The 71883-nt window shown below is 42.6% G+C and overlaps 2 protein-coding genes and 4 non-coding genes across 11 annotated transcripts; 2 read left to right on the forward strand and 4 right to left on the reverse strand.

Annotated features, from left to right (window-relative positions):
* Positions 1 to 3288: 3288 nt before the first annotated feature.
* On the forward strand, positions 3289 to 28622 carry nap1l1 (nucleosome assembly protein 1-like 1). 6 transcript variants are annotated; one of them, XM_069713179.1, is made up of 17 exons: positions 3289 to 3395; positions 9038 to 9074; positions 10158 to 10246; positions 14112 to 14214; positions 17637 to 17778; positions 18764 to 18856; positions 19317 to 19445; positions 19647 to 19718; positions 19799 to 19938; positions 20312 to 20457; positions 20554 to 20573; positions 21355 to 21477; positions 21756 to 21788; positions 21886 to 21936; positions 23779 to 23815; positions 26485 to 27436; positions 27617 to 28622. In XM_069713179.1, exons 2-15 carry the CDS (start codon positions 9058 to 9060, stop codon positions 23782 to 23784), a joined length of 1164 nt encoding a protein of 387 aa, XP_069569280.1. In that variant the 5' UTR covers positions 3289 to 3395; positions 9038 to 9057; the 3' UTR covers positions 23785 to 23815; positions 26485 to 27436; positions 27617 to 28622. The 6 variants fall into 6 exon arrangements, with proteins under 6 accessions (XP_069569280.1, XP_069569281.1, XP_069569276.1 ...); XM_069713180.1 differs by having other exon boundaries at positions 26488 to 27436; XM_069713175.1 differs by lacking the exon at positions 23779 to 23815.
* A 1237-nt stretch (positions 28623 to 29859) lies between these two features.
* phlda1 (pleckstrin homology-like domain, family A, member 1) lies at positions 29860 to 34034 on the forward strand. The gene is made up of 2 exons (XM_069713189.1): positions 29860 to 30396; positions 31913 to 34034. Exon 1 carries the CDS (start codon positions 29881 to 29883, stop codon positions 30355 to 30357), a length of 477 nt encoding a protein of 158 aa, XP_069569290.1. The 5' UTR covers positions 29860 to 29880; the 3' UTR covers positions 30358 to 30396; positions 31913 to 34034.
* An 18566-nt stretch (positions 34035 to 52600) lies between these two features.
* On the reverse strand, positions 52601 to 52683 carry trnal-cag (transfer RNA leucine (anticodon CAG)). Its single transcript has one exon. It is a non-coding gene; the product is annotated as a tRNA-Leu (tRNA).
* Positions 52684 to 54153: 1470 nt separating this feature from the next.
* On the reverse strand, positions 54154 to 54236 carry trnal-aag (transfer RNA leucine (anticodon AAG)). Its single transcript has one exon. It is a non-coding gene; the product is annotated as a tRNA-Leu (tRNA).
* Positions 54237 to 54458: 222 nt separating this feature from the next.
* trnal-cag (transfer RNA leucine (anticodon CAG)) lies at positions 54459 to 54541 on the reverse strand. The gene has a single exon. It is a non-coding gene; the product is annotated as a tRNA-Leu (tRNA).
* Positions 54542 to 55264: 723 nt separating this feature from the next.
* trnal-aag (transfer RNA leucine (anticodon AAG)) lies at positions 55265 to 55347 on the reverse strand. Its single transcript has one exon. It is a non-coding gene; the product is annotated as a tRNA-Leu (tRNA).
* Positions 55348 to 71883: the final 16536 nt, after the last annotated feature.

A 71883-nucleotide genomic window follows, 5' to 3' on the forward strand; every position in this document is an offset into this window, starting at 1 on the left:
CATCCGGAAAGTATTCACAGCGCTTCACTTTTTACACATTTTGTTATATTACAGCCTTATTCCAAAATGGATTAAATACATTTTTTTTCTCAAAATTCTACACGCAATATCCCATAATGATAACGTGAAAATAGTTTGTTTAAAATTTTTGCAAATCTATTAAAAATAAAGAACGGAAATATAACACGTACATAAGTATTCACAGCCTTTGCTCAATACTTTGTTGAAGCACCTTTGGCAGAAATTACAGCCTCCAGTCTTTTTGAGTACGATGCTATAAGCTTGGCACACTTATTCTTGGGCAGTTTCTCCCGTTCTTCTTTGCAGGACCTCTCAAGCTCCATCAGGTTGGATGGGGAGCGTCAGTGCACAGCCATTTTCAGATCTCTCCAGAGATGTTCAATCGGGTTCAAGCCTGGAATCTGGCTCGGCCTCTCAAAGACATTCACAGAGTTGTCCCGAAGACACTCCTTTGTTATCTTGGCTGTGTGCTTCGGGTCGTTGTCCTGTTGAAAGATGAACCTTCGCCCCAGTCTGAGGTCCAGAGCGCTCTGGAGAAGGTTTTCATCAAGGATGTCTCTGTACATTGCTGCATTCATCTTTGGAGGCCACTGTGCTCATTGGGACCTTCAATGCTGCAGAAATGTTTCTGTACCCTTCCCCAGATCTGAGCCTCGATACAATCCTGTCTCGGAGGTCTACAGACAATTCTTTGGACTTCATGGCTTGGTTTGTGCTCTGACATGCACTGTCAACTGTGGGACCTTATATAGACGGTGTGTGTCTTTCCAAATCATGTCCAATCAACTGAATTTACCAGGTGGACTCCAATCAAGTTGTAGAAACATCTCAAGGATGATCAGTGGAAACAGGAAGCACCTGAGCTCAATTTTGAGTGTAATGGCAAAGGCTGTGAATACTTATGTACATGTGATTTTTTTTTGTTTTTGATTTTTAATAGATTTGCAAAAATTTCAAAACAAATTATTTCATGTTGTCATTATGGGGTATTGTGTGTAGAATTTTGAGGGAAAAATGAATTTAATCCATTTTGGAATAAGGCTGTAATATAACAAAATGTGGAAAAAGTGAAGCGCTGCGAATACTTTCCGGATGCACTGTAAGTACAAACAGGAGTATGTTTTAATAAAAATACAATTTCCTCTTACGTAAAGGTCAGGGAAAATGTTGAAGAATGTAATTTTAATTAAATTTTCTGTTGAAAATAACCAAGTGGACAGTTTAAATAGGTGTGACATTATGTTTTGTTGGAACGCTAACTACTCAAAGCTTGTTTTGTCGATGCAGACTGACATTTTCTTTTCCTAATCAGAGCTTTGTGTAAAAAGCAGGTGTCTGTTTAAAAAAGGAAAATTAAAAAAAAAGGTACGTTATAAAAAGGACCTCCGTTTATCGTCTCTAACTGAAATGCTCCAAACTGCTCACCTGTAGTTTCCTAAGGTGATTTTACCTGGCAGCTCTCAGGGAGAACTGTCATGTAAAAGATTCCAGAGACAGGAAATCATCTCTTTATTTATTTGGTCCACTGTCTATTCCTATGCTGCAGGCCAGCATGACTCAGGGAAATATTCACTTTTGAGTTTCCTGACATATAAGGCACACGTGGGAAGGCTTCCTCTTGTGGGAACGTGTTGAATGAAAGCAATCTGACCTTTGTGCTTGCGCCATACTTCGCTCAGAGGAAGGTTGAAGCCGAGCAGTGCGCTGGCTGTTAGTAACACGCCGTTCGGTGCTGCCTAGTGGATGAATCACACTGAAATCCTCACAGTCGTTGCCTCCGGTTTCATTCAGGGTCAGCAGCAGCAGATTCTCTCCGAGTCCGTTTTGAGATGTCCCATCTCTGAGAATTTCATCTGCAGAAGTTAGGAACTCTTTACATTTATTAACAAGTTTAACGATAACATCCTTTTGGAAACCTCTGGAAACATTTTCTCTGATGTGATGGGATGATGAATACAGATGACCATGCTTGACAAGTAAATGGCACTTGTTTGGAGAACAGTTATTCTCAATTTGGGAATCGACCCTATGAGCTTTGTTACTTTTAACCAAGGCTAAAAAAAGAAAATGCAATTTCAACTCACACGATGGCTGTAACATACTCGGAAAGTTGAGCCCTTCTTCATCAGCTATTTGAAATAAATCTTAACTAGTCGGAGTAGGATGTTGAAAACTTGTAGCTATGCTTTGAAGTGTAGACTGATGCTTTATTCAAGTTGATCTTTGTGTTTCTTAACTGATAGATTTCAGCAAAAAGTGTTGAGGGGAGGACTCCAGAAAATCTTCCAAAAAATTAGTCCAATGATATGATTTACAAAATGAATAAACAAGTAAATAAAAGTAGTTCTGTTGTAATTTGACAAATATGTGATCACATCCAAGTCAAAGTAGATGGGCTGTCTACGGGTGACCGCATTAAGGCAGGTGCCAGTTTAAAAATTCTAATGACTGTGATCAGAAGAAGAAAGGTGATGGTTTCTCTTTCACTACCAAAGACAGTGAAACATCAGCAGGTCCACCACTGTTCAGGGTGATATGTGTCTGGATTACAGGGAAACAAAATAAACTGACGCACAAGCCATATAGATTTTTTTAAATTTGATGTAATGATATCCATCTGCTGATGACTGCCATGAGATGTGGTGAAAGCTCCAGGACATTTACAGTGCATGGAACTTTTATTTCCAAAGTGAAGTATGGAAGGAGTGGACATATGTAGAAACATGCTATATTTTATTTAGAAATAAAATAAAGGGGGGAGGGAGGGATGTCAAGGTGAGACTGTGAACATGAGAGTTCGAGGGGGAATCATTTGTCTCATGACAAAGATGGCCAGGAATGATGAAAACAGTGATGATAATGAAAACGAGAAGGAGGATCGGGATCGTGGCAAAACAATGAGGGTCACAGTGATGAGGGTGATGAAGCTGCTGTTGCTGATGAGAATTTTGCAAAGACGGTAATCATAATGCTGGACAAGATGGTGATTAGGAATTAAATTGTGAGGAGATGTGATGTTTACAGAAGAAGATGGAGCAAGAGGAAGATGATGGCAGCAACATGTATGAATAAGGTGATGAAGACGAGCGTCAAAATAATGAGAGGAAGATGAAGATGCTGATGGTGGTGGTGGTGGTGATGATGTCTCCTCATTCTCTGCTCTCCCCCCTAGGGGCACCCTGGCCGACGCCCCGCCCATAAACTGCGTTGCCTCGGTGACTGGCGGTTTACGTGATGACGTCGGATGTATATGAGCGCAGCCGGCGGGATCTCTCTCCCTTTTACCGCCATCGGAGCGGAGTCTCTTTCTTCACCGAGACCGCTTCACTGCGCAGCGCCGCCTAACCACTCCAGCCTCCGGCCAGAGAGCGAAGGTAAGGGACGGGACCTGGAAACGGCTCCGACGCCGACGCACCAAACTTACGCGTCGTCTCGGAAGTTAAATTTCAAATTCTGTTGCTCAAACGGCGGCGGAGGAAAACGGCTCCGCTTTGCTAATGCTAGTGAAGTCCGACCGCGGCAGCAGCCATTGAGGCTGCTCCTCCATGATGTGTGTCAGCGGCACACGCGAGTAAAGAAATAAATAAAACCGAGACTGCCGTCTTTGCCTGTTTCCACTGGATCGTTTTGACAATCGTGGCATTCACCGAAGCGACATCGCGTCGGACAGTTCCCGTAATCGTCGGCGTTTTTCGACATTTGTTGACACGTGTCTCGTGTCCTGTCTTTTTGGACGTGACCTTATTCTGTGGAGGAGGATGTCCGAGCTGGAGGAGCTGGAGGAGACTGGACTGAAGGGATCCGGCGTTTGGTTGAGCTGGTGGCGTTGCATAAGAGAAGCTGGTTAAAACGTGGTACTGAAGCGTTTGGCACCACTTGGTAACTGGTCCATATGTCCCTGCTCCGGGACCGTGTCCCTCGGAGCTGGTCCTCCCACTTGCTCAGTCCAAGTAGTGCGCATCAAGCTAGCAGCACATAAGCTAGCTGAACTAGCCTGATTCGCCGAGGCGGTGCAGTGACGAGACCGGGCAGGCCGGCGCGACTTACCCTGTCGACCGGGCGGGGAGTCGGCTTGTTTGTGTGTGTGTGTGTGGGGGGGGGGACGAGGACGAGCGGACATTTGTGGGTTGACTTCGGACGGTGAACGTTTCAACAGGTTGGCTGACTCGCTTGGTCCAAATTTTGGTTGAAAATGTGTCTTCAGTGCGAGCAGGAGGACACCAGCTCGGGTCTTTTTGTCCCCGATGGCTCGCTCGACTTCAGCGTGCAACACGTGGTCGCTGGTCGGGATTAGAGAGGAAAGGCTCTCCGGAGAGGAGAAGGTCCGTGTTGGGCAAGTCTGCCGGACCAGGTGTTGTTTAAGCGCCTTCACACACGCGGATCGTTTCGTATTTGATGTCTTTTTGGACAGGTGCGCGATGAGGGAGACTTATCTTGCATTGGTGGTTACGCTGCAAATTAATCGTGACCTGGCAACGCCTCATGAGTCATCACTTGGACAGATCAGATGCAGATATTCAGATTAGTTTTCGTTGGGAAAAACAACGTATTGTTCCGGTATTTTAGGAAGTTAAGCAGTTAATGCCCTCACAGCACCGCAGTCAGAAAATGCTGCAACTGGATCTCCCACTAAAGCACTTTGTCCACATTGCGTTTCTTACTGGGATCACTTTTTTTTTTTTTTTCCATTTTAAAGCATGTATTGACCCCAATTTGAAAGCACTCATCTCATTTTGCATGACGGCCTATTTTTTTTTTTTGCCAAGCACATGCTGTTACTAAGAGCTTTCTACAGAACTTTTTCCATCAATAATTTGGTATGATAGAAAATACAAGATGGCTTGGCTGGTATGTGCCATCTTACCTTAGATATGGTAGTGTCATATGGGACATTTGTGCTTTTATTATTCTTTGATAAGGTGCATTTGTACATTCATCAGTCAACTAAAAAACGAGTGACTACTTAAAAAAAAAAAAAAAAGGCAGAATGCAGCTTTAAGTTGAGAAACGGGACATAATTAAAGTCACAAATCAGTGAACACACAGGCAGCTGCCTTCATCAGTTATCCCCTAATGTAGGAAGAAACAATTTGATGCGTCACGTGACTTTGCTCTGAGCTCAGTGATCTCTGTAGTTAAATAATCGTGCTGTATTAGCAGAATATAGGCCACCTAGTATAGCGACAGATTTGTTATGATTCGATGGCTTTGTTGAAAGGATCCGTTTCCTGCTCATTTAAAAGAAATCCTGCAACCCAGAAACCGCTTGTAAGTTCCTGATTAAATTCCTCCCCGAAAACGTCTCGACCAGAGTTTTTTTTCTTTCTCTCCAGTCATGTGTAACACCAGAGGTTTTAACTTCTGGGCTTTGGGACTCGAGCCCTGCGGCTGTTTTAGTGTTGCCATCTAATAAGGGACAGATTTGGCCCGAATGCAGGTAAATGCAATTAAGGGTTTGATGGGATGGATGGGCAGCAGGCAGAGACGATGAGGAGGAACCTTTATCACCATGTGTACCTTTTATGTTTTTTATTAAAATGTTCTACTTTTAGAAGATTTTTGAAAAGGCCGTGCTCTCAGGTTCAGTATGAAACTTAATCCAACAACGGGTTTTTAATGAGGGCTGGGTGAAATTATCACAACATTGCTTCTATGTATATTCATTGTTTTCTAGTCTAGTTTGTCATGATGGCAGATGTTTAAAGTCAAAATCAAAAAAAAAAAATCCAGGATTTAATTTTCTGCTGGGTATTTTTTTTTTTTTTAATTGAGTAATTGTTATGCTTTTAAACTGTCAGCGGTATAAAATAATCACTTCCTAGAGGCTAAACTAATGTATTCAAATTGCTTTGCTTTGTTTGACAAACAGAAAATGACAAAAATTGACCTGAATAAAACAACTACATCAGAGTTTTATAACAATGCTTAAAGGCTACAGACATGTAAAAATAAATGAGACATGCAGAGATGTTTTTTGGAAATGCTCTGCTCCCATGAAATCGTTTTACTTTTTTGAAACAATGGTATTTTGTTTTAATAACATTGAAGTCTTTTTATTGCTCGTGGGCTCACTCACTTTCCAGTGATATCAATATAGACATCGATATTTTTATTTATATATATATAGTCTCAAAATTCACATGTGTCTGCTGCATATACTATACTATAACTGGTAGTAATATCCAATAAAGGATATCGGAGATGTGGACTGACCAGGGAATGTTTGTGGTGTCCGAGCCTTGACTTCCCCGTGTTAGAGACAAAGATGGGTGGCTAAAAACTTTAAACTGTTTTACGGAAATTGCTTTGAGGTGTACAGCTTTGCATTTTGATTTCAGGAAGTTGATGCTCAAACATGTAATGAAATGATCTGCTGCTGCCTTGCGAACATCAAGTGGGCTTCAGCGGCACAGATGCTCCTTCGCTGTAGCGTGTTGTTGTGTTTTCTTCTTGTTGTTGGTGATCGTGGTCTTTCTCATGGTCACAGTGATCACCGTATTGTTGCACGTCCAGCGTGGAGTGTGATGGACAGGAGGAACCTCAACGCTGATGTTACACAAAACATTTGCGCTCACTGCACATCTTGAGGGTTGTTGTGGTTTCTATAGAGCAGCGTGTAGGATTTAGTGGCATCTAGTGGACAGGTTGCAGATTACCCCTTGCCTCCGCGCTCAAGCGTGTAAGAGGCTGTAAAGTGGCCTCACCGGAGGCCCCCTCACCGGAGGCCCCCTCACCGGAGGCAGTGCAGTGGAAACATGCTGGTGCAACATGGCGGCCTGTATGGTGGAGGACCCGCTCCCCGTGTAGATACCTGAGGCTCATTCTAAGGCAACAAAAGCTTCTTTTTTTTTTCAAATTCTTAGATGACTATACACTTGGTGAAACGTACTTATAAATATTCTATTTATGCCAATATGTCCCCCTAAATTACATCCTGAACATTTAAGACTGATCAGCTGCTATTATTTTAGGCCTCTTTTTATTTTTTGTGTGTGGTTGTCTTTCTAAAGCCAAACTGTCCGTTAATTCACATCATCCTCACCACCCTCTGGTCTGTTGTGATCTGGCGTCAATATTGGAAAATCTCCTCTTCCTCAAATGACCTCCATTTGAGACGAGCAGATTTCTTCCCAGTCTGTAATTCATCATAAGGCTTCAGGTTTGAGTTACAGTCACCTTAGCGATTGTGAGTTTTGGCAGCGTTTCTCACTTTCAGGTCATGATCTGTTGCCTCGCTGTCTTATGGGTACCGATTCTCAATGCAAGTCTCCCCTATCTGCCCCTCTGAATGCAACGCCACGGTAATCAATCTCTCTCGAGGGAAGGAGGCTCTGGGATGGGGCGAAGGGTGGATGACTCGCAGCTGGGGTTGATCCTGTCTGGACCAGAAGGTACCGAGAAGGGAACTATCTTAATACGCATGTGGCCGACTTGGTAAAATCCTGGAAAACCACTTAGTCCTTTTGAAGAAGGAAGCAGTTTGTTTGAAGATGAAGTCATCAGAGCGCAGATCTTTAACCTTAATCGGGTTAAACGAGTTCTTACTTGGTAGTATAGGGAAGTAGGGCTCAGTGGCTGCCTGTTATTGTGACTTGTCAACTTTTTAGGGGCACCTTCAAAGGAGCGGCAAACAAAATCCGTCAAGAACTTAACCGTGGAAAAAAAAAAAAGATCAATATATGTTCACTCTTCGTAGACATGCTGCCTCGTTGGTGTAGATTTGGTTATAGAAACGAAACCAAAATAGTTTGGCCACGCGTGCAGCTGATTAACTCATTGATTAAAAATTGTGAAATTACTGGTCTCGCAGGGCTTTTTCTTTTTTTTTTCTTTTTTTTAAAGAATAAACCAATAACGCCGAACCACCATTTTTTCCCCCCTCTGTCATTTTTGTTACATTTCAAAATGGGGAGGAAAACGCTGGTACTGCAATTTCTTAAACCCCCAAATTTCTGCAGAGGAAGAGTCCAGCTCCCTCCTGGGCAGTGAGAGTTCACGCTCAGCTTTATAGTGACAGGTTGACTTGTGTAGGAGCAGCATGCACATGTTAACGTATGCATTTCCAGTCTTGCATGTTTAATCATTCTGTAAGCGTCTTGCATACAAAAGAAAAGGTTCAGCTGTGGTTTTGCATCAGACGCAGGCTGTCAGTGAAATGTTGTGTTGACTGCTGCACAGGGTTCCTTTTTATATGCATTTTTTACGAATTTCCTGTCGGATGGGGGTTGGTGCACACGCAGCAGTATTTAACTAGAGTAGGATTACTTGTGATGGTGTTTTTTTTTTTAAATTTTAAATTTTGTTTCCCTCCAAATGGACGGGTAGAGAAGACTTTTATGTAAAAATCCAAGTTGCATAATAGAAGTTGTGAAAAAGTATCTGTCTTTCTCTGAAGGGAGGTGCATCGCTATCACAATGTTTAGCGTGATGTAACCGGAGTCTTTATTTGAATCAGTTGGCTGATAGTTGAAGCTTTGGATGAAATGTGTGAAAACTTAATTGGGGAACTTTTTGTGGAAGTGAGTTTTCATGTGTATTTCACCTGAGCCCGTCTTGTGCTGCATGAAGGTGTAAACCACCAGCTCATGTTGCAGCGGGTGAAAGAGCCATAAAGGTTAATGAGAAGTACAAGAATTAGCAATAGTTTATTACTGCTTATTTTGGAAGTCTGATTAACAGAGCTGTGAAAAAGATAAAATGCATGTAACATCATAAAAGTTGACAGAACGGAGGCTTTGAGAGATGCTGTTATTAAAGGGTCACATGACTGCTGCTGCTTAGATGCAAAATGCACCCGATTCTGTTCCAAAATAAATCCCGGGAGCCGTTTTGAACTGTCATTCATTGTGTGTTGCTAACTTTAACATCGACCTTGTGTTACACTCCTCTTAAAATTAGCATCAGGACTTATTTGCAAATACTGTTTGACCCAGATGTGATGACAGTCAAATGTTGGTTAGAATTACTGTTTCTTCCCGTGTTTCTAATCTAATTATGTTCTCCTCTTTCTGTCTAGCAACACTTGACTCAGCTAAGATGGCAGACATTGACAAGTGAGTACATCCTGTTACTAGTGACTACTCACCGTCACTCTGGGTTCAGGTCTTTGATCGTTGAGGGGGTAACACGCCTGATCTGACACCACTGGTTCAGATCTCCGACACGATTAAACCCACAGCGGGCAGCGCTTGCTTACTAGAGCGCCGTCTGTTTGGGACGGGGCGCCGCGCCTGGACTCGGCTCGCAGCGCCACAGCTCCTCACACCGAACACACACGCAAGACGCCTCACGACATTTTGAGTGCTGGACCTTAACATCGGTCCAACAGCAGTGACGCTCCAGTGGCTGTCACACCAAACAGGATGGATGCTGTCACCCACACACACACACACACACACACACACACACACACACACACACACACACACACACACACACACACACTCTCTCTCTCTCTCTCTCTCTCTCTCTCTCTCTCTCTCTCTCTCTCTCTCTCTCTCTCTCTCTCTCTCTCTGGTGGCCATTGATTTTCACCTCGCGCTGCAGACTGACTGGAGGATGAGTGGCTGTGCTGCTGAAGCTGTGTCATGTCCAGTATTGAGCTCTCCAGCTGCATCTGGAAGCAGGGTGTCACGTTTCACTGCTTACAACAGCATCACGGGTAAAAACAGACTCCAGTTTTGATTACTGCTGGAGTATTTTAGATCGACACAGCATCCCATTAGTTAGAATAGAGAATATCGTCCTGGAGGGGAATGTGACTGAGCATGAACACGTCTTTCCCTCAATTAACACCACACGTGCTCTTGAGCAAGGCGTGTTACCTCATATTTTCAATGTCAAGCACTTTACTGATGATTGTTATAAACTTACTGGGAGATTGTGATCTTTTGCCTGAATGCTTTGGTGCTGAACATGTTTACTTTGTTTGTTTTTGTCCACCAATCAATAGGTTGTTCAATTATGAAAGATTTTAGTAGCCGGTTGCCTTCCTTTGCCACCGACACGGTGGCCGAAGTCACTGGAAGTCTCGGCGTAAACATGCTGCAACCCGTTTGGTGGTCATTGTTGATGCCGTGCAGTCTGGAGTGTGTTTTTTGACTGGCCTTCCTGACGTCCTCTGTCTCCCCGAGCAGCAAAGACCAGGCTGAGATGGACCCGGCAGATATGGAGGACGTGGAGGAAGTGGAAGAGGAGGAGACGGGGGAAGATGAAAACAGCAAAGGTAGGTTGTTGAAAATGTTTCTTGAAAAGGAAGTTGAATTGTTAATGTGAATCTGTGCCAAGTTTCGATAATGAAATGTGCAAAAGTCTTGGGTGTAGAATAAATGTTGAATCATTGAGGTGTATTAAAATGTCTCTCCGATAGCAGAGTAACTGTCTGAACTCTGCCTGGTATTTAAATGGGCCGAGGGTTATTTGCATGACACGATTCTGAATTGTAGTTAAAAGCTGGGAGGCACTAATCCATTTTATTTTGGGATCTTTATGCCGTTTATGCGCCCTTTGATGCTCGATAAATGATTCAGACAGCTCTTCTTATATTAGCTTACTCCCCGCTCAGTGTGGATAGATATAGATGGCTGTTTGGCCTCTCCTTTTTATAGCAAGTTTGAGAGTCTTTTAAAAGGCAGACTTTAAAGAAGACTCATTCTGGCTGCCTACGACTGATCTGTCACCGCGACCACGCTCTCAGGAAAGCCGTACACGAGGCCTGGAAGCTGACGGGGATTATAAATGCATGAGTAATACACAGTTGAATCTTGCCAGCCTTAACACACGTTGCAGACTCTTAGGGGACCTCATATCACACGTTCACACATCAAGGCTGCTGTGGAACTCACGGACCCACAAGTATGGAGATGTTTGTGAGCAAAAGGTGAAACTGACTTGAATTATAAAACAGCCCACATCCTCAAGTTTACTCTTTGAAGTCAGAGCATGAATTCTCTTCCTACAAATGTACGGCTCTTTGACTAAATTTTTAACCGGGTGATGGCACGGGATGATCAGACCTTAAATGCACTAACTTTTTAATTAGATCATGACATCATTGCAAATGGTGGTTTCTTTGTTTAAGGTGTGGCGATACGGTTAAAAAATGGAAGCCGATGAAAGCCAAGTGCGTTGAATAATTGAACAATTCCCAAAGTCCCAGTCGCTTCACAGCGTACTTTATATCAGAATAAACATCAGAACTCGCCCCTTCTGATGAGACCTGTCGTTTCTCTGTCTTTTAAGATGGTCCAGTTTTGAAATCCCAGCTGACCTCTGTCCCGTCTCCATCACGGGGCTAACATTACATCCCACTTTGTACGACAAAAATACTAATAATGTATTTGCGGGTCTACAATACAACTGAGTTATTAGCACATATCACAGTTTATATGTTATGAGTGTGAGTCCCTGGTTTAGGACCCCCGGAGTCATTCATGACATTTATTTACCGTCAGGCACTAAACACATGTATTGTTTTCAAATTGCTGAGTCATGGTGTCCCACAAACGTGGTTCAGATATCGCCAGATTGTAGAACATCTCTCCTACACATTTATAAAAAAAAGATATCTCTACTGACAATATTTTGTGGTAAGATACATGTCTTAATAAGACAAGATCATTTTTTTCCTTGATAAACAAGGTTAATATATATAAAAATCTCATCAAATTAAATGAGGAAAGATCTGGATAGCCAAGACTTCTGAAAAAAAAACGTGGCATGAATGGTTGGCCCCAATAATGACTGATTATGAGCTAAAGAGTGAAGTTGGGGAAATCACCTTGAAAATGACGTCTGCTTCAGAGGGTTAAGGAAGAGTAAGAATAATTAAAACTGCAAGCAGTGATGTACGGGCCCTCGCACCCCGGCGCGCCACCTCCCCGAAGCCGCCTCCCCGACGCACAGCGCGCGAGGGACTGCATATACCCGCTTAAAGTTGCTATTTTTGTCTCGTTTCCTGTCTCCGTGCGCTGGCGACCCTTTTGGCCACGCCCACTCGCAAAACACATATCACATGTATCGTCTCACCACCTTTGGATGTATGTCGCACGTTTTGTGAGGTTTCAAGCATCCTGCTATTTTATTGCTTTTCTATTATATTCTATTATTTTATTCTATTATTTCTATTATTATCTTATTGCTTCTGTATGCTGCTGTAGCGGAAAAAATTCCCCTCGGGGATTAATAAAGTAACTACCTAACATAACCTACCATCCTTTGACCTTAAACATCAACTTCCTGTGTCACGGCGAGACATCAAACTTTGCTGCATCGTCACAGCGACGCCCATTGACAAAGTCGAACGAATGTCTCAATATATCATCAACTACATGTTTAGGTTATTGAGACCCGACTGGGTCATGGGATCAACCAGCTCCACGTAGAATGTGAAAGTATGAAAAGTGTCATTTCCAGTGGCCAACAGGGGGCGCTATGACTGAGGGAATATTACCCCACAGGGGTCTTCAGGGTGGGGCTGTTATCATACCTGTGATGTTTGGAGAAGGTCGGTCCATGTACATCAGATTTAAAGCAACTCGTAGTTTCATGGCGAGACCTCAAAATGGCCGCCTCTTACGGGCACACACGTTGACGAAAACGAATTATTTATACAATTTTTAATCCCAAACATGTTTTCTATCCATAGAACCTAAATTTAAGTCGGTCGGACAAAATCCCTCGGAGGAGTTCAACAAAGTACAATGTGTAAGAATCGGCCAAAATGGCAACTCAATTCAAAATGGTGGACTTCCTGTCCAGTTGACGTAACGGTGCAATGTAACTTTTTTGTGCGTCTCGGTGTGATACACGTGTCCACTGGATTTGGTGAATTTAGGTAAATGTGGCCGCCGGGGCATCTCTTTAGGGGGCGCTCTAGAGCCATTTGGCCACGCCCACTCGCGACTCCACTAGAATACGAAATTTTTCGCCAGGAGACAAATGTTTATTCACTTTCATGAGTTTTTCAACATGATAAAGCCTCCAAAAAGGAAAATCACTTTACGTAAGGAGAAGAAGAACGAGAACATTTTTACGGAAAACAATAGGGCAATAGATGCTCGGGCCCTAAAAATGCAACTTGCTTGTATAGAGCGGTTCATCAAGAGCACTTTTAAAGAGATATTTCACTTAAAAAAAAAAATCTATCTGTAAGTGTCAAAAACTGCCTACTTTGCAAAATTGGAGCACACGGGAGCTCTGTTTGTGGGTGGAGTGTTTTCCCTCTTGAACACAGACGATGCGTACTGCAGACATTCATTTTATCTCTTCAAAGAAAATGGCAACTTCTCCTGTTGTAGCCGATGGTCATCGATTTATTCACCAGAGAAGCGCTCGGTGTCGAAGCATCCAGCCAACAGCTCGAGTTGTGTGAAATCACACGTCGTGTATTTATTGGACTCCATGCAGCCTCTCTGACGGCTGACCTATTTCAGCCGGTGAGACGTTCCCGGTTTAATGCCCAGGATGTGCCGGCACAGAAAAGTGACTTCCAATCTCTTTAATCTTTTCACCTGCCAGCAGCGATCCGACCGAGCTTTGATAGGTGCAAGCAAAGTGTCGGACAATTGGATTGTACCATCTGTCGCCTGCCTCTTCCAACAAAGGGAGAGCAGCCTTTGTTGCTGACTGCTACCTTTTTGTGTATATGTAGTGTTGGCAGCGCCTATGAATAACGAGACGTGATTCAGTGTCGCTTTAAAGTATAGAACAAGTAAAATGTGCGAGAGACGTTTTTAATTAAAGGTCAGGTGATGGCGCGATGACAACGTTTTGGGCAGGAAACAACTCGACACACTCTTTCTGCTCTGGTCAACTGGATGTGGAGATGTTGAGTAGGTTTCATGATGGCTCGGCTACTGCAGGGACGATCACGTCATAATACTGACGAGAACAAATATAGTGGTTTTATTGCGCAGCTGCTGATTCTCATCCCAAATATTAATTTGCTAAATTGTGCAAACCTATAATTCAGTCGAACCTCTCTCCCTCCGGGTCAGTTTCCCTCCGAGCACACGAGTACCTGACTGCTCCCTCGGGTGATTTGTCATATTTCACTGCACTCCTGACTGTACGTGTGTTTGTGTCCTCAGCTCGTCAGCTGACGGTGCAGATGATGCAGAATCCACAGATCCTGGCTGCGCTGCAGGAGAGGCTGGACGGTCTGAACGGCTCACCATCAGGCTACATGGAGAGGTGAGGGATGCTTCATTTATAAAAATAAAAAAATGCTAAATCAGTCCAAGAACATTTTCTTTGCAGTTGTAGTCAAGTAGAATCTGCAGCTGTAGTTTGTGAAGCAGTTTGACTGATTAACTGAGTCTGATATGAAAAGTTTGACAGAAGCCCAGTAAAACTTTAGCCAATAGTGTTTTAGATTTTCTGTTGTTTTGTTTGTACTTTTAGTGTAGAACATGAAGGCAGATGATTTGTTCTTAATCTAAAACTTCTTCAGTAACTTGAGCAGGGATTTATTTGATTTTCTTCATAATTAGATGCAGTTGCAGAGGGCTGTCAGTTGTAGGTCGCAATCACTTGCGTGTAAATACATGTTGGGTGGATGTTTGTGTTTCTGCTTGTCAAACTGCATAGTTTTACATACCCAGTAGTTTCTAAACGCCTTGTTCAGTGGGAGTGCTTCAATGCAAATCAATGTTGAGTTAAGTTCTGCCTCACTCATGTTTGGCAGCCATGTTGCTGTGACAGAATCAGCTTTATTGGCCAAGTATGTTTACACATACAAGGAATTTGACTTTGGTTGTAGCTCCTCTCTCTGCATGCAAAAAAACCCAACTATATATACAGCTAAGAAACAAATAGACTTACAGACACTACATTCACGTTTGATTGTCGAACTGTCAAGTTGCTCATATGAAAATAATGTCGTGCCTCCGTCCAGGTTCAGTTTAGTTATTAACCATCTCACCAGCAGTGAAGCAGGAAGAGATATCGATGCAGCTTTACATGCATCGCTTTGTTTTGGCTCAACCTGGAGGTCAGCGGAGGCAACCCGAGTGTGCAAGAGCAGCCTGACGGATGTGTATGGGCCGTTTCATTTTCATTGTCTCACCGACACAAGCCAGTGTGTCGGATTACTGCAGTCAGCTTGTTTGCTAGATTTCTCCTGCACATGTCATCCACCTGACAGTGTGCTCAGACTGTTCACTTTACATACACAACTAAGGCAGGGAAATATTTAAGAAAAATACACTTTATTTGTTATAGCACCTTTCATACAAGAAACGCAGCTCAAAGTGCTTTACAGCAAGAAAAGTACATGGCGTCTGACAAAAAAAACAGATAAAAAGGAACATTTAAGAATATAGACAATAAAAAGTAAATGCATACGATTAAACACAATTCAAAACATTAATAAAATAAAGTAAAGCTATATGCATTTAACAGAATATCAAAAAAAAAGTAAAGTTATTCATTCATATTGAAATACAAAACCAAAATGTAGCCCACCTCTTACTTTCTGCTGAAGTTCATGCGGCTTTCATTGAACACCTGGTGTCCTCGAAAAACTCCAACATACCAGAGTGCAAAGCCACTAAATTGAATGCATACAATGATGTTCTGGTAAAAACCACCAACTGTCTCTGCAGGTGACTTGAGCTGCATAATGTGCTGCACAGACTCTGCTAATGAAGGCCAGTTGAGAGGAGGAATACTTGGACAATGAGTTGTTCTGTGTTACAGCTGTAGTTGATTTGGATCCGTGTGGTTAAAACCACCGTGATCCTTCGTTTCAACATGGAACCGTCCAGGAGGGTGGGAATACTTTTTATAGCCTTCGTTAGTTCGTCCTACAAAAGCGGTGAATGCACCAGGTTGGTGAGACATGAAACTGTCTCCGGAGCAGCTGCAGCAGCTTCAGAGACGCCGTGTGAACGTCGCTGTGTGTTTTGCTGCAGGGCCGCCTCCCGCTGCTCCTCTCCTCAGCAAAACCATCAGCAAGCAGCTCTTTGATCAACATGTCAAGTGTTTTTGCAGTCGCCAACAAGCTCACCAGTTACATCTCAGCACTTGGGACCAGACATGCGTTCCCCTGCCAGGGAAGTGCATGCGTTTTTAATTTACCATACTGCGGAGGAACTGGACTCTGTGCTGCCTCAGTACAGCTTTCACAAGTCTGGCTGAACACACTTGGAGATGTTTGAACTGATTCTTGGGCAGTGATTAAGATGTCTAAGTTGCATGGTGTTCGGACAGAGGATGGGCATTTAATGCAAACCTGCTATTGGAAATTCGCTCTGAACTATTTGGGTTTTTAATCGAATATTCGTAGATACGACAACAGAGTTTTAAATGTAAGTAACATAGGAGATGCGATATTTAAACACTGAAAGCGCCTGCTGAAAGAAAGACCATGTCAAACCAGTGGTGGAGAATTAAATGCACTAAATTTATAAACTAGATTTAAGTGTGTTGTAACATTAAACACATTAAAAAGAGCCATTTATTGGAAGCCTCTGACTGCAACACCTCCCAAGTTATCAGGCTCTCTTTATCATTTGCCTCCAAACCCAAATATGCCCAAAGCATTGCTGCAGTGTTTGGCTGTGCAGCTAGACCTGTGATGCTAATGTCAATAGATTGTCCTTTTAAGATGTGGTCGGTTGAATATTAAACGTTACGAGTCTCGAGCCTCTGCTCACGTCCCACCACAACCGTAAAAAGATGACATTAAAAGAGCCGCAGTCAGTTTGTGTTTAAATCATTTCAACTCATCTGTGTAAAAACAGCTCGCTGAAACCCACAATTATGCAAAAATGATTTCAGTCGCGGTCCGACGGTTGTGTAATTCTGGTGACAGGCTGCATTGATGTGATGGAAGTCACAAAGCTGCAGTGCGTTAAACATGTAGAGGGAAGTGTGTGTGTTTGAATAACGCCACCACAGCACCGGGCTGATGAAACGGTGGAGGGGGGTGCACGGTTTAGTCTGCACATGAAGCTTACTGCTTGTTAAATGTTTGAGTTCCTCATGTGAAGCAGAAATGTCTCTTAAATGATGCAACGTCGAGGGACCCGCTACATCATCCGCACCAGGAACCGAGCCATGAATTCCCCGAGCAGACACCAGTAAATCTGCGTACAAACAAGACGCCATTTCTTCACTCGCCCGTTCAATGAAGCAAATCTTGATGGAAGCGGACGCGGTTCCTGGCGTCGCTTCAGTTTGTTCAAAGTGTGGACTTGCAGGTTCCCCTGACTCGCTGGAGATCCTCTGGGGAGAGCGCTGCCTGTTCTCTAAAGCTCTCGGCAGATTATCTCCTGAAGCGGCGTCCTCTCTGGGCCTCTTTGCTCCCTATTAAGCACATTTTGTCCCGCGCTTTTAAATGGAGGAGAAAAAAAAAACCCGTGATTGCAAAATTATTTTCATATCGTTGACCCTTTTATACAGTTTGAAAATCAAAACGATGGCAGCAAAATGGCTATTAGATTGATATTATGCATACTTTTACTCATTGTTTTCAGAATTATAGATATTTTTCGCAGGACTTGCCAGAAGTGAAATGGCAGCTCACCGTTTGCAGCTAAAGGACGGAGTGAATGAGCGAGTTTTCCTCGATTGTCTTCATACCTTCTCCGTTCATGTCTGTCTCCCCACAGTTTACCAAAGGTTGTAAAGAGACGTGTAAATGCCCTCAAGAACCTGCAGGTCAAATGTGCCCACATTGAGGCCAAGTTCTACGAAGAAGTCCATGAACTGGAGAGAAAGTACGCGGCCCTGTACCAGCCCCTCTTCGACAAAGTACGTCACATTTTCTTTGTCGTTACTGTTCAGTATGGATTCTGTAATTACGAAGCTTCTGTTGTCCGCATCACCTCACGGTACATTTGAGTGAAAAGTAACAGACAGCTGACTCGCAGATGGAAACAAAGTGAACCGGAGATCTGTTGGTTTATAAAAACAGCAGCTGAAAGTCTCCGTTTCCCTGCTAAGTGAATAAATCCTCACGGTTCTGCTTTGATTCATTTTAGTCCAACAATACTTTAACTTTATTCCAACAACACACTATTTAACTTCATTATACAAGGGCTTTCTTTAATAGAAGGTTCCTACTTTGGCTTTATGGACTACTGGCCTCTTTAACTGGTGTTTCCAAAGACAGATTTTTATTATAGCTTTAAGATGGAGCCGAAGGATTTATAGCAGTGATGCTGCTGAAGTAAAACTCGTAAAGCCTATTTAGAAGACTGAACATTTTTCAATGGTTTAGTGTTTAAAAAAAATAAAAAATAATATTGGTTAACAAACTGTAATAGACCATAATATGCAATTGTAATACTTGTAGAATTGCCAAACCCCAAAATTTCAAAACATGATCCAATCAGCACCGCAGGATTTTGATGACATTGAATCAGGAGACAAGCATGTCCTCCTTGTCTTCGTTGTTTTTAGTGCTGTTGGTCAGCATTGAAGACGGTCTGTAAAACATGGAGGGACTCCTGACTTTCTCACTCAGCGAGCTTGACCGTCCTCCGGTGTTCCTCTGGTCACCAACGGCGCGTTAAAAGCTTGTTTTCATGTAAACAAAACGAGGGTGGAAACGGAAAGTCTCCCAAGAAAACCCAGTTTACCCTCAAACAGAACCTTGTTCCTCTGATTGTATTTGGGTCGCGTAGAACTGCGTCTTTGTGAGAATCCCACAATGTGCCATGACCTACATATAACCTTACATCTGTTCAGAATTTGCGTGCCACGGTTACAAACTTTACTCTGTGCCTCCTCGCAGAGAAGCGAGATCGTGAAAGCAGCTTATGAGCCCACAGATGAGGAGTGTGAATGGAAGGCGGATGAGGAGGAAGAGCTGACAGTAAGTAAGCAGGTACAGGTGACGTATACACCTGCATGTTTTTCTGTCTGACTCGACACTTTCTGAAAGCGTTCTGCTCTTTTTACCCCCCGTTTTCTTCTGCGTCTACATTTCATGCATGCAGCTTGTTGGTCTCCTCCAGAGCACAAGAAGCTTCAGTTCTCAAAAATGGCTTCACTGCATGCAGCTAATAAGAACATAAGATTTAAGCTCCACATCTCTGATTTCAGCTGTCTGAATTGCCAAGCAGCAGTCCAGCGGATAAAATCTTTTTTTTTTTGTAACAAATGTTGGTAGTTCTCTTGGTGCTAATTTGAAGTCCTTTGTCGTGTTTGTAACGCTGCGAGCTGTATGTGGGTGTTGCTGGTGAAAAGCTCTTTTTTTCCATATCGTGATGTATGTGTGAAAACGGGGAAGATGAAAATGCTCGAGCTCGCTGTATTTTGAAGAGAAAACGTCTCTTGTCAACCAGGACGAGATGAAGGAGAAGGCCAAGCTGGAGGAGGAGAAGAAGGACGAGGAGAAGGAAGACCCCAAAGGCATCCCCGAGTTCTGGTTAACGGTTTTCAAAAACGTGGACCTGCTCAGTGACATGCTGCAGGTAGGTTCATCCAGACGGCTGAGAAAGTGGGTCACAGACACGAGCAGCTTCCTGCAAGGAAAAATCAGGATTTGCTTCCACCTTCTGGACGAAGTGTGCATAGGCGCTTTAAATAAAATATGTGGCACGCTTTGAAACAGAAGTAAATATTCCCTCTTCTGGATGGTCTTCTAAACGCTGCCGTTATTTCTCTCCCTCCAGGAACACGATGAACCCATCCTCAAACATTTACAAGATATTAAAGTCAAATTCTCAGATCCGGGACAACCAATGGTGAGTCGAGCAGACGCTCGTTTTAACTCGGTCTGTTCTCTGAGCCGTCTTTAACGGGGATCTCTCGTGGCGTTCAACAGAGCTTCTCGCTAGAGTTCCACTTCGACCCCAACGACTTCTTCACAAACACAGTGTTGACGAAAACCTACAAGATGAGGTCAGAGCCCGACGAGAGCGACCCCTTCTCCTTCGACGGGCCGGAGATCATGTGCTGCACAGGGTGAGCGCCGCAACGCACTTCAACACGCCTGAACGACGGGATTTATGTTCTGCTGAGAATCATCGCTTTTCATTTTTCAAATAGTGTCGTTTTTCTCACACTTAATTTGTTTTACTGTGAATTTTTTTTAAATTATATCCAAAGAAAATCTTTCAGACGCATAGTTTACGTCTTGTCCTACAACTAAACTTCATTGTACAGTTTATAAGTAGCTTCATTTTGTCTCGTGTCCTGTGGCAAAATAAGCTCCGCCCACCCCAGCCTGAGCGATGAGTCACCACCAGATTGATTACTACAGTAAATCCAAGATGTGTCTTTACGTTTAACCTGCTGAATCCTGACCCGGCCGTCTGCTCCTCGCGTTTCACCACAGTTGCACGATTGACTGGACGAAGGGCAAAAACGTCACGTTGAAAACAATCAAGAAGAAACAGAAGCACAAGGGCCGCGGCACCGTTAGGACAGTCACCAAAACGGTCCCCAACGACTCCTTCTTCAACTTCTTCACCCCGCCAGAGGGTAAGGATGACCGGGCACAAATCTGCCACGTCATTATCCACTCGGGTTGGTTTGTGTTGAATCTGGATTAACTGTCTCCATCTTCTTTGTTTACAGTTCCAGAAAGCGGAGAGTTGGTGAGTCGGCGTACTTCTGTTACCTGCTATTAAGTTTAAAGTCTTGCTGGTGTTTGTGCTCTACATATGGAAACATGACTCGAATGTAAACACTTTCACTTGGTTAGTTTATTTCACTTTGGTCCCTGCACATTTTGTAGCTGAAGGTGCTGCTTTAATTAATGATTTTTGATAACCCAGAAATCTGCTGTTTACCAGTGCAGCTGATGTTTGAAGCTTGTTATCACATGGTGCTGATAGCGAACCCGCCAGGGAGTTATTGTCTTTATAGAAAATTAGTCTTCTGCTGGTGAGGAGATTAAACCTTTTTTTTTTTTTTTTTACAGGACTGTAGCTTTACATTTGAAGCAAATTAGTGTATTCTCTTTGATTTTTCATTTTATTTTGGCTCAAAGAAGCTGAAACTGTTAAATTTCCCACCTTTTTAAAACAACATTTTTTTTTTGACTTTTCTGCACTTTGCTCATCTTAAAAGCAATCCTTAGTGACAATTTCCAAGGAAGACCAAAGGTTTATAAAATAACCACATTCCTAATTTTTCTACAAAATCTGTTGGGGTGATCAGAGGATGTAACTCTGGACTGAAATGTGTGTGTTTAGTTGCGTTACTGTTGCATGATGGAGGAGCGCTGAGAGAACTCGGCCGTTATCTGTTGGCGCGCCGGCTGCGACACACGATCAGCAGCCGCTGCGTGAAGCTGCTGAATCAGAATCAGCTCTGGTGCAGCTTTCCGGAACAACACCGGAAGAGCGTGAACAAACTGTGGCTGCCTGTTTTCAGGACGAGGACTCAGAGGCGGTTCTGGCCGCCGACTTTGAAATCGGCCACTTCATCCGCGAGCGCATCGTACCTCGGGCCGTGCTCTACTTCACAGGAGAGGCCATCGAGGACGACGACGACGACGTGAGTAACGCCATCTAATATCGCGTTTGGCTGAATCGTACGCGTTTCACTCTGCAGTCCTTCGCTGCTGTTTGGTTTGGTCAAGGCAACACACGAGGAAAAAGTGAGCCTTGTTTTCTTTTCTTCCGTTACAAGTTCTAAAAATGTTGTGGCAATAAGTTGGGAGACTGACGAGAGGATTTCAAATTGAAATGTGCTTCCTTTGGGAAAGCAGCGAGTCGGGTTGAATTAAACTCGAAACGTTTTTCTTGCTAATCATTTGTTTTCTTCCCCAACAGTACGATGAAGAGGGAGAGGAGGCGGATGATGAGGTAAACTCGCCACGACTGATAGGAGCCGTTTGGTTTGAGTGTCTGTTGAACTGAGAGAAGCCAGTTAACTGAAGTTTTCTCTGTGCTGTGTGTTCAGGAAGGTGAAGAGGAGGCTGATGAGGAGAACGACCCCGACTATGATCCCAAGGTGAGTGCACACACACACACACACACACACACACACACACACACACACACACACACACACACACACACACACACACACACACACACACACACACACACGCGCGCACGCACCCTCCCTCTAAAGATCTCTGGTGTCCTGAAAAAAACCTTGCTCAGCAGTTCTCAACTTTGTTGGCTCAGGATGCTCCCAGGCTCTGAGTGGAGGCCGCGGATAGCTGCAGCGATCTCTCTCTCTCTCTCTCTCTGAACTTCCCACAGTTCATGAGTCAGTTTAAAGTGACAATCTTTCAGCAGTACACTTTTCAGAGTTCAGTGGGGGTCCTGAGCTGCAGGTGGAGAACGGCTGTCTTTTAATGACTCAAGATTTCAACATACAGAATACATACTGTCAAATGCATCTCATTTTACTCCAGCTTTTGGTTTGCTTCAGCTTTTATTTTGTTGCCCGGATCTTGATTTGGCTTCCAGACTAAGAAGGAAAACACATGCAGTAGATATGTTTCCTCTTTTTTTTTTTTTTTTTTGCTGCTATATTTTCAGCAAAACTCACAAACCAGTGAAGTCTCAAAACTGCATGCTGTTACTAAAAACTCAAATTTTAACATCAAAGTAACTTACACCCTTAAACTAAAGAACACTAAAGTACAATGTGCACCAAAATTTGTAATGTTAATTATAGTTGAAATATGTATCGACACATAGTTGTGTAGGAAGTGATGCCATTATATAAGGTGTGGTAGCAATACACAATTTATCGGTCAGTGAGGATCAACATTAATTTATTATGTTTGAGTTTCAGCTAATCATAGCATAGCTCATCTTTATATATATACACAACCACGCAGAATCTTCTGCTTCTATTTTATCTTTGTTTAATGATGACTCACTAGATATCTGCAAGTCTGCCAGTAAGAGACAGAATGAGGTGTTTCTTAACACCGTTTTAACAAAGAAACACGGCAACGGCTTCCTTCTCATCAACAGCTGCACAAAACCTGCTATACTAAATAGTTATTGTTGATGTGAAAACCAGCTGAATTCTTGAAAACTGGAAGACCGAGACCCAGTTGAGCGGCTGGACGATGCCTGAAGGGCTCTATTAGTTTTTATAGCCTGTACATGCTCAACAATAAAGAGTAAATCAAAGTAATCTCAGGCACGTTGTAGGTTCTCTGAACGTGGATGGAGATAAACTTGTCAGTCTTAAAATGTATATCGTCCTCGTCCTGTTTATTTGCATTTCTAAGAATAATATCATCACTTATTGCATCAACCTCAATAAACAGTTATAGTCGGCCCTGAATGTCCATGACCGCACACGCAATGAACTGCAAACCTGATAAGGGCAAGACAAACAAATAGCAAGTCCCTCCTGCAGACCTCCATTTATCCAGAGATATTCTGCCTCGCTGACTTCCTCAAAAATGAAAACTAACCAGTGGACTTAGAAAAACAAGCTGCGCAAGCACCAATAAGACGCATGGAAATCTCTAGATCAACAATGTACTGAACTGTATTTCTACAGTTTGATATTTCGGCGTTTCCCGGTGCACATGCATGCGTTGAGGGCCCGAGTGCGCCGACTTGACTAATCTGGCCCGGGTCGAGTTGCCTGTAACTTTGACACCACTCCATGTAAACCAGCACGAGCGCTGCTGCTTCTCTGCTGAACGGGGAAACACACAAAAAAAAAAATCCCCAAAAAAACAACAACCAACGTCTTTGACATTCTGTATTCTGCTAGTTTTGCTTCTTTTGTTTTTTTTCCTATTCATTAATGTTTCTTCATCTCCAGTCACTTTGGCATCTTTTGTCAGCTACTCTTTAAATTTTTCCTCACCAGGTTTAAGTGGTGACAGTAGAAAAATAACCCTATCCTGGTAGGTACAGCTCATGACTTGTCAGCTTACTACCATCCCACCGCCACCCTTTTTTTCACTTCTTTGGGGGTTTTGGCTTCCCTCGTCTTCCTGTTCTTTTTCCGTCCGTCTCTCTGCACCGCCCTGACCCCGCCCCACTCATAAGCTCCTCCCCCGCCGCCGTGCTGCTCCCTCCTGATTTACTAACCCACCGGTTTGTTTGTTTGGTTGATTTTTTTTTAATTTTTTTTAAAAGTTTAACCCATAACGACCTCTGCATTTACGCCTGTATCATTTCTGTATGTTGAAGCAAGTCCGGCCCTCTTTTTTCATTTTTTTTTTTTTTTTCATTCTTCGTCTCCACCATGTTGAACTCGTACCGTTTACAAATGCAGGCTAGCTTTCAGTTTCTGAGGGTGATGATTTGTCTGCCGTACGTTTGTGTTTTAAGACACATTTATACGTCATCGATCTGTTTGTTCATGGTTTTATCTTCCTTCCTCGTTCACATCAGTTTTACTCCGCTACATTGTCCCCTATAGGTCGGCTTTAATGTTTGTTTAATGGCTTTGGAGAGCTGCTCCTCCTTGAAATACGGCCCAACCAGTAGCTGGCACATTCCCAAACTACAAGAGATCCCAACAGTGTTTTATCTCTGAGGCTGACGTCACCGTCAGCAGCAGCAGCAGCAGCAGCAGCAGCAGCAGCCCACTTTCTGCTGGATTCGTTTCAGTCTTTGTTCGCTGCAGATAAAAATAAGAATCAAAGTCTGGATGTCTTTCGTCAGATGTGACGTTCTCGAGAAGCGGGGACATTACAAAGTGTGTAAAGTCCCGTCACACAGACGTCTCTCTTTTTTCTTTTTTTTTGCAACGTGAGCTTGAAAGAGTCCATTAGGAGCCAAATGTAACGCACAATGGCAGAAATGACCTTCCGGTGTAAGTGTCGGTGTGGCAGCAGGCCATCGAGAGCAGCTGCAGCGTGCCATCACCTCTGGAAGTGTCTGATGTCGGCTGCATGGACGCCCTTCCCCGAGTACGATGGCGCCTAATTACCTCCCATCAGGCCTTGTTTCCACGAGCGTTTCCTCTGCGCTTGGCAGCTAATTTATTTGCGCCGAGTGGCCTGAGGTTATGTTTGAAGTGTCGACACTTCTTACCCTGCAGCCACACAATATGCGCCGCTTCGGCAGATGTCTGCACACACCGGAGCTCTCTTCCCCAACATGATCTGTTTATACCGAACTCATTCAAATCCCTCGATCAAGTTTGCTATAAACAAACTTCAAAATAAATCCCCAAACATTTTAATCATGAACCAGCGGAGATGATGGAGCTAAATATTCCAAAGTCTCAATCAGCTGTCTGATCGGAGGAATCTGATATCGAAGTGCAGTTTGTCAGCCGGTAGTAACAACAACAACAACAACAACAACAACAGCAGAAGAACTGAAATGCAAAAAGGATTTTAGAAGCGATTTAGAAACTGTCAATGTTTGTCCACCAGAAATCTTTTGGTTTAAAGTTATTGTTCACTGAGCTGAACTCTTCTTCCTCACATTAAACAACCATATTGTTCTCATGACTTCCCTCAACCAGAAAAATCAACAGCTGCTCATGTAAAAAAGCTCCTTTAATATCTGCAGGTCGTCAAGTCTTAAATTTAATCGGTTTCCTCAAAATACTTTTATAGTCGTATTATGAACTCTTAATTTGATTTCATTCCATAAAAGGTTTGTCCATTTTATGCCGTTTATCAAGTCCAGGATGCATTAAGTCAGATTATTTACTGCACAGAAGCTCTGGAAATGGAATATTAATAACCATCACGTCTGCAGGGTTTCTATCGTACTTGTTTGGTATGACTGGTTTGATCACATTTATAGGGTTTGCTATTTAAATGGTGTATGAGGAAGCTGGTAATTCATATTTCTATAAGCACATTGAGCATCAGTATCGGTTTGTCTCAGAAACCTGGATCAGGTGTTTACGTGTCCCGGTGTCCTGCGTTCTGTTGATGTTGGAAACTGCATGTGGATGGAGGCTCAGCTTCTAAATGATATTTAAATCCAGCGCCGCCTGCAGACGTCCGTTTCATATTTAGACTGAGCGGGAGTTGATGAGACACTTGAGTGCTTCGTAGCTGCAGCCTGGAAGAGGAGGTCGTTCTGGAAAATGGGCTTGTTAGGAAAGAGGGTTGATCAATCTTCTCCTCTAACTAAACGTATTTCCCCAAATAATCACGGTTAAATACTTGAATTATTCAGTTTAATCTGACGGTCATATCAGGAGGCCCCCGTGGCTCTATCAATACATCTGTTTCCAAATACTTTGATCGAAAGAATCCATTTTAAAATGCACACCGACTCGTTGTGTACAAGATCAGAGCGTCGTCACGGTCCACAACAGTTTGAACTCTGCATTTGTAAAGATGCTACGAAGAACCATAGTTTTCATGACGTGTGTAATCTGAATGTGTCACAGTCACCACGTTCATATGTCAACTCTGTTCTGTTGAAAATCAAGACCAGAAGCTGTTTCTTCCAGCTGCTGCTTGATGAGTGGTTTGGGTCTTGAAGTGTGTGTGTGTGTGTGTGTGTGTGTGTGTGTGTGTGTGTGTGTGTGTGTGTGTGTGTGTGTGTGTAAAGGTCTCTGTCCTAACACCCCCTCCCCTCCTGTGGTCTCTTCCAGAAGGATGCAGCCCCCCCAGCTGAGTGCAAGCAACAGTGAAGCCTGGCCTGGTTACCTCGAGGATCAACTGCACTGTAACGGCTTCTCAAATTAAAAAAAAAAAAAAAAGAAAAGAACAAAAAAAACCAAACAAAAAAAACAGATTTAAAAAATAGTTACTTACCGCCTTATAATGTTTTGTATTTTTCTTGGTAGAGAATTTGAAGAAAAAAAGGTTTCAAGATTTTTGTTACAAAAACTCATGGTAATATACTGGGAGCTGCGTGGCTCGATATACATAGTATTTTACTAGACCTGTTTTTCCTTCTCTTCCTCCTTCTCTGTACAATAGATAGACTACAGGAAAAATATCTCCCTCGAAAAGCATGAACGTGTTTCTTCACTGCTAAACTAGTTTGGGTTCTTGTGAAGTCTTTTGTTGTATTTGCTCTTAGACAACAGCTGTGGTTTAGACTGCATCGCGGCGACGTCAACTTATACCCCCGACTGTCCCCCCCCCCCCACACCCACACACACACCTTCCTCTTCCTCCTCTTCCTCCTACCAAAGTTCCAGGTTGGTCAGTTCTGGTTGTCCCAGGTGAATTATTTTATTTTATTTTATTTTTTTTAGCAGAGCCTTTAGCAATTGAAAAAGCACTGTAGCATTTCCAGTTGTAGAGACGGAGGACCTGCAGCCGGGTGTCCACTCCACTTGATCTAGTCTTGCCGAGCGTGGGATCCAGAGTCGGTGTGTTTTTTTTGTCTTGTTTTTTTTTCCCCCGGCCTCTCGTGCTCGACTGCTCTCCACTCTTTGATACATTCCAGTTGGCAGACTGGCCGGCACCATCGGTGAACCTCTGTCTCGAAGAGCGTCCGCCTTTCTTCAACTGGACGGACTGTTTAAAAAAAAAAAAAAAAATCGCTCGCAAGTGAGGGTGGCGTGACTCCCCGGGGGGCTCGGGGCAGTGAGGGTGGCGTGACTCCCCGGGGGGCTCGGGGCAGTGAGGGTGGCGTGACTCCCCGGGGGGCTCGGGGCAGTGAGGGTGGCGTGACTCCCCGGGGGGCTCGGGGCAGTGAGGGTGGCGTGACTCCCCGGGGGGCTCGGGGCAGTGAGGGTGGCGTGACTCCCCGGGGGGCTCGGGGCAGCGCAGCCCGGCCGAGTCCCTTAAAACATTCCAGAGAATTGTTTTAGATGAGTTGAAGGGAGTGTTTGGCAGGATGGCCAGTCCAGGGACACCCAGCCCCAAAAACCTGGTGCTTCAGGCTCCTCTTAGGCTCACAGTGGGGGGGCTGCCGTCTTCTCTTGTTTTTGATAGCACTTTGTACTAGCGTGTGATGTACCAGTGGCGTCCTGTCATCGGTTAGCTGTCTGAGTATTCCTTGTGAGCAGTACTTAGTTTGATGCTCCCTGTATAAAGGGACAGGTGAGGCGGTGCTGCGACCCCCTCCCCCCATCCCCCCCCCCCCCCCACTCTGTTATAGTGCTATCTGCCTTCTCGGTGCATTACCTTTCCCACCAGGGGAGGCACACTTGGCATGTTCAGAGCGGCTGTAGGAGCAGTGTTGGGCAGATGTAGCACAGCAGATAGCAAGGACATATTTCAGGTTCACAAAAATCCCCGACTTTTTCTTGCGTTTCTGAACCTTTTTACCTCTCGTGTCTGGTCAGGTCTCTCAGACGGACCTCAGCCCAGTGCCGGAGGCCTCCGTTCATTTATATCACTGTGAAAAAGGGGGAAACGTGATAAGGCCGGCGTGTTGGCCAATGACGCACCACCCTCCCACCCCTTACCCCTCCTCCCCCTTTGTTACCCAGAAGGCCACAGAAAAAGCATGTCAGAGCAATACTTACAGCCAGGAGGGGTACCAAGAAGAACCCGTAGCCTGCCTCCCTCCCAGTCCATTCTCAAGGCCTTCTCGAGTTGTGGAAGCAGCCACGTGTCGGTTGTGTCGGGCAGCATCGTGTCCGCCGTGGAGAGCCAGGGTACTTCTGTTTTCTGCAGGGAGGATTCACATCATGTTCATTGGAGAAGGACATGACAGGGTTTCTGTGGGGTCCTTCTGAGCAGCTGTTGTCAAGGCAAAATGCTATGCTACAAAATACTAATGTACTCAATAACTGTTCGTGTATGTTCATGAATAAATTGGTTAAACATGTCTGTTATGGTTGACTTGGTTTTTTTTTTTTTTCTTCCGACATCATCCTGAAATATAAATCGGTGTCCAGGCACGCCAGTTGACACACTGTTCAATATTTTTTGTCAATGTTGCAACTTTTAACAAAAACGTTAGAGAAAAACTACAGAACAGCAGTTTTAGCAGTAATTATTTGTGACAGCAGAGGGCGCCATTGTGAAGCACTTTACAGTTGCAGCTGGTTAATGGCATACACACGGCTTAGAAAATGCTGATCATGGTCCCGATTTGACATGTAGTACAGGTTAGATGTGTATATCCACTTTAAGATCAATTGTAAAAAAAATAAATCTGAAATTGTAACTCTGATTAAACGATGGTTTTCAACCTTTCTATGACCGGGGACTTCATGAAAAGAGCTGGTGGTCCCAACCCTGATTAAACATGGTGATTGTACCTCATCACACTGATCACGTTTTCATTTTGAGGAGTGTTTGGGGCTTGAAGCTGTGAGTATATAAAGCTGCCAGGTGTTTATCAACCAACTCTTGAAAACCTGCACTGCAAGAATAAAGTGATTTTATTCAAAGTGTTGCAAATCATTCATTTGGATGACACTGCTCTGTGTATGAAGGTATTTCATGTGATTTTAGAAGCCTTTAAGTGCATGGTGAGACTGAAATGGTTTTCATGCATTCAGAAAGTATGAATAGAGATATTATATTTCTAAATAAAAGCCTCTCGTCTATGCTGGAGATTAAACTCATAATTGTCTTAAGGAACTTTAAAATAGCTGCTAAATTCACAATAATGAAGTGGCTGCCCAAAATAAAAAAAAAGAAGGTTATCTGCTGTTTATTGTTGTGATCGTCTCAGGAGGCTGGACGCCCCTCGGGGGGCGGTGCACCTCTTCAGACCCCTCCCCCTCCCAAACTCCCCTCACACGCGCGCACACACACAAATACACACACATACACTCTGTGTGACCAGCGAGCATACAGGCAGCTGCCTTCTCACTACAACGAGCAGCGCGCTGCACCGCAGTCACAGCAGCATCTCATGCCTTCACTTGCTCCGTGACAGACAGCCGTCCGTCCGTCCAGCCGTCCATCCGTCCATCCGTCCAGCCGTCCGTCCCGTGAAGCAGCCACGAAAGCGGGGGGGGGGGGGGGGGGGGGGGGGGGGGGGGGGGGGGGGGGGGGGGGGGGGGGGGGGGGGGGGGGGGGGGGGGGGGGGGGGGGGGGGGGGGGGGGCGGCAGTCTGAAGCGTTCAGGTGAAGATGCTGGAAAACGGGAGGAAGGTGTTCAAGGAGGGTTTGTTGGAGAAACGAAGCGACGGGCTGCTGCAGCTCTGGAAGAAGAAGCACTGCGTCCTGACCGAGGACGGCGTGCTGCTGCTGCCGCCCAAGCAGCACGACCACCCGCAGCACCACCACCACCACCACCACCAGCAGCACCACGGCGGCGGGGACATGGGCAAAGTCAAGGAGCTGCACTTCGCCAACATGAAGACGGTGGACTGCGTGGAGCGGAAGGGCAAGTACGTGTATTTCACGGTGGTCATGACGGAGGGAAAGGAGATCGACTTCAGGTGCCCGCAGGACGAGGGCTGGAACGCGGAGATCACCTTGCAGATGGTCCAGTACAAGAATCGGCAAGCGATCCTGGCTGTCAAGTCCACACGGCAGAAGCAGCAGTTGCTCGTCGTGCAGATGCCCGGACAGAAGACCATCCGCAGCTCGCCGAACGTGGCGTGACCTGCGGCGAGTCCCGCGGACACTGGTGCACCATTAGCGGTAAGACCGTGGAAGAGAGAGACGGGGGCTCCCCGGTGCCGGGGACCACCTGGGGATCCCCTCACAAATTTAGGACCCTTTTTCCTTTTGTTTCCTGGATATTTGTACCATGAGTGAGGACGTCTGTGTCCCTCACTGATCAAACACGGAGCCAATATTCTTTCAAAGGGAGACACAATTGTACAGGATATGGATTCTTTTTTAAAATGTATTTATTGCGTTATGAAAAGTTTTGGAGCCCCTGCTTTAGACCTGCCTATACCTCCGCATCATGGAGGGGGAATATTCCGCAGGAAAATGTGCTGGATATACATTACCTGGCAGGAGTAATATTTCACACAAGTAGGGCTTCTCAATACCCGAAACATATGTCTTTACGCGCGAATATAGTTTGAAATTACGCACGTCGCGTGATTAATTACGCTTAGACAAGCTTCAAAGGTGAATTGGGTTTTTTAAATAATCCATTTACAATTGGAGTTAGAAGGTTGAATCAGCTTGAACTTGTGTCGAAGTTCATACATTAGAGTTGAAGTCAATGTAAAGTGAAGTGTGATTTACCCCAGATATCCACATTTAGCGTAAAGACGCGCGGATTACGCGTAAATATCACAGTCAGGTGGATTCCAGATGTGTGTGCGCACGCAAATTGGCCTTCTAATGAGCACTCAAACATATGCTGTTGTGCAGATTCAGCTGTGAGCCTCACAAGAGTCAAGTGCATTTACAGTACAACCAAACACTGGCTGAAGCAGTGTGCAGTGAAATGCGCTGCAGGGGGCTCTCCGTGGCACGTGGTGATTCGTTGTCCCACTGAGGTTTTAACTGGGCACAATGTGAACTAAACCTCCAGAAACGCCTCATGTCATGTTGACAAATATTAGGCAGGAGTCAACAAACATGGTGGATATACTGGTCCTGAAGTGTTTCCACATCCAGTCCTTGCAAAGACTTTGATTTGACCCCATCACTGTCACAATAAGGGTCTTTACTGTTATTTTAATAAGCACAATATTCCATATTTTCCCTCCTGCTCCAAACTAATTTTAGTAAATTCATTTAAAGGCATTTAGACACTTAAACTAAAAGGCCATGATGCATATCAGATGTTTCACCCCCAGAGGGCTTCAGTTTACTGATGTCTTATTGCGCTGCAGGGCTTCACCTACCTTTTAAGATCAGAATATGAGAATTTTTGCAGCATTTTGAATTTGGTCATTTGGGTCGTGTGCTTGAGATTTGGGTGTCCAATCAAAATATTCTCTCATGACCTCAGTTCTTATAAAATCCTGGCTACGGCCCTGCTGCAGTAATCCTCACTCTTCTTTCATTTATATAAAAATAAATGTGTCCTCCATAAAGTTTCCATTTTGTCAATATAATGGGACATCCAGACTGCTGACAGAAGCAGCCTGCGGTCCCGTTCTATTGAGCTCATGTTTGAAGTGACTTTAAGGTTCCTGTGCCTCCTGTGTCAGCCACAATCTGCAGTCTGTCTAATCGATTGCTTCCGCAGGTTAATTGAACACTCAGCTGGAGGATGATTATGAACACCGGCTGCATCTCCCCCTGCCGCTTTCCCACCGAGCTCCATTCTCCAGGAGAACCCCTCTTCCATGTAGCGGTTTTCATGGACCGGCGCCACGTCCCTTTTCAATACAGAGACTTATTTCACAAAGGACAGGTGGACAGAAAGCACGAGAGAAAACAACCGTATTCGACCGTGCAATGGGATTATCCCGTATTTATTAGACGTGTAGATATATTTTCTATAAAAAAAAATGATATGTTGTTGATGAATGGAACTGGAAGTACTCGACCTAAGGTTCACAGCCGACGAGTCAGTTAGCTTATACAGATATCTTAGGATGGTTGCTGTAGGTTAGCCATGCCATGTTTCATGGTCCATGATTTCATTTTTCAACTGAACCAAAGACTCATTTCATTACATTTCTCTTTCCCGTGCAGTGTTACACTTCACAATATCACACATCCATAGATACTGTGCATGGTGAGACGCCTGCTCCACACTTTGTTTTAAGTGCTTCATCCATTAATAGCAACAGTATATTTTGGTATTTTCATTGTGTACCTCAGTTATTTTCCATCATTTGATTTGGTTGCGTTTGTACATACAAAGGCTTTCTCTTGTTCTCCTGTGAGTCTTAAATCTGAGGAAGATACCAGCTCATCGCCCTCTGTGGTTACAGCGACGACCTTAGTTCTAGTAACATGCACAGCGGAGGTTTCGTTATACCGACAGTGTTCTGAAGCTGAGCCGCCCTAAAGACAGTTTCACTGGTCGCATTAAATCTTTTCTGGGGAGGAAACATCAGACTGAAAGCCAGTAATGAAAGCCAAAGGAGACCAAAACCAGAAACGGAGGAAAAGTATCCTGATATTGTCAAATTTGTGGAAATATAGAAATACTTTCTTTGTGATGCAGCTTTCTCGTTGCCTATTCTCTACATCGGATCATCTGTTTTTCCTTAAACTGATTAATACGCGCTCTGAATCTTACTGTTCCGTCAGCAACGAAGCGAACTACCTTGTTGACTGACAGCAAACTATCCGGTCAGTCTCTGACAGGCGCTGGCAAGCTAAAGTGGATTACAACTAGCCTGCATGGCTAATTTTGCCATGTTGCTGTTCACATGTATTGTGCTGTGGCATTTCTTTTTTAGTGTGAAAGGGCCTTTAGCGGAGCGGGACACCATCTCTCAGGATTACACCCATTACTTCGAGAAAGGTGACACACAGAGAAGGTTTTTCCGGCCTCAGCTCGGTGGAGTCCTTTTTTCTGAGCTGAATGACTTCTTGCTGACTTCTGATAGTCACAAATAATTCACCACCATACGTCTCTTCCTGGATTGTTCATGTGTTTAAAGAGTTTTTGTGAAGCTCAGAACTTTTCGTTTTGATAATTTATGCCGGATAAGCAGAATTCCTTTCTCGAATAGTTTGTAATTTTACATCATGATGTGATAAGGCCAGGGAAGCTTTCTATAGAAAACACATCTTCTTCGCTAGTTAGCTAGCCTTGGACCTTTTTGTATTTTGACTTGAGTTTACCATGGCTAACCAGCTAAATTAAGCAAAATCAGACTCTTTGGCTCCACCCACTGATGTTAATTACAACCAATCAGATTGTTTCTGTCTCTGTTGCAGCTCCGCCTCAGAAATGTTCATAAAACTATGTCACTAATTTGCATTACATGTAGAAGAACAGACTAAATACTTGTAAAGGTGGTGGTACACAGAGCAGCATGTAGGGGAACAGTCCCAGAGATTTCATGAAGTGTTGCTATCAGGAAACATTCCACCTCACTGTGGCTTCATGTGTTTCCCAGTTTGCTGGGAGTGTTTCCCGCTGCTTTTATTCCCCTCTTGCCAGTGTCTCACCGCCGGACGGACTCATGCCTCTGTGCTGTTGTCATCTCCCATACAGGGTCATAGCCGTGCCCGTCATCTAATGCGACTGGTGTGATGCTTCTCCGACATGCCTTCCTGTTGCCATCATTACACACAGATATAGCTGTGCCCTTAGTAGCCACTGTCCAATTTCTTATTTCAATGTGAGATCTATTTTCATACCTCGAAAAGATACATTCCATTAAAAAAAACAAAAACGAAATCAGCACCCGCGTCCCGTGTGGTTTCTCTCCTCTTCCTCACTCAGCAGCACATGAATGTCAGTTCCCAGCAGTTCACCGGGGTCATTTAAACGACCTGTTTAACTCACTGCTGCTCTGTTGGTCTGCAGCCTTTCATGCTTTGCAACCACTGAACCTCTCACCCCGTGTTTCCTGGTCTAAAAGTAGAAGCCGTGGAGAGAATTGGGTTTCACTGCCAGTTGTTGCCGCTCACAAAAAAACTGCCAGCACGTAATGTGAAGAGAAACACGTGGCTCCGACTACCCGGTGGTGCAGACTCAAGCCGAGCTAATTCGATTAAACACAGTGCACATGACAGCATCCCTTCTGACACATGAAGGGCTCGCTGCTGCTGGAGAGGAACACGGCTCAATATAAAGAATTGGATTTTACACTCGACTCCCACCCCTGTCCTTCAATACCTGCTTATAGTCAGCGGTGGTGCAGTCATAGTGCATAATGGAAATGCACTTACACATCAGACAGTTAGCGGATGTATCTCGAGTGAAGACTAAAAATAGTTGAAGTCCGTGATCACCTCCATTGCAAGCAGAAAATACTGAAGCAGAAACTTTTGCTGGAGAGCTGCCAGTGGTCACAAGTAGCTATTACATGATAACAGTAAATATAACAGAATTTACACAGCAGTGTTTATTTTTAGTTTAATAACGGTAGACACCATAAAACACTAGTCATTCTAAAACTAACTTAAGTTGGATAAAGGTTTGTTTCGTCCCTTATACATTTTGCTTTTACTTTTTAATAGGAAGATTGTCTTATTTCTTTCAAAAGGTAAATAGTGTCACTTTAATGGCTTATTTTGGCCAATTTATGCATTAAACTGACCTCTTTGATGAAGAAAACAAACAGATCCCTGTTAACACTTTATTTGAAAGTTTAATGAACTCTAAATAATAAAATAATTGTTTTCAAGTATGTTTGCTGAACTGAACCATGTAATGTTGCATTACTTAAAGGTTGATAAAATGCACAATTATTGCCAAAAATGAGCAATTTTGCCACATGGAAAACCAAGATTCAAAACAATAAAGATTCCAATTATAAATTAAACTTACTTACAAACTTACTTAGAGAGCTCAATTTGTACCAAATACCAAGATCACTTCATTAAACAGATATCAGCACATACTACCCTGGTAAAATACAGTCTTCTCATAAGCCTGACAAAAAAAAGTTATTTGTTTTCATTGGCAGTTTTGTGTTCAGACTGAAGCTTCGAGAGGATAAACAAGGAGATGATTAAGTTACAGTCATCCCTGTTGTTGACATCCCTCCAACATGGCGGCACAGCCCTTTGAACCGGCTCCAGCAGCTGCTCTTCAAACATTACTTAAGAAGCCTCTGTAGCTCCCTCTTGGTATGCGTGATGACCGCTAACTTATTCCTCACCATCAGCAGCTCTCTTTGATCTGGAGGAAGATGGAGGGACTTTGTGACAGCAGGTGCGTGAGGCTGGAAGTGATTTAGGAAGAGCATCTAATCCAGATTTGTGGGGTCCCATTTCATTAAACTTCCTGCCACCAGAGTTTTTAATAAATTCTACTAAAATAGGAGGAAACAGTGCTTTTTTTTTTTATGGGGGGGGGGGGGGATTACCTTTAACTGTGGATTGATACTCATTTGGTGCTGTGGTGAGGATTTCCTGCAGCAGGACACATGTTGGTGTATGTGGGCCTTAAACTACATGGTAATGAAGGATCATGTCAGCCAGTTCAACAGTGTGGCTCACTGCTGTGTTCAATAGTTTCTGAACAGTAGAGTAAAAAGGCTCCAAACAAATGATTCATAGCTTTCATCTCTATGGAAGCTATGAATCATTTGTTTGGAGCCTTTTTATGGACTTTGGTGAGAATAATACAGAATATTACTTGACTTAAGCTGCCAGGGTGCTTCTTCAGAAGTGCTTGTCACACATGGTTGAACAGTTTTGTAAAGTGCTGAAGCAAGCCAAATACCTAAAATAGTCTTTTTGCGAGGAGGAAAACATGCCTTTCAATGATGTGATGAATTTTAGCTGACAAAAGTTAGAATGTCAGAATCGACACTGCAGCATAAAACAGATCCAAACCCTCGATGTTTTCAGAAACTGCAGCAGCTCGAAGCTGATGAATGATGGAAGTTAAATCCATGCTGACTCATTTCATAGCAGGTTTTTTTTGGATGGATAATACAAGTTTCAAGGTGTTGCACCAGCAATAAATTAAATAACTAATGTAGCAAGGTAAGAAAGGCCTCATTAAATCTCCAAAATTTAACAGAAGAAAGACGACAGTTAGACACACTAAATGCACTGAGCGCATTATTGATATTATATTAGTAAAGTTTTCAAAAGTGATTTCAAAGCAGACACTGAGCCAGTCAACCTGAGATATTCTGGTAAACCATTCCACCGACTTGAGACCTGGTTGTAAAGGCACCGTTGCCCCTGGTTACGAGGTTTGTTGTAGGCACATCAGTAATGCTGCCATCGAGATCCCGAGATTATGAGCAGGTACATACTGTATGGGGTCAAAAGGTCACAAATATATGGTAGGGTGGTGAATAAACGATACGAAAATGTGAAATACTCACCTGAGAATATTTCGCATCAAAATTCTTCATTGGGGCAGCCATGTCAAATTACAACAGTTGTTCAAAAATGGACTCCTACTTCAGATAAAATGATGGATTCAGCATCCTCCAGTGATGATGATCTTGTCCTCCTCTTCCTCATTTGACAAAACAAGAGGAGATTTTGGTTTGTTAGCCAAGAATGCTGTGACACTGTATGACCAACTCTAACACGTCCAAAGATAAACTGCTCACTGTTCACATAGATTGTGATTGATTGTAATAGATTCTGACAGGTCCAACGATGTGACTCCTTGTGTTGTCCTTGGGATTGTTTTCTTTGTCATTTCTGCTTTTACTCACTGTGTGAAAACTCAGAAAAACATTAAAAAAAAAATAAAAAAAGCACTTCTTTGCTGTGTCACATTTGCGTTCTGTAGGAATTAAAAAGTGAAAAAATAGTTCATTAACGTGTGAAATGAAAATGAAACCTTTTGAGTGACGACCTTCACGATGAAAGATAAGTTTCCTCCTGTGTGTGTGTGTGTGTGTGTGTGTGTGTGTGTGTGTGTGTGTGTGTGTGTGTGTGTGTCCTTCCCTTCTCTGAACACAAACCCGTAGTGGGTTGCAGAAACTCCTCACTCAGCCTGTGAAGTGCTGACGGTGTCGTACACTGTTTGACTTTCTTGATTGAACACTTCTAATCTGAACCCAGTCCGTTAGAACAGAGTAGAGAACAGCTCTTACACTGTTCAATGCTGCTGTGTCCTGCATCTCTAACTCCGTCATTTAAACAGACCGTTCTTGTGAATGCATCAAAGTTGCGTGTGAAACAAAGCATGAATGTTGTCAGGCCTTGTTTACTTTATGGAAATGTACTGTATGTGTGTGTCTATAAATCTCATGATATTTCGACTCAATCTGGATCTATTGTATCTGAGTAAGCAGAATGACGTCATGAGGGTACCTCAGGCAGCGGTAGATCCATAAACTGAATATCACTCGTATAGCTAAAGACCACTGTGATTAATACAGATTCTTTTTAATCCGTCCCGTATTCTATTTATGGAGCTATTCAACTGCTGAATTGCCAAACATGTTTCTGAATGCTGAGCTACAACACAACACACCTGGGAGAGGCCAGGAGAGCAGCGGTGGAGGAGCTCAGGTTGCAAAAGCAGTCCTGAAAGGATGGATTGATTTGTCGTCTTGTTGTGAGAACTTCGAACTCTGAACCAGTTTTGTTGGGAGAGGGGCAAACCAAAGCCAGAGCAGGTCAACCCACCAGGCAGCTACCATCACCATCAGCTTTTCATGAAGACATCATGAGGAGGATGAAGTCCTGCAGCTCCGTGTTTGGCGCATGTTTCTGGAAACCTGATGAATATATGTCCACTAGTCTGTTTGTCTTAGTTCTGTTTCCTGTTTGGCTAAATGCTCCATTATGTTCGTTGTTAGTAACTTCATTATTCTGCCTGTGTACCGAGCAGGTGGCGTAAAGCGGGTCTATCGGAGATGTTTCTCTGTAAACTGCTGCTTCCTGCTGGGAATGAAGTGATTACTGGAGTGAATCGAGTGAAACAAAACAAAGAGTTGTGGGTGGTAAAACCAAAACAATGAGCTGAATGTCTGAAGTGACTGATAATTATCTGTAGGTTTGTCTCTGTGAGTGACCCCTTTTACATGATACGGGCATTTAAGCAATTAACATAAAAATAAGAAGAGCAGTTTTATCGAAACATGTTTTTATTTTGGATATTCAAAATATAATACACACACAAACACACACACATATATATGTATATATATATATAGACACACACGAGGTTGGGTCAGTAAGTTGTGAGACTGCTTCTGTTGTGAGTAGACGGGGAAGCTGGAACCTGGTTGAGTGAGTGTTCCAATCTTTGCTGCTTCATCAACATCAGCACCTGATTTACACGTTTTATGAGTGTTGGGTCGGGCGCACGACGCTTTCACCGTGGACATGAGCAGAAGGCAGATGAACATTTTTTTTTGTCTACCTCTGCAATGAGCTGGGCGAGATGTTATGAGTGGCGTTCGTGTTTCAAGAGGAGCAGAACGTCACTGCCCGAAAAAAAACCCCGAAAAACGAGGCGCGTCAGGTCAGGAGCCCAACCAGGTGGATTTTCTTTGGGGTTGGAGGCTGGGCACCGCGAATTCTCCCCCCAACACGGAGTTTAACTGTGACGTTCTGAGGCATCTGAGGGAAAACATTTCGAGCAAACAACCCCAACTGTGGCGCCTAGGATCTCCAACATGACGTGAGAGATGTCTGGAAGCGGCGCTCACAGAAACGTGTAACTCAGGCTCTCAATGGACCAAATTTGCGGGAAGCAGAAGAATTTTCAAAACGTTTTGATCGACCCTCGTAATGTGCTCAGTGCTCAGCGGTTAGGAAATCTCATGGTCAGCAAATCAGAGAATGGATTTTATATTTATGACCCAGATATCCTCTCATTGCAGCAGCAGACCAGATTTGCCGTCCTACTGTTATCATAGTTAATATGCTCTCACCTTTCAGTAGGAATATGCAGGTGGTGTAACGTGTACATTTTGCATATGTGCTGTGCTTCCTTCATTATTCATACACAGCATCATGCAGCATGTAATCCACTGATTATGCTCAAGGTGCTGAAACAAAGCATGATGCATAGGCATACAGGCTACAGTATATTATGATGACGTGTGTGCAAGCTCGATAAAACTGTATAAGATTTGCTGTTTTTATGTTCTCTTTCAGTTTCAGCCAAGCAGTCCGATGGTCACAGACGGTCTTCAGCACCGCTGCTCCATTAACTCCACCTGCTTATTTCCTTGCCAACTTTGCAGGAACCAGTAAGTTAGTTCATGGTCTAGTTTGTCCTGTTTTTTTCTTCATGTTTGTTCACTCTATTATAAAAACTTTACAGATGGCGCACGAGTGCTGTTAACTACCGTCTAAAAGCCATAATCATCTTCATCCTTGTCATTGCTCAGATTAGAGGGACTCGGCTGCCACTCCTACATCACTCCCACGTCCGTAATCACAGATCCCGCCGACATGTGGACGTAGTAGCTCCTCGGCTCGCTCTGTTATTCAAAGTGCCTGGCGAGGAGATAACAGGTACGCAAAGAAAAGCACATCACTCCGGGACATCTGGCGTTAGCTCGACTCCTTCATCAGACGGAGAAACAGCTCATCAGCACGGAGAGCGGAGGGCAGATTGTTCACACGCTCGCTGTTTTGTTTTCTCCCGACTGCGTAGGCAGAAGATAGATAAGTGTATGATTGCTTTATGGTGCTTCATTCAGGCTGTTTGTTGGAATCAAAGCCAAGTTCTTGTTGCCTTTTGTGTTTATTTCTAATGGATCAGATACTAGCGAGAATCATTTTTAAATGGGAAGTTTCATTATTTAGAAGTTGTGGATTATGAGGAACACAACATGATTAATGTCATACTATACAACTATGCTTTTTGTGAATAGCCATTAACCGGCTGTGCACTGTTGTATAGGCACATGCAAATCCAGGAATACTTAGACATCTGCTCACCAGTACATTAACTGCGTTTTATACATTCTATGTAAATGACCCAAATGGTAAAAGCAGATAATGATGAGCAAGACAAGCCCGCTCTTTGAGAAAGTGTTCAGCTTGTCATTTTGCCCATTTCACTCCATGTGTTTGTGCGTGGGCGCAGATTGGAGTTTCAGTTATGCAAACATGTCTTGGAGGCAAATCTGCCCTGGCACACAAGGTCATCACTGGCTATCTCTGTGATTCAGAGGCACAGTGACTTCTTTTGGGTTCAGTTCATTTTTTGTCAGATTCCCATCGGCATGCACGAGTAACAGTCTTCTTGGCTGAGTTACGTCAGAGGTTTTCTTGTAATGGAAAGTCAGACAGAGGAAAAAGAGGAAAGGAGAGGAGGAAGTTCATGTTAACGACACCTGATGTTTAAGGTAAGTTATGCTCCTCAGCTACATTAAAGCTCTGGGTCTGTCTGCCCGATCAGCTCTGTGATTTCACACCAACTTGGTTTGGTCCAAATCAAAATACAAAGGTGCCACAGATGATGTCTGGACCAAGGAGGCAAAAATCGTGGTGTTGGTCCTGATCAAACAGAACAATGTTTTTGCTTTGTTTGCAGTCGGAAAACTGTTTTTAGATGGTTTGGATTTTCCAACCAATTACAGAAAGTTCAGGCAGGCTATCGTCACCCATTAATCAACAGAAGAAGAAGACGAACTGGAGATTAGTGAAAATGAGCTGAGGTAGCTCATGGGGAGAGGAAGACAGAAAGTAAATGTAATTTGGTGCGACAAAGAAATTTAAAGTCAACTTTAAAAAAAGCATAAAAATACTGAAAATCATATAATGTTAATGTTCATGATGTTAATAACATTATAATATATAATTAAATTAATAACAATAAATTAATCTGTTTATTCAATTTTCTCAGTTCAAACTGAAAACAAATCTACAAACACAATCATTGTCAGGCAAAAGGACACGCAGCCCACGTAGGTGATGACAACAGGACATGTATGTCATGCAACGTTTTTTAATGCACCTGCAAAAATGCTAATTGAAACCAAAAGTAACTGGATAAAATGTATGCATGAGAGAAAAACATCATTGTGGGTCCGGACTTTCATGGCTGAAAACTGCCTTAGACTGCAAACTAGTTGTCCTCTTATGCTCATATTCCATTTATCTCATTAAATTGGACAGTTTTGTGAAAATAAACAAGTGTTAGATCTTTAGTAGCTTCTTAAATTAGAAACTGTGTTTCTTTAAAGCTTCACTAATAAATGCTTTAATATCAACAAATCAAATTAGCAGGTATAATGTGAGTGATATAATACCGATAGAGTCCCTGAGAATTAATACCCGACTACCATATTCCGCAGCTCTTTGCACTGGTGTGTGCTTGTTTTAAAGCTGCATGAAAACAATATTTTCATACCAACAATTAACCAAATTGAATACTGGTCTATACTTGTTGTGTTAAGTAGCCTGCTGTTTGTATAATTTGACCAAAATGTATTGTCTGCCATTCGAACCTCGACTGTTGGTTAACATCCCCTCCAAATTCAGAAAAAAAAAAAAGATGGAGATTTTTGCGGCCTAAATAAAACAATATGGTGTGTTATTTTTTTCAGCAGCAGCTCTGAGAAGTGTGTGTATAACTCAAACTGCAGTTTACTGTGTGAGTACAGTCTGGAGTGACTGAACCGTTGGCTCTCCTACATCTCTCGGCCTTTTGACCCTCTCTGTGCTTTCTGGCTTTAGTCTGAGACCATCTCCCTCTCCACACACACACACACACACACACACACACACACACACACACACACACACACACACACACACACACACACACACACACACACACACACACACACACACACAGCAGCACCTGTTGCCAAACCACCCGGCAGAGGCAGTGCCCCTCAGTTGGCTCGGCTCAGCCTCTCTCAGCGATTAGAGCAGGAAGTTGGTGATAAGAGCAGAAATGTCACCTTGGTCTCTGCTGCTGCTGAAAACTCTATAAACCCACACAGTTCACACACACACACACACACACACACACACACACACACACACACACACACACACACACACGCACGCACGCACGCACGCACGCACGCACACACACACAGACAGACAGACAGACAGACAGACAGGTGTGCTGACTGTAAAGGTGAGCTTTATGAGAATAGATTTCATAACCTCCCTTTGTGAGTTATAGAAACACAGCTGGAAGGAGCAGAGTAATCACAGGATTCAGATGGGGATTTTGTGTAATTTAGGATTATCACGAATCTGTCTCAACTCAACCATAATTTTGTTTCAGACATTTCGACACAAGAACATTACATTAACTGAAAATCCCCTCAGCAGCTTGAATGAGTGAATGAGTTTTTGATTTCAGTCGGTGGGCAAGCAGCTTTCTTAGCTTCTACATTAACATGAACCCAGTGAATCGGTTGATGAAACACTCTCCAGCTGAATTTTAATCAGTTTACTTTTCAAATTCTTGTTGACTCTGTAGTGAAACGCCATCAGACTCCGAGTTGGATCTATTTTGTCTCGTTTAATTGCATTCAACATTGTATTAAATGTTATTTAACAATAGTTGACCATCAGTACGGCCATCAGGTCTCTGAGTGATGAATTTTCCCCAGGAAGTTTGCTATTTAAATACATGTTTCTCTTAAAGGAGCGAGCCGAATCACAAACGTTTTTATGGTTTGCTGACATGTCCTGTGAATTGTGAATCGACTTACTTGCTTTCGTTGGTTGTTGAACCGGTTTATCCGCTTCTTATTTAACGCTATCACAAGCAGGTCGCAAAGTTAGTGTCACTGAGGGAACCGGGTCAAAGTGAAAATGTTACGAGGAGGCTACTTTACATGCTGTTACATTTGAATTTGAAAAACACTGTTAGCATACTGAAGGCGTGAGACGTGACAGCCGACAGCCTTGAACTGGGTGCATAGACTCTCGCTTCCTTTAGGACCTTAATCCTGCTTATTAATGGCCTGGATCCACAATCTTCTTCTGTGTTCAGTAAAGGCACATGATCTCCTCGCAATATTGAACATTTTCAGTCTTTTGTTGTCGGTGCAGTTTACTGTGCTACTTTCTTCCACCCATTTGTTCCTGTGTGTCTCTGATGAGCTTACACAGGAAGTCATCTGTCACACCTGCTTACAGTCGCTATAACTTTTTATAATGTTTGCACAGTTGCAGTTCAGGGGAGGACATAGAAATGACGCATAGCTTGTGCTGGTCTGCATAAAACATTTAAAACCTTTTTTCGTTACAACATTCATCCACAAAAGGAATTTGAAATGGACATAAAATTGTATAATTTACTCTGTAGTGGTATTAAGCTGAAATATTATTTCAAGAATTGGCCAAAATTTTGCTGCATTCATTTATAAATGATGTCATCAAAATGTTCAAACAAACAACCACTTCCGTTCCTCTGTTAGTTAAAGTGGCAACAACAATCGTGTCCTTCACTTTTGAGTTCCCCCCCCGGAAACATTTCCATATTGGCAATGTTTCTGTCTTTGATTGTGTTTTCTATATTACATTCATTTCATTTGAAAAGTGGTTGTGGATTTAAATACAGTTCTCAGGATGTCTCAGGCTTAAGAGTGGCTAATTTACCGTAAAAGTGCATCAAATGACAACCACAATGTGAAAGGTGCCTCTGGTGGTGATGAACTAACAGAGAATTATCGGTTAAAGCTGCAGCTCTCGGCTTTATGGAGCTTTATCGTGACTTTCAGCTCCTTGTATTTCTGTAAAATCTGTAAAATGACTGTTTGGTTCACTCTCACCACTCTCAGGCTGACATTTTCAGCCATAAACATTTTTTTCAGAGAAAAACTTGTAAAAAGCCACTGTACACTATGTACTGAGCAGCAAACAGAACCGGTTAGAGAGCAGCTGGTGAACATCGTGCTGCGTTTAGCAGCTAAAGAGCCAAATACTTCCTTCAGGAGTTAGTAGATACCAAAATTATACAGTTATACAAACATGAGGCTACAGCATGTATTTATGTCCCGGATATCTTCTCATTCAAGCGGGAGACCAGTTGTGCTGTTTCTTTGTTTCTCACACACACGCATAGTAAACATCCTCTATCAGTGTGAATATGCAGGTGGTGTGAGCTGTAGACTGCTGAATACAAATATACACAGACAGGCTGTGTGCATGACACACACACACACACACACACACACACACACACACACACACACACACACACACACACACACACACACACACACACACACACACACACACACACACACACACACACACACACACACACACACAGGTGTCACAGTGTCTGCCAGTGATAACAGCAGTCATTCAGATGAGCTGACTCGACCTCCTCCTCGCTCCCTCTGATTAGCTATAGGCCGGCAGCGGCAGCGACAGCGGTCTCTCGGCCAATCGCTGACCTCCCTCTGTTTGTGTGAAAAGAGCAGTTCCTCTTTTGCATGAGACTATTCTGTTGTTACACAGGGATTATCTTCTCCCAGAAGCCAAACTGCAGTTAAAAACAATGCAAATGGGGGACAGCAGACCACTTTGCAGGCAAATTAATCTGGAAAATAATTAGCCAGAACCGGTTTGGCCACTAAACGATGCAGCTTTTTGATGTTTCCTTTCAACAGCTGTAGTTTTTATTTTCCTAGACAGAGGCAGCTGGCATGAAGGAAATACATTTTCAGAGATATTCACAATTTGAATTTGAAGCGCTGTGATACTGTTTACTTCAGTGTGAACAACTGCAGGATTGAAAGCAGGAAGTGTGCATCAGATATCATCGTACAGCCCGAGCAGTCTGTGAGGCTTCTGCCTTTTCATGCACAAAATCAACCAGGAAAATTGTTGCAACAGGTTAGCTTTCACCAGAATCTGAGGGTGCCCTAGTAAGTTTAAAAATAATTACAAGTGAATGTCCAGTTTTCCCTTTTATTGTGTTCCCCCCCCCCCCATTTTAGCAGCTTTAAGAGATTAGTTAAGTGTTCTTTTTTTTTTTTTAATTTAAAAAAAATATTTTTTTTTTACATTTATAATGGTTTAAAAAACTATTAAACCTAGAACTCTAAGATCGATAACCAGTTTGAGGTCTCATTTTACCAGGTGCTGAATGTGGGAGAATCCATGTATTCATTGCAGGATCTTAATGAGTTTATTCTTTTTACAAAAGGCCTAAATTAGGATTACCAAAACCACAATGAGTAATTTGTTTTAGTTAATTTGTGTTAAGATTGTAGCAATTTAATACATTTACATATTGTTATGTAACTATTGTAAACAGTCTAAATCAACAATTTACATATTTAAATCAAATTAATTGCTTTATTTATTTCTGCTGTATACTTCCTTAAAACTATCACCACAAAGAGCTTTACAGTGAAAATTCTAAACACAAAATATAAAAGAAGGCAAAATAATTTGATCCTCTGGGGACTTACATTAAAAACTTTGGAGAAGTGTCCTATTAACCTGCTCAATTTGAAGTAAAGTGGAATTATTTTTATTTTACGTTTGTTTGTCTGCCTCATGCATTACAAATCTTTTTTAGCGCATCATACATCCAGAAAAAGAAACAATGGCATTATTTTCAAACTTCGGGAGTAATTCACAATTTTCATGTCTTTAACTTTTTTTAAAAGTTAAAGACATTTTTTCTAAGACAGAATTATACAAACGGTTGAATGTGAAAGGCTGTTAAGGAAAGAGCCTCCAGGTTTTCTCATACAGCTATGGACTTTATCAGATGCAGTTCAATGGAGTGGAGCACATAATACAGGTGAGCAATCAGTTTAAGCATTAACATTCCTCCTGACAGGTCGGATCACAAGTGGCCAGCAAAAATACAGGTGGAAGCGTTTCAAGACACATAGAGGTCCCATCTGTTCAGATGGTCTGGGACATTCGTTTAGTGGAAACGCAATGCGTCCTGAGGAAGCATTGAAAGACCACCTGCTCAGCTGACGTCCTCTGAATATCAATAAATGACCGAGTGCTCTGACGTGTTTCCCTCACGTTACAGCAGGTTCTTTACTTTTGGATGGTTTTTTTCCCCCCTCCATTCAATCCTTCACCTGAAGCTCTCAGCCTGCTCTTCTTTTATTTTTATTAAACCTTCTGTGCGATTCTGCCGAGTGCGGCTGATCTGTACTGACAGCAGGAGAGATTTACTGCAAACTTACGTTACAAAGTAGCTGATTAGTGAATTAAAACACAGGCTGTACATGGAGGTTGTTTCACCAAAACTTTCTCTGGGTTCATCTTTTTTTCTTTTAGTTTGTCAGACCAACAGCTGAGGGAGAGCCGCTGCAAACTTGAGCCGAGAACACACATCAAACTTTGTGTCAAATATTTGGGGAACTGAAAGAAGTCGGGGCGAAAAAGCTTGTGCATTTTCAGCACATGGTCAGCAGGCGAATTGTCATGTTGGAGTACCAAAGTGCTATTAACACCACAGTTCAATGTTTTTCCTCCGATGTTACTCAGGACATTACAGAAGAACTTGGCATTGACAGTCTGACTTTGTGGGACGCATTCACGGTGCACAACCCCGCGAACCCTTAAAGAAAACCCGCTTGGCGGCTCTACAGACCTAACGCGCCTTCTTCGGTCTTGGGGACATTTTGTCTCTGCTGAAATGCAAAGGCTCATTGCTTTATTGTGGTAGATTATCTGAAGCATTTCAAGGATCTCTGTTGCTTATTTCCTGAGTTTTTTGTATTTGTTTTTAATGTTTAATGTTTCCGTGTTGAAATTGCAAACATAAACGTATCAACGCTCACGAAAACACAGGTAAATCAGGCGCTGTATCAGATCAAGTGATGCAACTTGGAATAAAGGTTACAGCTTCTTCCTGCTCCATGCACATGACTGTGAAAAAGAACGTTTTGATTCCCTCTCGTATAGGCAGCTACCATCTATTTTACTTTTTCACAGAATATTTTCTAAAATTAAAATTTTCACAATGAAAGTACAATAAATGAATTAGACATGCCGTCTAGCCAAAAATTATAATATGTAAATTAAACAATAAAAATAAAATAGAAAAATAAAAATAGCATTCTACTGCCACTGTTTGTGTTGCCCTTGACTGAGGTAACATCACTGTTTGCTGCCATGCTGTGTAGCTGTGCTAACAGGCTCTTTAAACTGGTTTGCAGTAATACATAGCTTCTGGAAAAATGCCCCTAAGACAACTTGTAGGAAAGCAAAAGTTATTTTGACCGTAGCTGCCGGGAGGTTTGGTTGTAAAGTTTGCAGCTTGATGTTGATGGATTTCAAAAGTGGTTCTGAGCTGCACATATTTGGGAATACAGAGGTGACTGGAAAATTCTTCCAGTTTTACCATTTTTTTTGTAGAAAAAAATTGTGGGGGCTGACTTTGCATTTTGTTTTTGTGACTCTTTGACGGACAATATTGGGGCCTCTGCGTTTTAGAGCCATAGACACGGACATAGAGATCATTTGATCCTCTCGACTGTGACAGCTCCGTGACAGCAGTAGCCGACCTGACATTTGCCAAATCTGTATGAATACATAACCTTTTGTCCTTGAAAGGACAGACCTGACGTTTTCCACTCAATCTTCTCCAATTACAGCTGCTCTTTATTGCCTCTCCCGACCGGAGGCTCCTCTCCGCGCTGCGTATCCTCGGGATAGACACAGACATTGTTCGGTCTCCAGGAATGTGAATGAGCAAAGACACAGTGAGTCAGCACACTGGCTGATGTTACAGAAGTAAGGCTGTGGCTTTTTGCAGAACACAGGTAGGCCTGTGATATGGGAGTGTTTGTCTTTGTGTGAGTGTGCTGTAAATGAAACAGCTTCGCCCTGTGCCTGTTTCAAGCCTCAAAAATGTGGAGAAGAAAAACTGCACCATTTAGTTTTTATTTATCTCTCCTGTACCGGAAAACAATCTACTCTATTAAAGAAGTAAGTTTGTTGACAGATGTGACACGACTTGAGTGTTATAAGAGTGAACTCTTTTTCCAGTTTGCGACTGAGCTAACAAGCTAATGCTGTAGCCCAGAGGTTCCCAAACAGTCCATCAAATTTACTGATTTGACCATGAAATAGCCTTAGAAAGGCTAAAAGATTAGAAAGGTGACGTTCTACTTTATATGTAGTTAGGGTAATGCATTAATGTGAACAATCATGTGATTGTGAAACAGAAAAATCTCTGTAATGAAACACATGACATTTAGTGAACAGAGCAGACTTTTAAGAACAGTGAGATACAAATATCTTATTAGCTCATTAGGAACCCGGTAACAACTTTTTAAATGTAACTGATAAACTGTTACTGTGTGAGATAGCTCATCTGTCTGAAGTCAAGAACAGTAGGCTACACATTGTTCTAAGAATAACTTCTTATAAATATTTAATGAAGTTACAGCTAAAGTCTCGTGCATAAATGTGTTCAGCTCTCTCCTTGGAGATTATATGGATCCAGCTGCTGTATGAAGCTGCAGGTATTTAATTAACTCAGAAGAAAGACTCCAACAAAGAGCTGGAGGCAACAAACGTTGTTTGTTGTTTGCCAGATTACATTCATTGTTGGTGCGCCTCCATGAAACCTTTTACAGACTCTGTGTTCATTGCAGTAAAACCCTATTTTTATTGACATTATAGTTTGTAGTACGTGTGAAATTATAGAGGAGCGCACGCAATGTGTTCGCCAAACACTCTGCTTTGGGTTGTCTTGCGGTTCAAATGGCAGCTCGAGCTCCACTCTGACCTAGTAGTATCTCGATTACAACAGCCACCCAGAAGAAATTTTAGTGACTGCTTCTGTGTCTAATTGGATTAGCAATACCCCATGCTGGCAAGCCTAAAGTAGCAATACTCCCCACCTGCCAGGTAGCCATACCTAACGCAACTAACCCCACAGAGTACTTAAAAGGGTGAGTCTTAACTCCAGCTACATGGAGCTCCACGGAGAAACATTGTTGGAACAACAGAAAAACAGCAATATTTGTCCCCAAGGTTCCCAATGATTAGTATCAACACTTTGCTTTACATCACAAAATATCACAATCTAAGAGGTCTTGTGAAAAAGAGCCATTTGGTTAAATCTCACGAGCCACGTGGGAGAAAGATCATCTGTATACACTTGTTATCACACAGGTCGCCTTAGCCTCTATTCAGAAGATGTGTGAGGATAAAAAAAAAAAAAAAAGAGATGGTGAAGCCCTGAAGCTCTACATGCCCAGAAAGCCCTAACTGGACCACCTGCCCCACTCCACCCCAACCCACCCCAGCAAAAGTGGTGGTGCAACTCACACCTGGCTACAGGATCCCTGATCTCACCAGGAGGTCTTTGCCACAGGCTGCTCTGAGGGCACCAAATGCAAAGACTCCTTGGGCAAAGAGAACAGCAGCTCAAACTGGCCCTCTACAAAGTCAGCGAGTTTCTCCACCCTGTCAGGGGATGAGGAGAAAGAAGATGCTGTTTGACACACTGTTCACAGGAAGAGGAATGCCCTCCCTTGTCCCCTTACCTGTTCTACCCTCTCCCAAACTCAATTCAATAGCATATTCAATGGGGCCAGTTTGCTGCAGGATGCACAGCAATGTGCGCTATAGCTCCATGAGAGACACAGACCCCCAGGGAGAAGAAACAAACGTAAGTTCTGTCATATGTTCACACACGTCTCACAAGCAGTTCTTCTTGTCACACTTTAATACAGTTGTTCCAACTGGGATATCCAGGTGAAGTGCCGAGGGCGCAGTCAATACTGAAAAGAAAAAGGAAATTGTTGAAATGGGTGTAAAAACAGGACAGACAGGGGTTACAGACCTCAATTTGATGACGGCCCCCTGCAATTTAAAGGAATGATTTATTTTCAGGCTCAGGGGGCAAGACGAGATCAACTTTCTGACAGAAAAAGGATCCATAAGAGTAGTTCTGCCTGGTCAGAACCAGGAAGGCTCTGAGGCTTATTCAAGATGCTTCCTAATCCCAAAGAAGGAGGAAAGAGGAATTTAAGCCATTTTAGATCTCACAGTCTTGAACAGATACAAACTGAGAATGTTGAGTCATGTGTCCCTTCTGCATTTTGTATGCCAAGGAGAATGGTTCATATCTACATACCTAAAGGATTAGTGTTCGCACATTGCCATATACCCCCCATACAAGAAATGCTTACAGTTTGCCTTCCAGGGGAGTATCTGGTTCTCTGTTTTACTCAGCCTGAGGGTGTTTGTAAAACACACCAAGTTGATGCAACATTATAGGAGAGAGAGGGGTATATGTATGGCTACACATGTAGATGATTGTCTAGCAACCTCTTCACCACCACAGACAGTAGCCCACACAAAACTGCATGCAGAGCATGGACTTCAGGATACATGCATAAAAGATTGCAATGTCCTGTAGTCAGGGAATTTCACTCAGAGGTTTATCTCTAGACTCTTGTTGGTTCTGAGTGGCTCCCATGTTAAGAGAATGGAAAATTTCTCACAGTGTGTCAGAGACTTTGGTATCACTCTGATTGGGTCAGAGGCTAGTGGGGATGGTAGATGTCCCACTTGGCCGTTTACACGAGAATAATTCCGCATTGGGCGCATCTCTGATGGAATAGAGTTCCCTCTCCCTACAAAGGCAGGTCAGAGAATGGCAAGTGGAACATTCTGTAACTAATGGATGTGTATCAGGTTCTGTGACACTTCGTTCCTTTTCTAGTGGTATCACCAAAAATTAGGTCTGGATAGATGGCCGCCCACCTCTGAACCTGGTTCTGTCTGAGGTTTCTTCCTGTTAAATGGAAGTATTTTTTCTCCCAACCACTCATGTGGGAATTGTTGAATTGTTGGGTTACCCTGTATAATGTTGTAATGTTCTGTTATAAGGACTTTACTGTATTTAGTGCCCTGAAATATATCCCTGAGTTGTGATTTAGTGCCAAATAAATAACATACAACACAACACCATAGTGGCGGCATACATCGGCCAGTGGGGGGTTCAGGTGTGCTAGGCTAAAAATACTAGTACACAGATTGATTGTATGGATTGTATGGTGTTTTACACAAGGGTATCATGTGCGCAGAAGTAAGTGTAACTCATGTGCTGTACTTGGCCAGATTTGCTTTTGAGAGGTAACCCACTGGGAGTGAGACGAGTACTCTGGTGAGTCGAGTATCGGGTACGGACAATGTACTTTTAACAAGTATGAGTATCATCCGAGTAATTATGTCAATATCCATGCAGGCTCAAGCTTCTAAAAAACACGAGCAGTGTGCACACGTCCAGGCAACTACATGAGCCCCGCCTCCAGCTCTGTGCCACAGGCACACTCGCTCTGTCAGCCTGCTAAGTCTCAGGAATTAAGATCAACTCACAACTCTCCTGGTTAATTTCTGGCTTCGGTTTGTTTCAATTAAGTTTGTATGAAGTATTTTTAGACGAAATACCCTGAAAACTTTGCTCTTACTGGACAAGTCGCAGGTTACAGCTCGTGACTGCTTCTGTCATTTAGTTTTCCTTTTTTTCATCATCTTGCTCCTACCTTGTTAAGATATCTTCACTCAGCTGACTGATGTGGACTGTCTGTATTAAACACCCAGCTTCACACCGTTAATAAAACAATTTACCTCCCACCCCGAAAGCTCAAAAATACCAATAAATATAACCCACTTTATGCAGGATAGAACCCGACATGATTTGGGAGAATTAGTCGTTCAAGTGGAGATAAATTTATTTGTGACACAAAACAACGCTCACTAGCCCATGCTTTTCTCTCGAGACAATAAAACACCTAATCTTGGTGTGAACACATTAGCACACAAATGGCCCTTTGTTATGATTTACGCTTTTCCAAAAGTACATGTCCCTTTGATTGTGCTTCCAAATATGATGACCAACTGTACATTTACAGACTGGGAGGAAATGTGGGAGTGTTTTGAACGTCGAGGTTCTTTAGTAAATTTACACAAGGGTACCATGTGCGCAGAAGTCTAATTACTTTCGCCAAAACACTTAAGTTCCTTCTCCTTGCAAATATGTTGGTAGAAACTGGACCAGAAACACAACAACTGTCAGAGGTGGGATTGGAACCCACCCCTCCAACCTGAACGCAGCGCATTGGAACACGCGGCCATCCTGACTGCCTGATATTACTACTATTTCTCTGCAAACTGTCACGGTTTTAAAGTGAATGTTGAAAAAGGGCTGATGGCCATCCTGACTGCCTGTGGCTAACCAGAATCATCATCAAAATGATGAATACTTAGAAGCGTGTGCGTTGAACAAAAAGGCTGATACAGCTTTGCGATGAAGTGCAAGGGAAGGTGCTCCAATGTGAGCAGAGGTCGAGAGACTCAGTGGTGTTCCAGCTTCTTTATTACGGACAAATTCTCTTACTCCTACTTCCAAACATGACAAGAGGAACTGGAAGAGAAATACAAATGTCAGAAGTGGGATTTGAACCCATGCCTCGAGAAGAGACTGCGACCTGAACACAGCGCCTTAGACCGCTCGGCCATCCTGACTGCCTAAATTTCTGCTATTTCTCTGCAAGCTGTCACGTTGAAAAAAGGCTGAACCAGCAAAAGATGAACATCCCGGGGAAGGTGATGCAGGGGTACCGTGTATGCAGAAGTACAGAGACTCACTGGCGTTCCAGCTACTTTCTTAAGTACATGTACTTTGCTCTTACTTCCAAATATGAGGACAGGAAATGATCGTAGAGGGAAAGTTATCGGTTTTAATAGGCGTTGACCTTAGCAAATATACATTTTCCCAAACAGTGCACCATGAATATTGGCAATGCAACACTTTTAATTTCCAATATTTTAGTATAGACTGCTAGACACTGAGAATGTTTGAATGAGGCTGATTAAATCTGAGATATGACTGCTTTCCTTTCACAACAGGGCAGTATCATCAGTAAACTGATGAATACATATATCATGTTGAACAAAGGCTTATTGAGGATTGCTAGAGTCAAATTCTGTTATTTTGCCCCCCGGCACCACTCATAGTGGTTGAAGAAGACGGTGATCAACATCGGCAATCCCACGCGAAAGATCCTACTTGGAGCAATTGTGCATTTCCAGAGTGGAAGGAAATACGAGTGTTTTGAACGTGAAGGTTGTTTAGTAAACTTACCTAAGGGTTTCATGTGCGCAGAAGTCTACTTACTTCCTCCAATACACTTCAGTTTGTGCTACTTGCAAATACAGTGACCCCTCGCTATAACGCGGTTCACCTTTCACGGTCTCGCTGCTTCACGGATTTGCATCGTGCATTGTGTTCTGCATTCTGATTGGCTAAACAGTCTCTCCGCTTCTTCTCTACCTGTTTGTCAATAACGTTGCGGTTTAATATGTACACGTACGTAAAACAGCTTGCCAAATTAAAAATAATCGATGGTGGCATGTCGGTTTATAAGAATCTTTTTGCCCAGAAGAAAAAAGAGCGACAACAACTACCGATAACTATGTTCTTCTCTCGAAAAACCACACCTGCACCGCCGGCTTTAGAAGAAAGAACCGCTGCAGAGCGGAGTCAGGATGCAGCGGCTCAGTCAGAAGAGCAGTGAAATACACGAGTCACTATTTGTCCTACTGTACTTTGTATTTGTTTTCATAATCATTTTTCATTTCCTCCCGTTCTAATCCAATGACTCGGGTCGCAGTGGGGCGGTGCCGATCTCAGCAATTTGAAGCCTTCAGTTCGTATTGATGATTAAAATTATTATTTTACAGTACAGTAGTTATTTGTAAAAAAAACATTTATACAGTACTTTTATTTGTTAAACAAATGCTTGGGCCTGTAAAAAGGTTTTGTTCTTTGGTTTCAATGTATTATGGAGTATTTCATTGTATAATAATTGTAAAAAAAATAAAGGTTACTACTTCACGGATTTCGCCTATCACGGTTTCTATTTGGAACGTAACCCCTGCGAAAAACGAGGGTTCACTGTACGTGAATAGAACCTTCACTAGAAAAAGAAGAGCTGTCAGAAGTGGGATTCGAACCCACGCCTCAAGTAGAGACTGCGACCTTAACGCAGCGCCTTGGACCGCTCGGCCATCCTGACTGTCTGTTGGGAATACCGGAATTATCATCAAAATGATGAATACTTACAAGCGTGTGCGTTGAACAAAAAGGCTGATACAGCTTTGCGATGAAGTGCAAGGGAAGGTGCTCTAATGTGAGCAGAGGTCGAGAGACTCAGTGGTGTTCCAGCTTCTTTATTACGTACAAATTCTCTTACTCCTACTTCCAAACATGACAAGAGGAACTGGAAGAGAAATACAACTGTCAGAAGTGGGATTTGAACCCACGCCTCCAGAAGAGACTGCAACCTGAACACAGCGCCTTAGACCGCTCGGCCATCCTGACTGCCTAAATTTCTGCTATTTCTCTGCAAGCTGTCACGTTGAAAAAAGGCTGACCCAGCAAAAGATGAACATCCCGGGGAAGGTGATGCAGGGGTACCGTGTATGCAGAAGTACAGAGACTCACTGGCGTTCCAGCTACTTTCTTAAGTACATGTACTTTGCTCTTACTTCCAAATATGAGGACAGGAAATGATTGTAGAGGGAAAGTCATCGGTTTTAATAGGCGTTGACCTTAGCAAATATACATTTTCCCAAACAGTGCACCATGAATATTGGCAATGCAACACTTTTAATTTCCAATATTTTAGTATAGACTGCTAGACACTGAGAATGTTTGAATGAGGCTGATTAAATCTGAGATATGACTGCTTTCCTTTCACAACAGGGCAGTATCATCAGTAAACTGATGAATACATATATCATGTTGAACAAAGGCTTATTGAGGATTGCTAGAGTCAAATTCTGTTATTTTGCCCCCCTGCACCACTCATAGTGGTTGAAGAAGACGGTGATCAACATCGGCAATCCCACGCGAAAGATCCTACTTGGAGCAATTGTGCATTTCCAGAGTGGAAGGAAATACGAGTGTTTTGAACGTGAAGGTTGTTTAGTAAACTTACCTAAGGGTTTCATGTGCGCAGAAGTCTACTTACCTCCTCCAATACACTTCAGTTTGTGCTACTTGCAAATACGTGAATAGAACCTTCACTAGAAAAAGAAGAGCTGTCAGAAGTGGGATTCGAACCCACGCCTCAAGTAGAGACTGCGACCTTAACGCAGCGCCTTGGACCGCTCGGCCATCCTGACTGTCTGTTGGGAATACCGGAATTATCATCAAAATGATGAATACTTACAAGCGTGTGCGTTGAACAAAAAGGCTGATACAGCTTTGCGATGAAGTGCAAGGGAAGGTGCTCTAATGTGAGCAGAGGTCGAGAGACTCAGTGGTGTTCCAGCTTCTTTATTACGGACAAATTCTTTTACTCCTACTTCCAAACATGACAAGAGGAACTGGAAGAGAAATACAACTGTCAGAAGTGGGATTTGAACCCACGCCTCGAGAAGAGACTGCGACCTGAACGCAGCGTTCTAACTGTGCGCAGAGATCTTCCTGAACAGAAGTCTGCAGGTGCTTTCAAGACTTTCTTCAGAGCAGCTGTGAACATGTCAAACAAACTGAATTTGGCCTGGACTGGATCTTGAACTGAAGCATGGTGTGTGCTGTATGTGTGTTTTTACTCATGTTGAAGAGACATTTTTCAACCAGCCACTTTCACCTTCCTCATTTTGGATCATTGTGTATTATGTCTACACTATTATAGTCATCTGCTTCCTATTTTTGCTTCCCCTCTGTATTATTTTCTTGCCTCACCTATTTTCATTCTGCTTTTCTTTCAACATATCTCCTCCGTTTATTTCATTTCTTTTCATGAGCTGAATTCTTTTTTTTCTAATGCTTTAAATTGTTGTCTAATTTTCTCATCTAATTTTTCTTCATCTTTACATCTCTCTCCCATGTCTTTCCTTTCTTCCCTTTCTTTGCTCTGATCAAGACATATTATAACATCTTATACCATAATTATGCAGATTACACAAAACTATACACAGAAGTATCACCTCATCAATAAGTGGATAAGCGTGCCAGAATTTCTTCAACTTAATGTTAAGTACGCAGAAAAAAAAAAGTTTTTGGCCCCAAATAGTAAAGATTATAAATCAATGTTTAACTTGAATCCTAAACACTAAAATCTACAAATAAAGTCACAAATCCTGAAGTAGTTGTAGCCCATATTTTATCTTGTCGCTCCTTTTGTTTCTTTTTCTTCCATGACAGGTAAATTCCCTTGACTTTCAGATCATTCCTCCATTTTTCCTTCCTCTCCTTCCTTTCTTTTGTTTCCTGTTCTTACCTCTCACTTGCCCTTTTTCCTTTTTTTATCCTCTCCTTCCACACGCCGTTTTCCTTTTTATTTCATTTCTCACATCTCACATTATTCCTCTATTTATTTCCTTCCCTGGCCTCTTGTCCCTCCCATCAACCATGTCATTCTTCTCTTCCAACCCTTCTTTTCTCCTCCCCTATTTCTCATTTTCTCCCATCTCTCCTCACCTTTCATTTCCTCTCACCCCCACCTCTCCTGTCAGTTCTCCTCATTTTCATTCCACTTTAATCACCCCCCACCCCACCACCCCACCTGCACCCTCCTGTGCAGTGTTGTGGCGAAGGACAATGATCTCATTCAGGCCCACCTTGGGAAAATGTTTGTGACACTCCAGAGCGTTGACGAGCACTCGTGTGATGCCACCGGGCGACCGGGGGACCCTCACAGGCCGGGGAGAAAATTGAGGTGGAGGGTGACGGTGGGGGTGGATGATGTGTGGGAAGTGAAGAGTGCGCTGTGAGTGAATAGTGGAAGAGAGGGATGGAATAAAAAGGGACAGAGAGGCTTCTTTCAATGTCACCCTGTAATCCAATACACTTCATCACTTCCTCTTTCTGTCATCCTGTCCCTCCGCCCCCCATGCGGTATTTCCTTTCCTCTCTCCCTTTCACATCTCTTTCCCCCTATCTCTTAATATTCCATCGTTCCCTCTCGCAGACAGGCATTGTTCTCCCAGGAACGACACTGTCACATCTATAAATGTGACAGCAGAGAGGTACGGGAGTGAAAAAGAGGTTGACTGAGTGAATTTAAATGTTGTGATTGTCACTGCGAGGGCTGCTGCCATTGAAGATTGAGTTATGGCTCAGAAGGAGGCAGCTCAGTAAACCCTGAAGAGTTAGATTTAGCCTGTTTGAAACCAGTGTGTGTCATTAAGTTTCTAATTGCAGTGAACGGTTGGTTTGTAAGCTGAAGCTGTCTGTCCAGTGTCACAAAAAAGAAGGATTAAACTCACCTGTGCAGAACACTAGAAATGACTATGAAGAAATGGTGACCGAGACTACAAAGCAACTTAAAGTTTCACTGCTCAATATTTGACTGGCCAAATCGGCTCTATGAATAATTTGAATATTAGCCTTCATACTGATAAAGCAGTGGTGAGCCAATAGAGATTTATCCTCTCATCTCTGCAAAGCTTTTTGGTATCTTATAGCTCATTGTTTTGGTTTTAAGAACTGCAGCTTTTCTCAGGTGTATCTTCAGATACAGTACTTGTTTCTTGTTGGTGCATGATTAATGCAGACCTCTTTTCACCCCCAGCGATGCCTGCAAGCGTCTGGTTTTGTGTCAGGATACTGTGACATTCTGGTGTCATTCCAAGTCTGAACAACTGTGCTGCTAATGAGGGATCTCAGCATGCGTTCTGATAAGGTCTGTATTGGAGGTGAAATGCTCTTAAGGCAAATCTGGATCCAATGGAGCTGCGGCACAAGCACGGGGCATGTCTAGCTGTGCTGAGTCCCAAGTGGTCTTGGTGGATATAGAAAGTGATGTGATACAGGAATAAACCTTTGCTTGGTGAACTAGATTCCTTCTTACCTTTTTAGTTACATGGTTTGGATTTTTGGTATTCCAACAATTTTTCAAACTGACCAGGATTTGAACCTCTTCTCTCATCTGGTTTCTCAAGTTTAAAAACAACATCATGTCATGCACAACAGGGCATCTGCCTGTCAGGGGGCATTTGAATGGTTTCATCAACAGACTCTGTTACATGCTTATTGTACTCATATAAGGGGAGACTGAGAGGAGGGTTTGCGCTGGTTGATTCTGACAGCCAGGGGAGTGATGCAGGAGAGCACTGGGCTCAATGCTCTGGAGTTTGGGCAGACAGTGCAAGATCTGTTGACTCTGTTACATGACCAGTAGAAGAAAGCAGATTCACCTGTATTTATTGTTGGCGATCAGGTATTAGCACTGCTGCCTACTGCCAATTTGTGCTTTCGAGCAACGTTCAACTGTCTGAAAAGTTCTAAAACAAGTGTCTGTGCACAATTAAATCATAACCAACCACCGAAAGGCAACTAAGCTTTACCACGAGTTTATTAGAACCCTACTATTGGAAGTGCAAAGGGTGTTTGTGGTTTCTGCCCCTCATACCGTGGCAGCCTTGTCCTGATTCTGCTATACTGTCTAAAGGACTGACTCACGGTGCAATTTACAGGTTTTGTTGGGTTATTTATTGAACCAAAGCAGGTAGATTTATCCAAAATCATCAAAGCTTTTGCCTGTTTGCTCAGCGATACTGCAACTCAGATGTACCTCATTGAGCATGCAGATGTTCAGCTTGTTAGGCAGAGGTTCTCAAAAAAAAAAAACAGGATGCTGAGGTGAGCTACGTGTCAGACCATGGCATTGATGAGCCCTTGTCATTAAATTGAACATCCGTTTGCCTTATGGTTCCCAAATCAGACAACACCCAAATAATTTGTACAGATTTCCAATGCAGTAGCAAAGTCAGATTCCTTTCCCTACTGTATGGAAGATATTGACCGGGTAGGCCATGCCAAGTATGTTAATAGTTTGACTTATGGAAAGGTTATTGGCATGACTCCTTGTCTAAGTTCGGGCATAAAATTTCTGTCTTTAAAGCGTAAAATGGGTTGTACTGCTATAGTTGTGCTTTTTGGGCTGTGTAATCTTTCAGAGGCTAATAATTTATAACAGCTTACACTTGGTGTGTTGCCAACATTTCCAATGACATGAAACTGAATAAATATCCAGCAATCAGGATGTTAAAATGGCTCTTTCAAATGGGGATAGCTTTTACCTGGATTTAATTACTTGAATTAGATTAGAACAGATTAGATGATAACTGTGTCACACATTCTTGCCGTGACCGGGCACTAAATGAAAAGCAGGAACCCAACAATCATAGCTTGATTTATCAAAGATGAATGAGAAAGAGGTGCCAGACTGAGTTCACTGAGCAGTGTATGTTTAGGTAAGAATAAAAGTATTTATGTTGTGTTCCCTCTGTAAAGGCTGGCTCTGTCTTTTCCTTCCCATTTAGCTGGAGAGGTTCTCTGTGGGTGGGTAGCATACGTATGTTGTGCAGAGGGTGGGATAATTTGGTATAATGCTCTGATAGTCAAATGGTTAAAGGTTCACTGCAGTCATTCTCTGAACCCAGTGTGAGACTATGAGACACTTCACACTGCCTAATGCCTATTTTCTTTCCCAAAATCCAATTCATACTGGAACGTCACAATAGGTCGTTTTCCTGTGACTCTCAGAACAACAGCATTTTAAGTGCCCTCTATAGGATTAACATGTCCTCACAGAAAAACAACACAATCAGTTACTTGATCGGTGGAGAGTACTAGTGACAGTTGTACCGGACCTTTGTTGTCATGGTTAATAGTAATAAACACATGGGTAACATTGTGAAACAGTCACAGTTTGGTTAAGTTTACGCACCAAAACGACTTGGTTAGGCCTAAAAAAAGATCATGGATTGAGTTTTAAATAACTACATTTCATCCAAAAGTCACGTTATGACTGTGAAGTATGGAAAAATACACTACATATGGTAAAATACTTATGAACAACGGATCAGAGCAGCGTACTCCTGGTTGAAGTCCTGTGTTTGAGCCATCCAACCACTCTTAAACTCCCCCAAGTCCACCTGACTTCATCCGTTGCTCCTGTCAGAATTACTATGACCTCTAAAGATTGCAATAAATATAAATGTTGGTAATTTTAACACCCTTCAAGAATTGTACAGTGTTGCAATGCAATATCTGTTTTGGGATGATATTGTAACCCACATTAGTTTTACCAGCAACTAAAGGGTTAACTCAAACATGCAGTACCGACGTTCACCAGAGGGGCGCTGTGGTGCACGTCGGGAGATCAAAGCCTTCTCCCGGAAGAAGACCCTTTATGTCTCCATGAAACAGCAGCGTCATGATCTCCACCATGAAGAATCTCATTGGGTTGATTTTTGCTCAATGCTGTTGAGGATCTTTATTTATTTGATCGTTAACCAGACCGACTCCGAAGGAAGAAGTTTCTTTACGTCTTGAGAAGAATCTCCGGTGAGTGACGAATGCGTTGCTAAGAGTTAGCCGTTGCTGTAGAGCTACAAAGGAGGACAGTTGTTTAGTTGGGCTGAAGATACCGATCAGGAGAGAAGAGAAAAAAAAAACCAGTCGGAGATAAATATTAAATTGTTGATGAATATTATTTTATGTGGTTGATATCTGTGATTGTGGAGCTACATGTACGTGACGGGGCTAGCTAAGCGCTGGGGGTTAATGCGTCGGCACCTGTTGAACCGAGCGGGAACGATGACGTCATGTTCTTGTTTTAGCGCCAGAAGTTAAACGGTCAGATTGAGAACAGCTGTTGACTGTGTTGCTTAGTAACGGTGGACGTTTAAATAATGCGTGTTAGGTATAAGTGATAGATGTCACTGAGACATGAGTACATGTGTGTGTGAAATATGTTGGTATGTTCATATTGACCATAGTGAATATTGTATATATATATATATGTGTGTATACTATTTTACTGGTCATTTACTGTTACACCAACAATAGAGTTTAGAAATTATAGTACTGACATCGTATTAAATTCTGCTGTATGCAGATTGTTTTTGTTTGTATGGATCTGTGATGGAGACAGCGATCCCCAGAAACCTCCACAGAGCGCTGGAGCTGAGTGACCCTGTGACCCCTGATCATCTTCTCCGTGGGTGAAGCTGCATTTGGGCTTCTTGGATTCTCCTGCAGGAGCACCGACGAGCAAGAAGATTCAGATAAGAGTTAGTCTGAGAGCCTCCAGACGTACACTACCGGGTAGTAGACTGAAAGACAAGAGACTGAAACTGACTGACTGTGAGAGAAATACCGGTATTGGGGTTATTATTTGAATTTGTTATTTTTCTTTTATGTTGTTCCCTTGATTTTCTGTGTGTTAAAAATCTATAATAAATTGCAGTTCAGTTCCTTGTTTTAAACTGCAAACATTTGCTGTTTCTTTCACTCCCAGAGTGACCTAAAGACAGTCCTAAACTTAACACAGGAGATCTACTGTGTTACATAGACACTACAATATCATGTAGCTGGATTAAAACAAATAATAAATCTTAACTTATTCTCTAATGCCACTGATCCATGAGCAGCAGTCCTTAGAAGTTCAACTATTTTTTTTATGTGAATCCCTGTATGTTTTGATGTACAGTATGTATTGTCAAACTGGTAAATAGCCTTCCTTCATTTTTGTTGTGTTTTCTGCATTTGTCAGGCAGGTTTCTGTGTGTTGATCTCCCCTGGTTGTTGCAGGTGGACTTTAACAAGCCATGCTAGCAGGTCTGTGAGGCTGCAGTTTGGCTAACAGCAAACACATCATACGTACATTAAAGTGGACGTAGTGTCCTGATCTAACAAGTGAGGCCATTGTAGAAGTGCCATTAAGTGCAATACCACCGAGGGCGGTTGGGAGTTGGCTCCCGAAAAGGTTCTGGCTTCATAGACTGCCATTTAATTTATCTCATAAAATACGAAGTCAATCCATTTTTTCCACAAGTCATGATGGTGAAAGCTAAAGTCACTCCTTCTTAATAGTTTTCTGGTGGTCCATCTGTAAAAAAAAAAATCCCATCATTAATGAGATATTAGGCCTTAAAAAAGGGGTATGTTTGGGGGTGTATCTGTTTGATTGACAGGCCTGTGGGGCAGTCAGGTGTCCACTATGAGTTGGCTGGCATAGTGTCCTCGGGTTCCCAATCACATTGAGTCAGATCCACCACTCCTCCCTCCCCTCGTCCAAATATGCCCACTTCTGGCTCCAAAACAGCAAGATGCTGACCCAAATGTCGAACTGCATGTGAACAGTAGTTGATAAACCAATGGGTGACATCACGGTTGATTGCTGCTTGGGCAAACATCAGCATGCCTGCTTGCTCACAGCAACAATGCGAACTTGCTGATGCTAAACAGGTCGAGTGTTTTCATGTTAATGAACACTTCACTGTTTTGAGAGGTAGCTGGTCTTATGTTGGACAAAGTGAAATGTCCTGGAACTGATGATGCTGCTAAATGAAATGTGATGGGTTCATCAAAGCAATTATACTTAATCCTTTGGGGGACATGAATGTCTGCAGCAAATTTCATAGCAGTCCATCCAATAGTTACATTCTAGACCAAATGGGTGCACTGACTGACCAACGGACAACATTGCGATCCCAAGAGCCACACTGCTAACACTGCTAATACCAACATATTCCTACTGCAATGCTACTGTGAAGTGAAAATGTCTACACATGGGTAAATAGAACACATAATTGTTCTTGTGGAACATTTTACATTAAGGTTTAATTTGTGTTGTGGGGCCACAAGTGACTGTTGATACATGAATAATATCTCACGAAAGGTAAGTACCTAAAAAAAACCTCAGGTTCATTTGTCAGAGTGAGAGGAGGCTTTTTAAACAATCATAGGGACTGAATCTAAATAACTGCCAACCTTACTTACAAATACACGACATCTGTTATCACAAATGCTTCATCATATGTGTCATCTACTAAATATTGTGAGAGCACTGAACTGTGGGATGGTAGTATATTTTCACCTTTCCTTTCCTGTAAGTTTGAGCATAACGGAGGGAGATAAAGAAGCAGTGAGGCTCCATTCATAAGCTTTTAGAGAATTCAAACATCACTTATCATAGCTGACCGATTCGACAACACATGCAGGACTAAATACACACATAAATACCAATTCATCCAGCCCCCACCTGTCTGAGGCAGTCATTTGTACCATCACCACTCCAAAATCCTCCAACAAAAACACATTTCATGCTGCTTTGAATTCAGTTCTTCAGCAAAACTCAGAAGAACTGAAGCTCACATTTACATCCTTAAATAAATCCAAGACTCTCCAGCCCCATGCTGATTTTTGTTTTGTTCCACATGCTGTAACCTTTTGAAACAGTAATGACTCTAAGTGGTAATGGCATTTTTCTTTCAAAATCTGAAACATTTGGGAGCCTGAGACACACTGAGATGTAGTCTGTAGCAGTCGGCACGCATATACCACATGTATAATTTATCATCTCCTCTGAAGTCTTTTCTGCGTGTCTATCAACACAAGATATGACGGCACACAAGTACTTTAAACTCATCCCGAGGGACAGATAGCAAAACCTGATGTTTAACTCTTTTAGGCTGCCACATCAAGATGTTGCTGCTGGAAATATATGAACAGAATTTCACACTTTCTGTAAATGAAGACACAAAAATAGGACAACTGACTGTTATAAGACAACTTCAGGCATTGTAAATACATCTCCAAGGAGTTTGCTGTTAATAAGTGCTCTGGGCATTACTACTGTAGTGAGTCTTTGGTAAATGAGTTCTCGGGCTGCAGCCGAGTGTGTGATCAAAATTAAACCAGCGCACTCTGAAACAGGGGCAAGCCATTCATTATTGATGATGAAATCCCTCTGAAGATGCCCCAAATAGACTTGTGTGGTTACATAACAAATGTGTAGCCTGTGAGAGCCTGAAGAGACCTTGTTGCCATTAGCAGCTTTTATGAATGAGAGCGACTTGTGACACCAAGCTGCAGTCTGGTACGATCAGAAAATCTGATAAGTTTCTGTTAAAAAAAAAAAAAAAAAAAGAAGCCAGTTAGTTTGAATGGATTTACTAGTTTCTGCCAGTTTGTCAAATATTGAGATTAATCAATAAAACCTTTGAAAATGTAAGATCAATCATATCAATGAAATGCTACTAAGTCTGATAAAACACTTGACGACTCAAAATGTTCAAAAACCTACAGACTTCAGATCATTTAACATCACTGATGAACCTGAGTACATCGGTTTTAAAACTTCAGGCAGATCATTACAATGTCTGATAGTTTCCCTTCATGTAGCTATTAGCAGGCAGAACTCTGCATGATACCTGTCACAATACCTGCATCTGAACTCTGGACAACAGAAAAGGGACGCTCTGTTTCAAACATAAGGATTCACTGATCATAAATAATCAGCTTTAATCTCTGGTCGTCTCTTATTTAAACTGTGAACCGTTTTGAGAGTTGTTCTTTAATCAGTGTCTCTTATACGCTCTCATTCTCAGTTTACTTTGGTGTTGTGAAATGGCTGGAAGTAGGACTCAACAGCATGACTCAGAAACAAAGCTTTGGTTCAAGGATTTTACTGAATGGTTTAGAAAAAACACAGGCGACAGTGTCCAGGGAATAATCCAAAAACGAGTCAAAAACCTTCCAGAAGTCAAAAACAGTAATCAGTCCACTCAGTTAGAAGTACAAACAACGGGCAGGCAAAAACAGATCTAAAAAGACAAAAACTCATGTCATACATTAACAAATTCATGTATAAGAAACAGTGGAACGAAATGGCAAAAAAGAGAGGGGAGACAGGTATATACACACAAGGGGACAGAGAGACAATAGGACACAGGGGGAAACTATCAGGGCGGGGCAGACAATCACAGAAGGCGGGAAAATACATGGGACAGGAAGTGAAGTGACCTGAAATCACATAAGAGGTAAGTAGTACCAAAATAAAACAGGAAATAGAACCAGAAAATTGCAAAATAAGAGAAAAATAACTTAAGGGACAAGACGAGATGTCACAGATGCAGGTTTCTGCTGCTATGTAATTGGTTGAGGGAGAGTGGGAGCGCTTGTTTTGATGTAGCTGATGTCCCCAATAAAAATGCATTAGAATCGTTGTCACTCAAGGTCAAGATTTTTTTTTTTATCATTAATTGTGCAGATTAACTACAATACTTTGTTTACTTTCACCTTCGTGCTTTCTGCTCTAATGCAAAACGTGTATCTTCCAACAAGAACTTACCTCGGCGATTGACAGGCTGCGGAAAGCTTTAGCTTTGATATTACTGCACACCTCACAAAAAAACAAACTGCCTGCAGAGCAAGGATAAATGCACGAAGGTAGGACCACTGTGATGGCTGCTGTTGTGTTACAAAGGCTTTCATGGTCAAGCTCAAAACCTGTATTTATACTGTGAAAACTGACATAACAGGTTCATACTTCCTGAAAGCAGCACCATGGGTGTCTATCGAAGAGCTCCCACATATATCCAACTATATTTTGGGAAATAAACGTAGTTGCTTTCAGTGAGTCACTATGGTCAGCAGTCTGTTAACTGAGCTCACATCAGGTAGACGGGAAGGTAATGTTGGAAAAGGTTCCCATTGCAATTTTTCATGCCTTCAGACAGCTCAAGATGTCGGCTGTCCGTCATCTTTTCTTTTGCTTCTCACTCTGTCAACATTCAAAATGGTGACCCACAAAACACAAAAAAACAATCTCTTAAAAACGAAATACAACTTTTCTTGAATTCAAAAGGTGAATTAAATGGTTGCAAAACTTATACAGTTCCTTTGATCCTAATAACATCCTCCAATCTCTGTAATGAAATTATGTGATCAATTGTATCAAAAGCAGCAGTGAGGTCCAGAAGAACAAGTAATGAATTATATTGATGTGAATGCCTTTTACAAGTGGTAAACTTTAGACACAGCATTAGCTGGAAAGACTGGAAACAGGGAAACACCAAACCCAGCTCTATCCAACGTATCAAAATCTGCTTCCCAGCACCTCTGGGACACACAAGAGCTTCAAAGGCAGGTGGATTTCATTACCTTCTGATGGAGCCAGGCTAGTTGTGTTTATTTCAGTCAGACAACTCATGTTTTAAAATGTTTATTCATAGCAGGCAGAACATAGTCTCTGACCTCCTCACTCCCAGCAGAATACATTTGCACAGACATTTTGGGAAGCAATGGAGTAATTATCATACCCCCAGTCAGTGCCTGCAGGTGTATGCCGGGGTGGTGGTGGTGGTTGTGGGGTGTGTGTCTGTGTGTGTGTGTGTGGGGTGGGGGTGGGGGGGGGGGTGATCTGGCAGTTATACTGTGGTGCAGAGGAAGATGGGACGTTTTTTTTAGCTTGATAGATGGCCAAATTAGGAGAATACATTCAGCAGATGATGTGGCGAGTCAGGTACAGGACATGTAACATGAGTCAGCCGGAGTTGACTGTCTGAACTAGCTCGCAGAATTAGCTCCATTTTTGCTGTTTGCATTAAGTGTTTTAAATTTGTAATGCCAGTCCAATCAATCAGCCCTGTTTTTCTCTATCAATAAAGGCTTCGGCATTATGTGTCTCCATCAGGCAGATATATTTCGTAACACTAGTTTTAATTGCAGACCTGTGAAAAATTAAGGGATTAAAACAACCTGTTTCTGAAAAAAAAATGGAAGGACATATTACTATTAATTATGTATGTTGTGTTTAGTTAAATTTCATGTTTCATTTGTTTAGTTTGGGACACCCAGAGTCTCAACAAACCTTGATTCTCAGCTTCACATCCTCAGTGGTCGAAGCTACCTGCTTATGAATTCATATCATCACTGCTCTGTTTTCTCATGAACAATTTTTAGTTTATATTGTGTGTTTTTTACCAAAACACATTCTGTGTCCTTGAGCTCAAACAAAGTCGTCAAGTGCCTTTACTCATACAATGTGTGCACCGCAGGTATGCTTTTCTTGAATTGTTCATGGTTTACATCCCTGCGTGCCAGCTATCAGACTTTTTCTCCTTCACTGCCTTCATGGATGTACAGCAGAACCCGATCAATTTAATTGGCTGATATCGACCAATCACAGACAGATCGATTCGCCCGATGTGTTGGCTGATATGAAAACTTAATTTACAGAGCATAATAAAGAAAACATTTTCTTTAAATAGATTATATCATGGAGTATTTATGTTTATTCAAATAGTAATTCATAATTATGAGATTCCCAGTCAAGTTTACTGTTTTAGTGCACTGATGTCAGTGTGTACAATAATCTGTAAAATATCCTGCCTCCATTACATCTTTATCACAAGTGTCAAAAGTATTTGATAATCCCCTTTAAAGGATAATTCCAAAGAAACAAAACCGTGTTGTGTTTATACTGTATATATATATATATATATATGCATAGACACAAAATAATCAGCTAGTTATATTGATAAAAAAAAAAATCCAGTACTGGGTGGGGTCACAGTTATTTCTCTTTTTGCTCTGCTGATCAACTGCTGATGGCAGGACACCGCTAAACCAGCGATGGGGACGACACAAACCAAACGTTGGCACTTTTTTGAGCATATTACATAATACTTGCAGGTTATATAAAACTAGTGGCTAAAAACGCCACAGAAGTCTTTGGAGTAATGACTTTTCTTTAACATAGATAAACATAGATAGATTTACCAAACATAATCTTAAAACATTCAAGGTAAAACTTTCCTCCTGCTTTTCAGTGACCGGATTCAGGTATGACTCTCTTGTACCTGTACTAGTGAAAGAAAATAGAAATGCATGTTCAAGAATCTGACACAACCAATTTGTCATATGCCGGCATCGTCCTCCTAATTTGCTTTTCCTTCACAGTAGAGAGACAAAAACAAGGTTGAATGTACTTTGGGAACTTTTAAACTGCAGATGTAGTTTCTGAACTTCACACATAGTTGGGAGATCTTCTGCTGAAAAGCAACATTTTTGTTATGCTTTGTGACTTTGGGCAGGCTGCGTGACTAATGAATCTAGTTTTTACTGTTATTACTTCACACTTTAATGTTCTAAAACCACCAGAAATATTCGGGCGTCTGACACCATCTGATAAACCTGACCTCAGCAGCGTGAAACAGGATTTGCTTTGGTCTCTCAGATAACGAAAACCCTCCTGACCCCACCCCCTTTGTTTAGTTTTTGGCAGTTGTCTCGCAGCACGGTGTGGCCGACTTTCGCTGTCCTTTTCCCAGACAATCCACTTGCTTGTACTTTTCCACAGCCGTTGGTTCCTATGGCAACCAAAGGGGAAGAAGACAAGACTGGGGGTTGACAGAGCACTGTCGGGCAGACAACTCAGAGGTGGCTGGGATCCTCGTGAGGTGGAAAACCCTCAGGTAGGAGAGGAGGAAAACAGGGAAGGAGGCGTGTTGAGGAAAATTTATTAGAAACAGAACTGTACGGTTACATGATTCAGGCTTATTCTAAGATCTGTGGTGTACAACTGTCAAATCAGTCAGTCAGCAGATTAATTAATATCAGTCAAAGCACTGGCTCTAACATTTTAAGACTAAATTTAATTTTCATTTGATCAATTATGAAAGAGAAAACTACACAGCGAAAGACTGTTGCTGTGGGTGAGAAACGTGTGCATTTTCATTGTGTTGTAAGCGGGCACATTGTCGTGTTGGAGAACCAAGTGCCACAGTTCAGGGGCCGTATTCACAAAGATTCTGAGAATCCTCTCAATTTAGCCTAAAAACGTTTAGCTTAAGAGTGAGTTAGGAAACTTCTCAGAGCAACCCTGTGCAAAGGAAGGAATAGAAACCCTTATCTTAGTGAGGAGGTGTGGTTGACCCTGTTGCTAGGGATGACACGTCCTTTTAAGAGATTTGATTGGGTGATCTGAATGTTTGCTGTCTTGGTGATAAAGGGCACAGAATGGACAGTGACATCCAGTGGAAATTAAATTAACAGCGTGCCAATACGAGGCTATTTTGTGTATGTGTGTGATAGGTGCTGATGAAAGTTGAGACCATTTTTTCAGTTACAAAATATCAACTAATTCAATTCAATTCAATTTTATTTATATAGCGCCAAATCACAACACAGGTTATTTCATGGCACTTAACACATTAAAGTCCTTACAGCGAGACTTTGACAATATTATACAGAGAAACACAACAATTCAACAATTCCCACATAAACTAGGAGGGAAAAAACTCATCTGTAAGGGAGAAAAACCTCCAACAGAGGGAAGAAAAACTCCCTTTAACAGGAAGAAACCTCCGACAGAACCAGACTCAGAGGTGGGCGGCCATCTGCCTCGACTGGTTGGGGTGAGAGGAGAGCAGAGAGAGAAAAGGACAGCATAGAGATAGAAGAGAAGAACTGTTGGTGGAGAAGACAAACGCAGAGTAGAGACATGCAGCTCCATGACGGGACATCTGGAAAAGAAAGAAGAGAAACTACACGAGTGAAGGAACTGAATGGAGACAACCGATAATAAGAAGAAACTATGGGAGAGAAAAAGATGGTGAGGTATGAGTCAGTTAAAGAGTAGGAGGAAAGAAAAGAAGATCAGCATGTAACGAAGTCCCCCAGCAGCCTCGGCCTATAACAGCATACCTAAGGGTTGGTTCAGGTCTACCTGAGCCAGCCCTAACTATAGGCTTTATCAAGAAGGAACGTTTTGAGTCTAATCTTAAAGCTAGAGAGGGTTTCTGCCTCTCCAACACAAACTGGGAGCTGGTTCCACAGGGGAGGAGCCTGAACACTGAAGCTCCGCCTCCCATTCTACTTCTGTAAACTCTAGGAACCACAAGTAGACCAGCGTACTGAGAGAGAAGTGCTCTGCTACGATTATATGGTTCTATAAGATCTCTGAGATACTGCTATTATAACTAATACAACTACCAATACCAATACAAATACCAATATGAAATAATAACCAATAATATATAATATAATAATGATGATCAAGCAAGGAAATGTATACCAGTTACTCATTAGGGTTATAACTTTCTCCTGCTTGGTGCACGTCACGGTGCTGTGCTTGGTGCGCTTGCACGATCAACAGTGTTGGAACTTATTGATCTACCTTCCTATTAGCTGCATGGATTTTCACTTCATGGTGTTTGTAGGTGGAGTAATAGAGGTGTGTGGAAGCATGTGTTATACAGAGTATATACCAACCTCTGGGCGGGGGATTTACTCTTTCTACGGCAACATTTAGCAGATTACTGGAGGTGGTAAACTCAATCTCCTATCCCTAACAAGTGCAGAGGCTAAATATAAACTTTTAACTAAGTGCAACTGGAAAGTGCCAGTAACTTAAGCCTCGATGTGACCTGCGATGCAGCTGCGGGTTTGATCTGACACATCAGCTTCGGAATGTGACTTACTGAACTTCTTGGCATAATTATGTTCCATATAATCAAATACTGCAGGAAACCTAGGTATATCGACCAGAAATAGCAAAAGAAATGAGTTTGGTAGGTATTTTTTTACCTAAGATAAATTTACATTAGACAGGTAATCATGTAATCAATGAAGCAGGTTTTACCTGCTGGAAATGCTTCTTCTTCTTGCTTTCATCCCACTGCTGGCCTCTCAGGAGATAAAATAACAGTCAGCTTTGACACAGACAAATGTTCCTCAGCCATCTCAGTGGTGTTATTTCAACATACTTGATGCCTCTTTAGTACTACCTTTTCAGGAATTTTTTTTATCAAAAGTTTTAAAATCAACACTTTCCTCACAAACGGTACACTACTGCCCCTTTTTCATGTTATAGGCTGTGGCTTGTCATACCACAAAGAACAGAGGCCTAAAAAAGGACTTCAATAAGTGCTGCGTTCCATTTAGGAGAGCCAGTTCTAAGGTGCTGATATTATACATGTGAATAATGGCTCACTGGGACATTAGTAGTGGACCTGTGAGTTTTCCCGCTATGATTAAAAAAAACATTTACTTTGAGGTAACAGGAGCTTGTCAGTTAGTGAGCTGCCATTTGTTTAGAGCTGGGCACATGTGATTGGCTGAGGAGTGAGGTCTGAGAAAAAAACAAAAAAATAAAACTGAGAAACATGTCAATGTGAAATGAAAGTAAAACTTGTCAAAACAAAAAAAAGGCATCACAAAATACAAATGAGCATAAAAGTTACTTCAAGAAAATGTGAGCTTCCTTCAACTCCACTAAACTAACAACAGCTTAACTGAGTGACTGTGTGTGTCACAGCGTACACACACACACACACACACACACACACACACACACACACACACACACACACACACACACACACACACACACACACACACACACACACACACACACACACACACACACCCTTCCAACCCCCACTAGCCCTCCAGACTTGTGTCTGGATCTGAAGAGCTTTTACATGAACAGGAAGTGAAGGCAACATGTGACAGCCACTGGCCAGCAGGCAGCTGTCAGCCAACAGGGCAGAACACTTCAGAATTAGATCAGACAGAGCCGACACACATACACCGAGAATAAAGGAAGCAGAAGGCCAGTTAGAGCCATTTCCTCTCCTACTGAGTGAGCTAATTGAAAAGTAAAGTCGTTAATCTGCTCCCCGGCTCTGGTTGCACCCTCTATAAACAGTCTGGTGTGGGTGTGTGTTTGTGTGTGTGCGCGTTCATTCGTTTTGTATATCCACTGCAGCTGTCTCTATCCATCAATACCAACAAGGCGTCTGTGCTGGCTGGTAGCGAGGAGCTCGCAGTGTTTGACAGGTAGATGGTGGGAGGAGAGAGGAGCGAGGAAAAAGGCAGATCTGAGGAGCACGTCTGCAGCTCCATCAGTCGGC

Source organism: Brachyistius frenatus, unplaced genomic scaffold, assembly GCF_029030835.1.
Source record: "Brachyistius frenatus isolate BFR_SWC_R1_liver_20210118 unplaced genomic scaffold, ASM2903083v1 Contig_116, whole genome shotgun sequence".
Taxonomy (NCBI): domain Eukaryota; kingdom Metazoa; phylum Chordata; class Actinopteri; family Embiotocidae; genus Brachyistius; species Brachyistius frenatus.

Coding starts and splice junctions, on each gene's coding strand:
- nap1l1 (XM_069713175.1), top strand. Junction 19,446..19,646: donor TGCTCAGTGACATGCTGCAG/GTAGGTTCATCC, acceptor CTCTCCCTCCAG/GAACACGATGAACCCATCCT. Junction 20,574..21,354: donor TTCCAGAAAGCGGAGAGTTG/GTGAGTCGGCGT, acceptor GCCTGTTTTCAG/GACGAGGACTCAGAGGCGGT.
- phlda1 (XM_069713189.1), top strand. CDS start 29,881: ATGCTGGAAAACGGGAGGAAGGTGTTCAAGGAGGGTTTGTTGGAGAAA.